The 60,948-nt window shown below is 39.8% G+C and overlaps 2 protein-coding genes across 3 annotated transcripts; one reads left to right on the top strand and one right to left on the bottom strand.

Annotated features, from left to right (window-relative positions):
- Window positions 1–279: 279 nt before the first annotated feature.
- On the bottom strand, window positions 280–9,083 carry LINS1 (lines homolog 1). Its single transcript, XM_075713750.1, has 7 exons — window positions 8,580–9,083; window positions 8,392–8,481; window positions 7,014–7,155; window positions 6,159–6,749; window positions 5,217–5,219; window positions 2,617–2,794; window positions 280–1,622 (listed from the first exon to the last, which is right to left on the bottom strand). The coding sequence occupies exons 1-7, from the start codon at window positions 8,985–8,987 to the stop codon at window positions 722–724; spliced, it is 2,313 nt and encodes a 770-aa protein (XP_075569865.1). The 5' UTR covers window positions 8,988–9,083; the 3' UTR covers window positions 280–721.
- An 11,215-nt stretch (window positions 9,084–20,298) lies between these two features.
- On the top strand, window positions 20,299–42,366 carry ASB7 (ankyrin repeat and SOCS box containing 7). Of its 2 annotated transcripts, none has more exons than XM_075714301.1 (4): window positions 20,299–20,338; window positions 23,520–23,780; window positions 30,825–31,430; window positions 41,738–42,366. In XM_075714301.1, exons 2-4 carry the CDS (start codon window positions 23,570–23,572, stop codon window positions 41,875–41,877), a joined length of 957 nt encoding a protein of 318 aa, XP_075570416.1. In that variant the 5' UTR covers window positions 20,299–20,338; window positions 23,520–23,569; the 3' UTR covers window positions 41,878–42,366. The 2 variants fall into 2 exon arrangements, with proteins under 2 accessions (XP_075570416.1, XP_075570417.1); XM_075714302.1 differs by having other exon boundaries at window positions 30,825–31,434; window positions 41,738–41,803.
- The last annotated feature ends 18,582 nt before the right edge of the window (window positions 42,367–60,948 follow it).

The following is a 60,948-nucleotide window of genomic DNA, read 5'->3' as shown; positions in this document are numbered from 1 at the left end:
TTAGTCCCACATCTACCTTTCAATTAAAGGAATATACCATAAAATATTAAGGAAAACTAAACTCAATTTTCAGTGAAATGATATCGCTGCTGAATAAATCAGGCAAACAGTAAAAGCTAAAGAAGCACGTCCTAGAAATCAGTTAAGCACTTCAGCCAAGAAAAGTGTGGCATGGATTATTGTGATTGTGGGAGCACATCTGAATGTCCACTTAGAGCAAAGCACCGATGCAGAACACACAGTATAAACACCAAAACTGTCCCCAACTAAAATATTTTATTTAGCTCAACCTCTAAGCAGTCAAGTGCTGCATTAACACTGCCCTATAAATCAACACTGCACCATAAATCACTACCAATCTGGCAATGACTTCATACATAGAAACATTAAGTATAATTGACAATACTTTAAGTATCATATATTGTTCACATACTTTCACATTAGTCATTTATTATCAAATTTTGAATACCTAACAATTAATCCTTATATACCATGCACTGACATACATACCATGAATAAGCCTCGGACCCTAAGGTAATGGATTGTTTCACTGAACGCAATTGCAGATTTTTAAGGTGTCAACCAGAACCACGCTTATCCTCAGGTTAAATACACTGACAGGTGCAAAAGGCATGAGCTTGACAGGTCATTAATCTCATGGAAACGTTCCCTAGTGTACTAGTTTAAAAAAAAAAAAAAGTCACTAGAACACTTCTTTGGATTATTGTGGATTCACATTCTTACTGATCTTCTCAACGTGGCTCAGTAGTTTCAACAATGCAGATGGATTGTATGGGAAAAGATTTCTTCTCTGCAACCTAGAAATAGCTTTTTGCAGTTCTTCCAAACATTTTGTTGCTCTGTAAAGCATTATTCTTAGGGGAATGACGTTATCCGAAGACGCCATACAAGTCAAACAGGATGAGGTATTAGATCCCTTTTGTTTCAGAGGCAACACTTCAGACTCGAGTGTATTCTGTTTATCATCTGTGTAGCTGCAACCACTTTCCCTTATCCTCATCTCATTCTCATTATTTAAAGGCACCTGCTTTGTGTTTACCAAGCATTCTTTTCCATCTGATTCTAATTCAGAGTCTTCTGAGCTGTCATAATTAACAAGGCTTTGAAGAGAACCCAGCAGAGATGTACTGTCAGTGCATATCAATGAGGTAGACTGGTTAGACTCTGCAACTTCATTATCACCTTGCTCTGTCCTAAACACCAAGTAATCGTGAGAAGCAGCCAAAGATATCGGAGTCCGTGGTTCTTGTTCACAACAAGCATTTTGCAAACTCTCATCAGTCATACAGCTTTGTTTTTCTTGATGGGGTGGCTCGACAGAAGAAATTGATTGAAAAATGTTGTGTTTGGTATCAAAATGGTTACAGACATCTACAAACTGATGCCAGTCTTTTCTAAGAAGCTTCAAGTACCTTACCAAGTACTCCAGAAAGCAAGTTTCTGATGAAATCAAAAAATCTAGAAGTACTGTGGCATCAAATGCAATTTTTTCTAGAAAAAATAAAAAGACGCAGTGAGGATTATATCCACTTGCATGCGTAAGGAAGTTCCAGGTTTCCTCCTCTTTTTGGCCTAAATTATCAGCAGCATCATGCTGCAACCTGAAAAATAAGTCATGAAATGGATTAAACTCAATGGAAGTTTACATTTTTTTTAAAAAGACGTATGCCCAGAAAATGGTATTCTTGTTCTTTTTTGATTTTGTCAAAAAGTAAAATCCCCAAAAAGAAGTTTTTATATCAGAATGAGAAAGAATGAAGGCAGGTGGGGCTAGGAGGTCGGACAGTTTAGGAAGCCAAAGTACTTAAAGCAGGCTTTCTTAAACAGCACTCCTCCTTAGGAAACATTCTGAAATAATCAAAGTTGCTTACAATACATGAACTGTGATTTTAGTATTTTTGTAAACCTGAACATTGATTAACTTGCAGGATGCTAAGCACATTGGAAGAGAGTGGCCTACTTTTATTTAGGTGTCTAAGAAGAATTGCGCGTATCTAAGATACTACTTGCAACATCTTCATATTTGAAGCTTGAGGGACCCTTTATAAATTAGGATATCATCTTGTATGGTAATTTAAACCATGAAGCAGTGAATGTCCAGGACAAATTAATGAAGAACATGCTTCAGTTGTTGGCAATAACAGTTTTTATCAATGAGCTAGAATTAACATGGGTCCAATCCTTAGAGGGCTACTTTGCCAGAAGTCCCTGAATTCTTGAAATTTAATTATAATATCCCATTCTTGTCAAACTCTCAGTGTTGAAAGAAAACAGTCTTGCCACCTTATCTGTGTCTAGCCACTATTTGAGATTGTGAAGTCAATTATTCTGAATTACAGGATATCATAAAGTATTTAGTAGGAAACTGTTGCTCAACTCCCTCATTTCAATCCAAAACACACTTAATCAAAATATCAGCAAAGTTAACTGCTCTTACACCACACATTATTACATTGTCCGGTGTTTGGGGGATTTTTTTAATTACTAAAAATATTTTTTTTATATACAAGTAATCAATGGAAATGTTATGTGTTTCACAACCACCTCATTAAATTACAATTCTTCATAGTTCTGTCACATAAGATGTACACTAACCTATCAAATTTTAAATAAATGAGTAATAAAGCTTTAGCAGCTTCCCACATATCATCATCTTGCTCTATGAAAATCAAGGAGAGCCATTCACAGTGATGTACAACTTGGTGAGACTCTGGGGAAGACTTCAGATGACTCCTCCAGAATATCAACAGCTGCGACATGGAACTCTGAAAGTCTCCTGAAAAAAAGAAGCAACCATAGATTTTGCTATACATTTTTTGTTAGTAAACAACATACACTTTTTATTTTTTAAATTAACAGTACATAACAGTTCATGAATGCATTTATCATTCCTTAGCTCAACTACTTTAACACAGCCTTAAATTTCATAGATTAGTTCTTGCTTCTTGGTAGCAAAGAAAGCAAGAAATATTTTGCAGAAAACCAAAAGCAGTTATCTAACCTTAAATTAAATGTGAATGGCTACTCTATTAAACTCTAAACATACCAATATTTAGATGCCAATGTTAACAACTATAAGTAACCTGCAGAAAATTAAATTTACTCATTCGGTAGAGGACTCCCCTCCCCGGCCCAAGACAGATAAAACTTAAGGACACAATTTATTCACCTAATAGCATTCTTCATTACCTTGGAGTTCAAGGAAGAACAATCAGAGGTGACCTAGAAAGTTTTGGGTACAACAGGGTGAATCCTCTCACACCAAAGCTTGCAGACTAATGAACAAGATTACACCTCCAAAAATTTGCATATATCAGGAAACCTACAGAAATGTGACTATACCTACACAGCTGGGATTTATACTTCCCTTTAGCTCCCCAATTAGGTAGCTTCATTGGTACATCACAAACTAAAGAAAGGGGAATTGTAATCAGGTCAATGCCACAGATATAATGATCCAACATGAGCACTTTGCTGAGATTTCATCTCAGGTAGTTCTTCCAATATGAAATAACAATACAATTGTAATGTTTTGATAGGATTGAAGCTGAACACCCACCCCCCCCCCTCCGTGTGATTCACTGTAGAAATTACCTGCAATGATCTACAGTCAATGGGAATAAATTGTCATTTCTACAATAAAACAAAGCAGGAAGCTTGTAGTATAGCCATATTCTTTATAAAATAAATTCTTCATGAATGATGTACCTTTTCAAGTACACAGAGGGTTGAGATAAAGGTACTTTCATGAGATGGTCTAAAATCCTCACTGGAAGGATTAATGTAAGCAGCATTTTTCCTGCCAATCTTCACTTTTCCCCTCCCTCTAAACACTGCACTCCTGGATGGGAAAAGCACTTTAAAATGTATGCTATTTTAGTGCAGTAGCTTACTCATAAAAATAACTTTGTATTTATATGACAGACAGACTCTTTTCCTTAAGTCAAGAAGCTTACCTCTTCAATACAAATGACACACTCTGAAAAGATTCTGTATGTCTGAATGTAGGTACCAGTTTTTCATGTAACACAGCATACATTCAACGTTTAGAAAAGAGAAAAAAAAATATAGTGACATATATCTTTACCCCAAAGGTACTCCTTAAGTAAGAACTCTAATGCTGCTGGAAGTACACTGTGGCTTGAAGAGCACAGTTGCATCATTTATATAAACAGTGATTACTGCTTTTGAAAAATTTCCTGCAACATGGGAATCAATTTTACTTACAAAATCATCATTATGTGGTTTTCCTTAACATTTGACTTTAAGATTTGCTTTTCCTCTTAGCAAATAATAGAAACAGCAAATTATCTTTGTTATTAATAGTTACTATTCAGACTGAAATTCTTCTCTATAAAACAAAGCTATCTGGAAATTACTCTCAAAACTGAAATGAATTAAAGTTCCACTGTAATTCATGTTAATAAGAAAAGATAAGATCGACCAGCTTCCCGGAAGGGAAGTTAGCATATTAAAGCATTTTGGTGCTTGTTTTAACCACTTAATTTAACGTCACTAAAATAGAAGCACCATTCCTTTCAACTTGAAATTCCTCTTGATAGTTGGGGTATTTGAATCTAATTAAAGAACTCATTTTTGTGTCATGAATCTGGAAAAGAAAGACGACTTCTTTTCTTTGAGAAAGAATTTTCATATAGGCATCTAAAATAGATTTAACCTACATTTTTTTCTATTCACTTGTTCTTAAGACAATCTCAGTCTCTATACATTTTTCAGAAGGTGGACCCTAAATAAAATATGCTCTACAAATACTTAAAAAATTCTAAGAATGCAACTGGCATCACAAATATAACATCTTCCAAAATCTGGAAAAAGTGTCAGAAACTGTCTTGCAGAAGTCCGTGGCTCTTTTGCACAATCAGATGAATTAAAAATTGATTTTATGCTTGCTACATAACATAGAAATATAAAAAGTAAAATAACATTTACATCTACAACTTGTATTAAAATGTCTCAATATAGTGAAGATGCTCCAAAATTTCATTCTTGTTTAAAAAGAAATATAAATTATTTTTTACTTTTTGCTGCATCATCAATTGGCTGACAAGAAGGAACACCCATCCTCATTTGTATTTGACTAGAAACACTGCTTCAAAACTGCCTTTCCCTTTTTGCCATGAAGCCTGCAATCCAGGGACAGCAAGCTGCTTTGGTCATAGAATTTGCACATCCACGTTCTCACGGCTTAGCCTCTCAGAGGTAAAAAGGCAAGTGGGAAGATGGGATTCCAGGAGCGCCTCTCAAGCAAAAAGCCTCACCCCACCACTTCAATACAGCATAGGAGAAGACTAGTAACTGGCTACCAGCGTGACACAGCAACGTGTCCTCTCCCGTCAGGAACGCAAGTTACACAGCATTCCCTTGCCATTCCACTGCCTGCCTCACGGCATAGCCCTAGTGCAAGAGCCAGATCTGTTCTTCTGCTAATCCAATTAATCTACTCAGTACAACAAACATACTCAAGTAAGCAGAATGAAGAGTATGCCTAACACCTACTAATTCAAAGAACTAGACCTGTAAGTCAGGGTGAGGAACACAACCACTATACTCTGCCAACTCCCATAATTTTCCTCTTACTTTACAGCTTCCTTACTTTTACCTTTTCTACCACTGCTGGTTTTTGCCCTATTACATCATTCGTCCAACAGTAATGCCTAGTACCTTCAACCAAGATAATGATACTTGCAGGTCTACCTCCACATTAGAAAACAGAGAGAGTTACCTGCCATTCCTTTTAGTTCTCCACCCTGAACAGAGCAGATGCTTGGGCTATGGGCTCTCTTCTTTTCCAAGCAGAGAAGAGCCTGGTGTTCCCAAGCTGGCTCAACTATTTCAAATACTAACACATGTTCTTAACAGGAAAAGTTTTCAATCCCAAATGCAGCTGTTCCAAGCCCCCCATACTGCAGGGCTAAGGATAGGATAACATGCAAGGAGACAACTAATTAGGCAGGACACAGTGATAGCATGTTTCCTGGGTGGGTCTTCTCTTTCCTCCCTCCAACCTCCACTAATTCAGCTGAATTCTATTTAAAGTCTTAATGAGCTGTGACTACAAAATCTGAAAGCTTTAAGACTTTTGCTGCTTAACAAATGAAACTAAAAGAGACTATTACCTTTGATTTCAGCTTCTGTAGCAGAGTTCTGAAACTTGAATTCCAGTGCTTTAAGTACAACCAGACTTAAGGCTCTGAGAACAGTTTGGTCAGAACCACCTTGAGTATCATCTCCAGAAGCAGCTTTACTGCCTCCAAAGTAGCTGGCTTTTTCACTGAGCGGGATCCCATTAAGCCAAGTCAAATTCACAACCTGCAGAACAGCATTACTCAGTGCTAGCATATCCTCATATAAAGATGGGGTTTGTAAGAACAGCGATCCACTTTTAGCATCTTCTCTAGACTTGTAAAGGACACACTTTTTAAGGAGTATAATGAACTTCTTCCTGATTAAATAGTGAATTGATGAGCTAATGAGGTTCAGGACATAAGAAACTTTCAAAAACAAGACTCTCTGGCATCCAAGCGGTAGTTCTAATTCAATTCTGGAAGCCAAAAGTGCTTCAAGCAGATCTATAAAACCGATCAAATTGTTTGCAGCTTCAGAATAAGGTGAAGTATAGAGGTGACTGTCAAAATGATGGAACAGAATGGAATTATAAAATCCTTCAAGCACAGCATCAAGAGGACCCAACAACTTCTTCAAAATACCTGCAGCAACAAGAACAATGTTATGGAGTTTGAGTGTCACGCAGTCAGGTAAATCATCAAATAAGCAGAAGACAGGTCATTGTGACTATTCTCAGTTTTTAAGCATGTTTAAACAACTACATTTTTAATAGTACTTCATCACCCTCTATATAAGGAAGAAAATCGGTGTTCTTCAAAAAGGCTGCTCTAGATGAGATTACAAGTAACATTCCCCCCCCTAGTGGGCACCCGTGTAGCGAAAGCATCATGAAATCGCTACAGTACCTGCTTTGGGTAAAACTTTCTCTTTCAGTATGTCCTTGATAATAGCGGTAAGAGTCCACAGACATTCTGCTACGTGCGTATTCACAGGGAATCCTGAAAGAGTCTTCAAACTAAAGGTGAGCCAGGTGACATTTAACGTGTTCTAAGAAAATGAGTTCAAAAAACAATCACGTATGCTTTACAATTGCTATGCAATAATCAGAATGCAATGATTTGAAATTGTACACTAAAAAGATTCAAATGGAGGCATAGACAAAACACAGGTAGGAACAATATATCTGTGCAGTGCCTTTTAAGTATGTAGGCCTGTACTAACAAACATGATGACACATAAGCATGCAATAGAAATTATCTGTATTTTCCAGAAAGGGAAAACCAAACCTCCTCATGTCATGTGACATACCTCAAATCAGATAATACTGTAGACAGACCATATCTGAATTCATAATTTCCAGACCCAGACAAGTTTGCAAGAAACATTTCAAACATATTTCTGAGAGAAATCCATATTCAGAGATGCTGCTATGGAGGCTACAATACATATTCACCAAAATATACAGCAAGTAAGAAAACCTCAAGTATTTGGAATATTCAAACAAGAAAATAAAGAAAAGCATTTTATTAACTTTCAATAGGTTATTGCCTATTTTTATCTACTGCATCACCTAACAGATGTCAAGTAACTGTAAAAATATTGATAGTGTGGATTATGGTTTTTTAAACACCTGTATTACAACGTTAAAGAGAGTATTTCTTGTCATCGAGACACATTTTACCTTAAAATAGTTCCATAAAATTCCAGAGTTTTATATATAAAAGACATTCCACCTCACCTTACAAACTTCTGTTACATATCTGATCTTCTTTCCTTCTATACTCCACGCCCCTCCTAACACACCTGAAATACCCTCTTGGAATATTTATTACGTATCTTTCCTATCCATCACTTACAACCCAAAGCCCCTTAAGACACTCTTTAGGGGAGAACTATCACATAGTATTATCTTGTATAACCTTCACGTCGTTCCTGATACTGGAGCTAAACACACTTCAACCAAACTGCGTGGCATTTTGAGGGGACTAACAGAATCTGTACGCTGAACGTCAGCAGACTGCAGATGTGCCTTTCAGAGAGCTAGAGCAGAGTAGATACGCAGGCAACAGAGGGAGGAAAGGAGCTCTGATGTCGCTCTGCAGGTCTGCTTACAAAAGGAGCCTCTTTAGAAGTACTTTTAGATTTTACAGCGATCATATAGTGAGGGCTTTTGTGCCATATAAACACTATAAAAAATTGGCTCTTGAGTCAACTAGAATAACTTGAAGGCACATATTCACTAAGTCATTTTTTTTAAGCTCTGAAAAGTTAAGCCATACTCACCTCTTCCTTCAGCTGGAAATACACAAGAGATGCGAAACTTTTTGAAGCCATGTGAGATAACAGCTGATCATAACTACCGAGCAGACAAATCTGTAAACATGTAGAAAGAAAAAGTATCTAAGGCATGTTCCTTTTTATTTTTGCCCCCTCCTTTCACAAAAGTCTTTCAAAAGTTTGTAAAAGCTTACCAATTTTGAGTCAATTTTTGCCTCCTTCAGAAGAAGGACAAAGATTTCACAGTACTTCTGTCTCGTATTGAATTCAATTTCCTGGGACTCTGCTTTAGCAACCATCATCTTGATCAAGGTTAACTGAACCAGCATCACTTCTCGTGGACAGAATGAGGAGTTCATGTTTGCAAAGCTATTTGATATATCATCTGTTGTAGGGACAACCACATCTGACATATCAGTGTCCTGATGGCTCCTAATGCCACCATTAGTAGATGGCAGATGCATCCAATTACATGATTCATCTCTTTCTGGTGACTGCTCAACACACAGATCAAGTAAAGAGACATAATGATGGCTTTCCTTTGCTAGTGGGATGCCTACCAGTACGTCCTTATACATCTGCTGCAGAAGAGCGATCTTCATTTTGAGAACATTCAATGTTCCAGAAAATGCCGTATGTCTTCACTGATTATTCACGGTCGCTGCAAATCAGCTTCGAAGTTATTTTTATCCAGTAAGAGAAACAGAAGCACTATTAGGCTCTTCTAAGTTACCTAGAAATAAGTATTTTGCTATTACTGAACTTAACAGATAACTAGAAAGATACAAAAGAACAACATGCGTTTTTAGAGTTAATACTACCATTACTCAACTTATTTTGAAAATACAAATTCACTGTTTAAAAACAGCAATAGTGACAGTTGCACAAAACTGTCCCAGTGAGACATTAAGACGATACAAGAATTTACCGTGCTGTGAAGAAGTTTACAGTTCCAATGTTACAGTACTGACACCAACATTAATTTGCTGGAACTAACAAAACCAAAGATGACTATTACTTGGGACTGTTTCTGAAAGATAGGAGAACTCAGATCAAATCTTTCTCTATGTTGCTAAAACTACTAAAACCTCATTTCTTTTGTGACAGATTCCTCCAAAAACAGGCACAAAGTTTCAACTGCAAATTTTCATCTGAACTGGCAATGTTTGTTGCTCCACTAAGGCTGGATGTGGCAACACCTCTCAAAAAAAATTGAAACCAAAGAACGAGTCTTTGCTGCTGCACGTAGGCTTAAGGTGAGTAATGTGAATATACAGGAAGGGAGAACTGGGCTCTTAATTTAATAAGGAGGACCAAAGAATTCCTTTATGTCTACATGTGCAGAACTCTTATTCTGAGCACCTACATCTTGAAACCCAAAACAGGTTTTCAGATAATGCAAAGGACCAGCAGTGCCACAGGGCTGGTCTCCAGGTCCCAGTAACTGAGATGTTTAAAATTAAGAAGTACTTAAAACCCAAAGCGTAAAACTTAGTAAGAGCCAATAAAAATACTTAACCATATTCAGGAAAGGTATAAAAAACCATCTTTATCACCATGTCAATGGAACGTATCTTTCAATCACAACACTAGAACATTCCCTATAGCTTAAAAAGAAGAGCTGTTAAGTATTCAAATCTCTCTTTAAAGTGTGAGCACCTAAGCACCCACAATTTTCTAACCATTATGTAAATGGCTAGACAGGTATCATATCTCCCCAGAAAACAAAAAGGATATACTTAAGAACATCAGGACTTCTTTTTCACCTATATTGAGTGATGCTAGTCTGAAATATTAATCTTTTTAGGGCAGTTTTAACATGTGCTTGAATGAGGACTCCTTTAATAAAAAAACCCAAACAAACTCATTACCTTTATCTACTGTGAATTTAGGAGTGGGACTTACGTTGTTTACAGGAATTTTCTTTTTACATGCTTTCGGATCCCCATCTTTAAGTCTGGCATAATCAAGCAGGTAGACTTCCAGGTAGACTCCTGAAGCCATCTGTCTGCAGTTGGCTTTTATTTAAATATTACTTTAAATGTTACATTTCCCCTTTCTTATCAATGGAAGAAAATGGCTCAGTCTTCCAACTGGTAAGAAATTCTAAAGATCTTGCCATCCATGTGTCGATTACACCTGCATTTATCATCACACCAAACACTTTAAATTATTATTGCTTTTTAGCAGAATATTAGAAAGCAATGAAGCTATAAAATTCAGTATATGAGGCATTTTTGTTTTAGTTTATAATCTTCACAAGTTTTTAAAACACTATCAAACATTGAGAATTACACCTTCATTTTTAGAATTTGATTAACTACAACTGAAGTACGCATTGACAAAATGGCTTCCCAAAAGTACAAAGGATTAGGGGTACACCACGATATGCTACCCAGGCTCCTCATTTCTTCCACCATCAGGCAGTATTTCCTTCAGAAAGAGAATCTAAAATTAGAGAATAAGAAGTTGCCTGCAGGGAGTGATCTACAATTCACTCTGGTGTGGTATTTTTAAAGACATGTTCAGCAATGGCTGACCTGACAACTCCAAAATTAACGTTACAGTATGTTCCTCACCTAACCCTCATCTGATAGAGCTAAGAACCCTCCCCTCACCCTTTCCCATATTCCACGTTTTAGATGTTAAGAATAAATCTGATACTTCAGACAATAAATTCCTTCTTCGTTTGCAGAATCTATTTGGAATTCTACTTGAGGTGGAAATTTATGACCTGAAACCTCATGAAACTTCCTCAGAAATCACTCTGAATATTTTATATAGCTATTGTTCCTATCTTTGAGTTTTATTTCTCCCTAAATGAATACCTAATAAAATAAAATTATCTCAACACATTTACTTCTGTGTTCAAGATCAACTTGAATTATCACCCTACGTGGTAAATGAACGGATCTCTCATGCACAAATTCATACAATACAGCAAGGTTGTTAAGGCAGAAGAGATTTAGAACTCCTCTAGGACACACACTATGAGATTTTACCTTCACCACATGGTATTGGTTGTGCTTTCCCTGATCCTATGATAATACATTTATATTATACCATTAATTTGCAGAATACTTTACAAAAACATCTACAAGATATGTCTCACTCACACATGACAACAGTTCATGAATAGAAGTCATTAAAGGAAATGAAACGTGAGGGGGCTTATTTTGAAGAAATTTACTTCAAAGAGGTGGAAAATGTCAGACAATGACTGAATTTGTTTCAGACAAGGTAAGAGAGCACAGTGAAAAGCTCAAAGCTGAAGAGTAAAGAAAAGCAATCATATTCATACACAAGAAATGACAAACTCCAACCCTTACTTGTATTATTTATTTGCATTATTCATGACAGCATCTGAAAACCAATTAAGGTAATGCCTCACAGTGCCAGACTCCTGCATAAACCAACAGGAAACAGTTCTAAACCCCTTAATATATTGACTGATCAGGCAAGAGACAGAAAGGAAAACTATACAGAAAAAAAACCCAAATAAATATTTTGTTATACGACTACGTTAGTTAGGCTTTAAAATCAAAACCAAAGTCACGTGGGGCTGTGAAGAGAATAAGACACTAAACTTGATGGAAAAGGAAACAAAGAACTGGAGATGAAAACTCAGATGGCAGCTGGAGCCTTAAGGTTTAAGGACCATCATAAACCAAGCAAGTGGTTGCAAATGCCTCCAGAATATCCTAAAACAGTATAAATAAAGTGTATTTCCACAAGGTGCGGTAGTTAACTTACCACAAAACTGCAGAAAGCATTGATTTGCCTGGACTAACAATGTTGGTATCACATTTTACTTTTTTCTCCTAACACAAATGGCTTACAATGACACACAATTACTCAGAAATGTTAGTGAAGAGGTGTGATTAGAGAAAGCTATTGTCAAGTCCCTGTATTAGTCTTTCCCTATTATATATAGTCTTAAATGTTAATTGCATGAGTAGCAACTGGGAGAAAACAAGCTATCCAAAAAACCCTATTTTCATTAAAAAATTAAATCAGGTAAAGCAAAATGAAACCACAGTCCACGACTTTTGGCTATGAGTCTGAAGGCTCTGGATCTCCTTACAATGCAATGGTTGAATCATTTAAGAAATAAAATATACTTGGGACTACTTGTACCTGCAATGACTTCGTAGGCTCACCTCTCAATAAAGAACATGCTTCCGCTCAGCGCTGAAATACTGTCAACGCCTCTAAAATAACCTCATTTCCTTCCAGAGGTTGCAAATAACCTCTGCTGGGAGGACTGCAACCCCTGACTTATAACTTTGACACCTAAGCACGCCAGATGCTTTATCTGCTCTTCTGCCAGCATCTTTAGCCACTAGAGACAGGACTAGACGGGCCCGATCCGCCCTCACTGGCCCCTTACTGTACCCCTGACACCGGCGTTTCGGAAACGCCAGCACTGGGTTACTGGTAGGAGGAAGGCCCCGCTAAACACGACTCCAGACTGACAGGGAACGGCGGTGAGGGCACGGCCTGTGCAATCTCCGCCCTGCAGGCCCCCTCCCCTCCTCCAGAAAGCCCCGCCGGCGCCCACAACCCCCTCCCGCCGGCCTGAGGGCCGGCCGAGGCCGCCTCCGCTCCCCTCCTGCCCCTCAGCCGCGGCGGCTCCGCGCTCCTTCACCCACCCGGGCCAGTCCCGGGCCCCCTCAGGCCGGTGATACCCCGCAGCTCCCCTCAGCCCGGCTCCCCTCAGCCCGGTGACCCCCCCAGCCCGGCTCCCCTCAGCCCGGTGACCCCCCCCGCCTCCCCTCAGCCCGCCCGCCGCCGCCGCCTCGCGCCCCCCGCCGCCTCGACCCCGCCCCTTCCCCCCGAGGCGCGCGCCTGCCCCCTCCAGGCCCCGCCCCTCGCTCCCTCCCCGCCCCCCCCCCGGAAGCCCCGCTTAGTCACCCCGAGCCGCGCGCACACGGGCCCCGCCGCTCCCCGTCCCGCCGCTAGGCAACCGCTGCTCGGCAACCGCCGCCACTCACCCGCCCCCGGCAGACGGGGCGCCGCAAGGCCCAACTCTCCTCTGCCAAAACGCCGGAACGGCCGCGGCCGCAGCCGCCCCCTTTCCCCTCCCCTCCCCTGTCGCAAAGCCCTCCCCCTCCCCCCCGCGCCTTTACGGCAAGGGGGGACGCGCCATGGGCGGAGCCGCCGTCAGCCCGGCGCCCAATCAGGCCTGGCGGCGGCGCGCGGTTGGGGGCGGGCCCAGCGCGGCGGCAGCGGATTGGCGGCGGCGGAGGTCAGTCCCTGCCCGCTGACCCCGGAGCGAGCCGAGGGGGGCGGCTCGGTGCAAAGTGTCCCCGCTCGGCGCGGCCCCCTCCCGCGGCCGGCCCCGCCGCTCCCCCCGCCCCGCCGCCGCCAGCGCGGGGGGCGGCTCCGCACCGGCCCGCGCCGGCCCCCCCCGGCGGCAGACAGGTAACGGCCGCGGCCGGCGGAGCCCCCTCTGCCCCCAGCTCCCTCACGGGGGAAAGGGGGGGGGGCGCGACCCCATGGCCCGCCGCGGGGCCTCCCCTCGCTGCCGCCGGGCAGCCCCTCCGGCGGGGCTCGCCGCCGGCCTGCTCCGCTCCGCTGCCCCTCGGCGGGCTCTGAGGGGGCTCCCCCCCCGCCGTCCCCCCCCGCTCGGGAGGGGGTGCTCGGTTCCCCCGCCGTCCCTGCCCACCCCGGCGGCGGGGGGCAGGCGGGCAGGCTCCGGGCCACCCCGCCCCGGCGCCTGGCCCGCCGCCGAGCTCCCGGGGCTGCCGGCGGGGTGGGGGGGGGGGGGCTCCGCGGGCGGAGGGGAACCTCGGGCCCCTCCGGAGCGCGTCCGCAGCCCCCGGCGGCGCCCAGCCTTGCCTTCCCCGCCGCCGGGCCTTGAAACGGCGCCGGGGCTTGGTCGGCTTTTTGTGTGTGTGTGCGCGCTTGACGGTTCCTGAAGCGTGAACTCCTGCAAGGGAGTGATTTTCATTTCCCAGCAGCTCTGCTTTCTGGGTTACTTCCTGTCCCATTCTTTAGTACTTATGTTTTACTTCAATTCCCCGGAGGAGCTGGCTTGACAGGGTAGCGGTCCTGCCGCTATTGCCCCTCCAACTCTTCCGCATCCCGAGAGAGTGCCCTTCTTTTCGAGTTGAGCTCCCGATTTCGGTAAATAACCCTTTCCTTCCTAATCTGCGAAGGCTTTTCCTATTTTGACCTGCTATTGCTTTGCCATTAACCATTTTTGTTCTCCATTTTTCTCTTTTATATCATTGCGTGGCTCAGTTCTACTTTTATTTTTTAGGTTTAAGCTGCCTTGAAGGAGAATTAAAAATTGTGACTCCAAAGAACAAAATAAGACAGAAGAGAGAAAACAACACTCCAAAAAAAACCCCAGAAAGGTGATAATTCATGTAGACTCTCAAAATCGTCCTAGACACATGGTTTGGCTGGGATTGGGGCCTCTTGTTGTGTTTTTGATGGATTTGAATGGGTTGCATTAGATTTCTTTGTTCTCTTAAAACCTACTTGCTGTTGAGCTTTAAAAGTTTGAAAGCTCTGAAGCCCGTTTGAAGTACAGTTCCTCGTTCTTCCTGTAGTGCTTTGTCATTTTCTAAATTTAATCTGCAAACCTTATTTTGATTATGAATTGCTACTTAATTGTTTTTTGTGTCTCCTCATTTCAGGAATGTCACTTAAAATTACTTCCCTCTCGGTAGTTAAAAGGGTCTTTTCTTAAAGCCTTTTCACCGATATATGGGTGCAACACTGGATTTCTTTCCACTCTGATTCTAAAACCTTTATTGGAGTAGGTTGTGGTAATTGCATTATGTTGGTTTAGCTGTACCTAACTTTTGCGTGGGTCAGGTTTTTTTGTATTGTAATGGAGCTGCAAAAATTGAAATTCATTTAATTGGATGGTGTTTGTTTACAAGTACTTAGTTTTTGGGTTGAGATCACAGAAGAAGATAATGCTGTTAGGTGCTTAAGGGAAAAAATGAAAGGAGTCATCAAAAACTGAATCCTGCTGGTAGGAGGAAGGTTGGGTTTCAGGGGGAGAGCAGTTCGTAGGGAGAACTGCTTGTTTTACATGGCAAGATGAAGAGATGGGTTCTAGAAGGAGAGAGAGTGGGGGGGTGAATTATGTCAGTCAGCCTTTTTCTGCATCCTGCTGTTAGCACGCTCCAAATAATGGAGTTTCTGCGTGTTCTTTTAATGCAGAGTCTGTCTTGAATCCATTCTAATGTGTTTCAAATGTAGATGAGTTTGTGTTACTTTGGCAAATATATCCTCTATGTAGGTCCCTCCGGTCTTTGTCGTGTTTTCAGAGATGTCATTGACTGTAGCAGAATGTTTTTCATTGTCAGCAATAAATTATTATTTTAGCATTAGTTGCAGTGGAAAGAGCAGTACCTGTTGCCAACAGTCTTGTTCAAGGGTGGATTGTTTTCCTAATATAGGTGTCCAGCATATGATAAAAAGTAGCTGCTACATGTTGAAGATTAACTAGAAAATCCACCCGTAATGCAAGTGCAACAAATTGTGAGATGCATTTTGTAAGTACAGGGAGGAAATATTCCGCGTTATTTTGATAGCATGCTGCAAAACCACAAGTAACAGTGGAACATGTGGACATGCCCGGTGCGATTGCAGGAGGGGTTTTTATGCTAATAGGCAAGACAGATGTGCGTTAGTACAAACTTACCCGTGCAGTTATGGCACACCTGTTTCATCTGAAGTTGGTTTGTTATAACACCCTCTTTACAACCCATGCGGCGCATCTAATGTCGGGGCTTGCATTAATGTAGCTACTCCAACAGGACACCTCTTGGTGCTGATAAGTAGTAAGACCTTTGGGATTTATTCACGGAAGGAAATGCAAGTTTTCATTTGATTTGTGAAGCTCCTTCCTAATGTGAAATGCCTGTGCAGCAAAGTTCGATTCAGATGCAGAGACTGGAATTGAGTTCACAGGAATCAGGGAATTAGCTTTTGGCAGAAATTTGCACATGGTCAAAACAAGGAACAGAGATAAATGATGTGCTGAAGCCCTGCTCTTGATCTCTGGAAGAAATGCAGCATATTGCAAATATAGCTAGCCCCTTAGATAAAGTTGCACATCCATTCTGGGTTGTTTTTTTTTTTTTTTATCTTCAGGCTGTATACTCATTTTGGTTTTGTTTTGCCTTCTTGTGAATTTTAGACTCTTGAAGGAAATGTGCTGACTGAGAGGCTGTTTTCCGTTGTTCCAGCATTTGCTTGCAGAATGATACTATTGCAGTGAAAAACTTAACTTTATCCACTGAAGTCATAGAGTGAATTTTGTCCACTTGGATTCTTTTAGGCTATATTAAAAAGAAATACCAAACAAATACAAGTCTTCCAGAGACTGTTGAATGAAATAAACTCTAAGTGGCACTCATTGTGTTCATCAGCTGTGCTGTGAGTATTAGGGCTGAAGTGACTGCTTTAGTGGGGTTCGAACTAGCCATTGTTTTCTGCTTCTGTCATTCTATGAAATATTGGTGTTTGGATTCTTTAATGATAGCGAGTCATGTTAAAATACATAAATCCTATACATTAACACTTGCTACAAATTATTACTTACTTTTAAGGCTAAGCTTTCATATGACTTCTACTGTTTAAAACTTAGTAACAGCACCACTAAGTTAGAAGAGAGATTGTATTTTATGCTTGGTACAAGAGGATCTCCAAGCATGCTGTCAGCCAACATCTTGAGGAAGGAGAGCTCTGGCTGCGTGAACCCGACACAGCATTCTCTACTGAAAAAGATCTGTAAGGCCTTGCTTTAGCACTAGCATTGAGGTTCTTGATTTGGAAGGATTTACGGTAGTTTCTTCACTGGGCCCCGCTTACGGTTAAGGTTGCCTGTGTATGGATGGAAATTTTGGGGATGGCTAATAGCTGGGGCGTTACCAGGGCTTTCTGAAGGTGAGGTCTCTTCTTTTGTTCTGCAGTTTGCAGACCTGAAGTTACTTAAGCTGGGCGATTTCACTAATTCTCCATCAGGCCCAAAAGTCACACAACCTCCCTGAAATGGATAACAGTTGGTAAAATGATACCTCTGTACTTCAGTTTCAGCCACCTGCAGAACGTTAACAACACAACAGCTGCTTATTAGTATATAACAACACCAGTCAGCATCATACAGTGCTATAAACACCTGAAGTTGATGGAGGACTTCTAGATTAACTCTTCAGTTATTTTGAATTTAGTATATCCAAGCTACAAGAAGGCATTACAGAAGCTCTGACAAAAATGTGTGACTTTTAATGACCGCTTATGAAGAGTGAAGGCTTCTTTCCTTTGAAGCAGCAGTTCCTCTGCAATATTTTGGATTCATGCACTGTTAACTCATTGCTTTCAGACCCAGCAATTCATATGTGTTGCCTGGTGATTTTCATCTCAGCCGCTTGGATACCTCGCTTGATGTCTGTCTGGGATGTAGCATCGGACATCTAGCAGAAAATATATTCAGGATTATAAGGCTCTGTGAAATTTTAATATTTCACATGTTATTGGCAAACTTTATGATTGTGATATGAGAACACAAATAGTAACATGATTGTTTTCCTTACTCTCTTGCCTGAAGAGCTCCTGAAATAGGAAGCTGAGCGACATATGAAGATGATAGTTGCATTAAATTTCTTTGTCAAACACATATTGACCATTTTTAAAATGCCATTTGAGTGAGAACACATTTAGCTCGTTCAAGTTTTGAAATGGGTGGGAGAAGTGGGTTGTGAGAATAAGGAATGCTAATGTGACTATCCTTATTCCACAGGGCTTGCTTTTTTTTTGTTGTTGTTTATTTGATTTAAATGTCTTGGAATACTTCAACCGTAGACAACTAGGATCTACACTGATTAGGTCTATGCTAGATATTAAAGGTCATGGGTAATGGTACACTTTCCTTGTTGTATAGAGTTAGGCTGACAGTAAATTATGGTCCTTATTCTGCTCTTGGATGTGTAATCTTAGGGCTTAGGAATCAGCTCTATCTGTTAGGCCATCTGAATGAGCAAAATACTGTATTATAAGGTCTCGCTTTTAGTACCAACCTTGAACTTTCTTTAAAGTAAGTATATACACATGTCGGAATTAATTTTCCACATGATGTTTGCAGTGACTTTAATGAAGTGACACACTGATGTAGAAAAGTCTTAAGATCTCTTTGACAACATGAGATATTATCAATAGATAATGAAGGTGTTTGTCATTTTTTTTTCAGTGTGCTACTTCTACTACAATTATTAGTATTTTAAGCAAACTTTAAGTCATTGAGTAAGTGAGCTTTACTTTCACTAAATATGACTTCTTTTTATTAAAGTTGCAGATCTTACTCCTGCCATATGCAGCTAATTTTCCTTTGGGGGGAAAAAAGCTTGTTACTTTTTTAGTGGAGCAATCTGTTACCTTGTCTGTAGTCTGTGAAGTCAGTGCAATTCTAATTTGCATCAGCTAATAAAAAATGTGTGGGTTTTAAAGTGAAAATCATGCAAAAATTAAAAAAAAAAAAAAAAAGGTGAACTAACCACTGATCATCTACGCAAAAAAACAAGGCTAGAAATGTGATCAAATTAGGTCATGGCAGTGCAATTTTGTGCAGGGCTGTGAGCATATCTGCAGACCTTGTATGTTTTATCTTGGGAAGCAAAGCTCTTGGAAAATGTGCATAAGAGGGATGAAGAGAGCTTTTTTTTCATCCTCCTCTTCTGAACTATCATCGGGAAAGCAAGATTTTATGTTGCATTAAGTGACAGAAATTTTAACTTAAGCTAAAAGCTGTACAGTTCATATAATTGTTCTGGTGCAACTCATTTGCAGAAGAAATAAGTCACAGTTGGTTTTGTGTGGTCTGCTATATGATTAAGTAATTAATGCTTTTATTATTTATTATATTATTGCAGTGCTTACACATGATAAGGGGTCCCGTCACGAGAAGCTTGCAGCCAAAGTGAACGAAAGGTCTGATAAAGGTGTACAAAGAATTAGTGAAATAACATTGATGAGTACCGGCTCAGTAGTGCTGTGAGAAAAGGGCAACTGTTGGGACTGATCCTGTTACCTGTAGATGGCAAGGAAGGAGGATAAGGAGGGCTAGTCTGAAGGTGGAAACTGGATAGGGATGGTAAGTGGCGTTCAGTAAGCTTCGATACTGAAAGGATCGTTTTTAGATATGAAGAAAAGGGTGAAGATTTTTGAGGTGGTGGTATTCCTTGTGTTGTGAAGGTATCTTCACCTGCTTGTGAAACGCAGCGTGTGGTAGCTTGAGCCGTCGTGTGAGGGGGAGATGACGCTCTGGTGGCGCAGAAGTCCGGCTGAAGGACAGAGAAGTCAATCCTCTATGTTGTCAGGTTTTATTCTTTAGGTAGGGAAGCATAGATGGGATGGAAATAATTTTAAAAAGAAAAAAAAAACCCAAACAAAAAACCCGACAAAAATGGGTCGGGAGGAGCTAAATGGATCCTGAAGGTTCTTCCTGGCATCTGCCTCCCACAGGGAGATGTTGAGCAGTCAGGCAGAAATACCTACTGCAACCTTTGCATCCATTCTTGCTCCACGGCAGGAGCAGATATGTGTAATCCTTAGAGTTTAGACTGTTTCTTCAAGGCTTACTCCAGAGAGGAAGTGCATCTCTTATTTCTCTTGTTTTCAATAAAATATTCTCTGTAGCCTTTTCTTCATCTGGCAGAAGCAAACTCTCCCCACCCCAACCTCTGGAGGACTGTCTGAGAATGAAAGAACACACTTCAGGGCCTTTTCTGGCATAAATGTAGTAAAATGTAACATTCTATCACAGGTACAAAATAAAGGTAAGTAAACCTCCCACTTTTAATCTTTGCAACTAATAAGAAATATTTTTTTTTAAAGGGGTAGCAGGTTTTGACACACATGGGCACACAGGATTATGAATAGTGAAGACAATGAAGAGCAGGACATCCATCAAAGAGTGACAACCTCTTATAAGGTAATTCAGGAACACACTGAGTTTATCCTGTTGTGCTTGCAAAAATCAATTAAGTTGTCGTTGTCCTCCATTTTCATAGCACTATACAATCATTATAACCAAGAATGTGTAGGTACATTTTTCCCCTCCTCTACTGCTTCATTTAATTTTTTTACTTGCATGGAGAAAGCCAATATGTAGCAATCCAAATGCATACTGTGTTCTCAATGAGATTGATTACAGTTGCAAAACATTAAATATTAAGTGCCAAATGGCTAATGACTTCCAGTAGCCTTCCTTTCCTTCTCCAAAGATTGATGGTGTAAATGAGGATCTGCAAACAGGAATTTTAAATGATCTATGGAGCAGAAGTGAAAATATTTTCAGAGCTGGTGCATACGTAGAACTGTCCTGAAACCTTTAATATTACAGTGAAGTCTTCTTGTAATTTGAATTTCATTTCTTGCCATAGGGGTGAGATGGAAAAGTAGATATTTACAGAAACTGCACAAGTGATAAAAGGAGCTGCTTATGCCTGACTGTGTCTTCTGCTTTGTATGTTTTAGTACTTATGTACTTTAGTACTAGCTCATTTGAATAAGCTCTGCGAGTCACATGCAACATATGGGGCCAGTGCCAACTTTTTGTAATGCTGCATTACAAATATACCCACCAGCTGAGACGTGTGATATAAAGAGCTTTGCTTTTTCTTAACCAACTGTCTTCATAGATATTTGCAGTGGGGATACTGCTGTCCCCTTAAAAGAGAAATCCCATTTCGTTTCATCTGTGTAGTCATCCTATCTCTTTCTGATGTATTTTGAGCAACTAGTTCGACCCTAATTTTCAGGATCACATGAGATCTTGCAAGTGTTAGTCCTTTACAAGAAGGGACTGTAAAAATGGCAATAGAAGGTTTGTTTATATTAACTTTTGATCAGATATTCTGTTTGAGAGAAAAGTTTTCATCTCTTGTTTTTGTACACATTCAGAAAGTACGTCCGAAGGGCCATGCTCTGGTTTTTTTTTTTTCCTTAAGGATCTCCCTCTGGCTCATACTTATCAATCAGGTTCTACTATCTGTTTTCAGCTGTAAATCCAAAGAAAGATGATGTTCTTGTAGTTGGAATTTCATTAACAGTACTATTAGTGGTGTGATCCAGAATGAAGTCAAGCTCACTGTCTTATAGGTGAGCATGTTCTGAAGTGCTAATTGGAGTTTAGAAAAGAGCTTAGCAAAAGCTTATTAGAGTCAATAGAAATACTTCCATAGTCATCAGATTAACCAAGTTTGATTTTGGAATATGCTGCAAAAGCTGAACTATTGAGTTAGCAGTTGCCGGTTCGTAAATCCCCTTTTCTTCCAGTGTCAGATAATGGAGTTCATACTGTAAAACAAAACAAAGCCAGCACCTAAGCCGTGTATAACCTATTGAGCTAAAAAGTCTTCTTTCATAACCCTGTGCTGAAATAGTGATTGTTGCCGTACATGATAGGTTGAAGCATTTATAAATGTCAAAGACAGGCATTTGCTGTATATACGTTCCGAATTTGCAACATAAGTAGGGTCATTGTAGCTACCTGTTAATTATGAGTTTATATCTCGCCAAGAAGCAGCTAAATAACTTCTTTGCAATGGGCACAACTAGGTTATAGAAGAGTGAATAGATATCTGTGCCTTTATCTGGAAAGATGGCGGTGATTGATGTTTTCACTTTTCTCTTGCCTGTGTATATCTGGATCACAGGAAAACAAGTGCCCAGTGGGATATGGGGAGTTGATTGCAGTGTCTTTTGAATGACCTATGAATCATGAGGATCTGGAAATCTGTATGATATTTATGTAAAAGAAGGTTTAGGTGATGATGTGGATTGACATCCTAACAAAACAAGGTTGCTGTAAATTTTAAGTTTTGCTTAAAATTTACTTTTGCCTTTAGAACTTTTCCTTGTATTTTAATCTTGATTAACTTTTCAGGAGTCTAAATACTTTTTTCCTTCTCTCTTCTTATATTCTAGTTCTGTGTTAATATCTATTGCAACAGGTTTTGAATATTTTCTGAGACTCCTATTGCTCAGCATTACCTTTCTAATACCCTGCTTTTATTCTCTGTCTTCTGATATCCCTTTTCATGCTAGGAATACCTGTTAATGCGATATGATACACAATGTATGTGAAAATGTAAACACTTAACAGACTTCGTGTACTGCGGAAGAATCCCTAAATACCTGTGTTTTTTTTCTTGTCCTCAGCTGGGTAGCAAGTAGAACTGCAGATGAATACTTTTCAGAGTATGGAGTATAGCACTTCTTTCTTTCCCAATGCATGCTTGTATCTAGGCTCTTTTATGATTGCTATTTTAGATAGCCTTTTGGCTCAGCTCTCTCATGTACTGTATCAAGGTAATTATAAATTGAATTGTTCTGGTATATGTTCTCATGGTATTTGACAGGGCTATAGTAACTGCACTTATGTGTTTTCAGGTCTCGTATATTATCATCTTTGTGTTTTATTTTTGGAATATAGAGGTTCTTTGCAGTCTTTATGTACTAATAAAGAAGTCTACAAGCCAAAATACAGACAGTAGACTCTAATTTAAAAAAAAAAAAACAAGGGAGAAAAAAAGAAAATTAAGTTTTCAGTTTGAACGTTAGTGTTACTAATATTCATGTGCAGTAGGTCACAGGAAAAGATTATATTAGTAAGATGAAAATATTTTCACTGAAGCTTAGAGATGATACATTTCTAGAAAAAAAAACATCATATGTCAGTTGCTCTAGCAATGCAGTGCTGTTTCATGCAACAGTTTAGATAATCTATTTAACCAGTGTCTCTGGAGTTAGTGATACTAACCATGTTGTGATTTTTAAATGAATGTTGGGTTTGGAGATTTTTCATTTTGCTTATTGCTCAGGTGCTTTACTTGTGGACTCTTGTTTGATGCTGTCATTTCTGAAGAAAATATTTACTATTTATAGTGTGTAAGTGTCCTTTTCTTTTGCAGTGTAATGATGTGAACAATGTACTATGATCTTGCTAGCAACATTGATATTGGTATTTATCCTATGTATAAGATTACTTTGCTCTGCATGTAGAGAGTAAATCTTAGCATTGCTTTTTGTTAGTACTGCTTTTTTTTTTCCCCTAGATATCTCTTTTCTGGTCCCAATCCTAATTTATTCATGCTTTATATTGATTCAAGGTGACTCGTGTGACCTCATGACGCTTCTGTAAAAGCCAGATTCAGCTAGGATGTTACACCATCACTGTCGGAGAAACCCTGAACTACAGGAAGAGTTGCAGATTCAGGCTGCAGTTGCTGCTGGCGATGTTCACACCGTACGCAAGATGCTGGAGCAAGGATATTCTCCAAATGGTCGAGATGCCAATGGCTGGACCTTGCTTCATTTCTCTGCAGCAAGAGGGAAAGAGAGATGTGTCCGTGTTTTTCTTGAACATGGAGGTGAGTTGCCTGGAGAGAAAAATCTTGATACCCATCTCACATCTTTCTATCCCAATTTCCATTGTAGGGCTTTCCAGCACTGGTTAGGTATTGCCTACTTCCAATGCCCAACCCCCCACCCCCCTTTCTTTGGCGTTGCACTTCATCTCTGTTTACTTCTGATGCATGCTCTGTGAATGAGGTAATAGGTTAGCTTTGTATCTTAATACCTTCTTTTTCACCCCTCAGAATTGCCTAGGAATTGTTAAAAGAATGAAAAAGCATTATGAAAACAGGGCAGAAGGACTCGTTATAAAATTAAACGGACTCACAGTGCTCGCTATCAGCTTTCCTTCTCTGTTAGGGGCTGTTATTAGTGGAAGGCAGATCCTTGAACTGAAGTCCTAGGGAAGTTTGTTTCATAATTCTCAAGCAAGTTAACAAGTCGCCTTAAAGACTAAGTTTCTATATAGGCTTTAACAGTCTGCTAAACTTTATGAAAACAGTACTCTTTGTGCAAGGACTTCAGTGTCAGCTAGTCCAGTTGAGTTTACACCTCTCCTGCATCCCTCTGTAGTGAAGATTTATTTCAAGAACTGATTGAGTTTTGTTGGTTTAAGTAATATACTCGCTTGGGTGATGATTATTATCCCTCAAATGGTACGGTCAGAACTTCTTTTTGCTATATCTTCTTTCAAGGCCATCTAAAGTTTTACAAATGGGTAATCTTAATCTTTTAATGTGATACTGGAGAGGAAAAATAAGTCAGTAGATGTTCTCCACATTCTGATTAGTGCTCTTAAAGAACAGCATCCTTTCTATTCTAGTGCTGTTCTTACCAATTGAATTATGAACTAAGCTGTTTTTTCAGACCCAATGAAACTGACATTATCTTTTTGATGCTTTATGTATCTGAGGCCATATGGGCTCCTTATGTGCGTCGCAGTATTTGTCAGATGTATGGCTCACCCTTAAAATTGAATGGCATTAATAGGCTGTGGTATTTGCGCAATTAGTGGTATGTTCCTTGAGAGCAGTAGTGAAATACAGCCTGAACAACTGGACGCCTTTGATATACCTACTATAGATTCTAACCATATAATACTGGCAAACCCTCATGTCCTTATTGGAAGGGGGGAAAAGCTACTAAATTGTGCTAATAAATAACTTTAAATTCTACTTTTTAAATGTAATATGTGTGGATAATCTCAAGCCTTCAGTTTGATAATTCAAAATTTTTAGTCTGTAAGTCTCGAAATATGTTGGGTTTAGCTCTGTAAACTTGAAGATGATCTGAAAAAAAAACCCCTTATGTATTCCTATGTATTTTCATTGTATAGGTTTTAATATTAAATAGCTGCTGATGCAGTGTTTTGGTTTTACTTTTGTTGTTACTCTTTCCTATACAAAGTACCAGCTGAATCTGATGCCTTGTGAAAACTGGCTGTAATGAAACACCCTTGTTCTGGAAGCAGTATAGCGTTTAATCACTGGGACTAGAAAGTTGAGTAACAAATAGTGTGAGGGTTAGTCATCTACGGCAGCTTTCCTGTAGCTGAGCCGCGCTTCAGAGAATTGGCACTGTTTTGTGCCTTGCCTTGTTTTCCCTCAAAACAGAAGCATAAGAGATAATGAGTATTTAAAACATAATAATGTCACAAATGAGCTATTAAGCAGTGAATGAGCTGACTCTTAAAAGCCGAGTTAATCATGCCTGCCTCATTAGCAAGAGGTTTGTGTCTACCTTTCTTCACACAGTCTCCACCTTTCTCCCTCTCAAGAAGTGGATTGTTTTGATGTTGGCACTTAATCCCTGTGGACCAAAGTGAGACTGGGGTGAAGGAAAAAGTAATTTTCTGATGTGAATCTTACGGTAAACAGAGTATTGAACTGACTACATATATTAGTAATAAAGAAGATAGGGAGTGGATGGAGTTCTGGAGGACAGAGGGAACTGAGCTGTTAGTGGGAAGGAAAGGGCAACTGGTGATAGTTGTGGCTGTGTAGAGGGATGATGAAGCTTAGCAGAGCTGGAAATATTTTCATAGTACAGGAATGAGAAAACCACACTGGGCTGTTGCTGAGGGTAGAGTGCTGTGCCTCAGATCTGAGGTGCTGGAAGACTACTCACATAGTCTTGGATGGTAGTGGGATGGAGATGGAGTTTGGCTAATAAAGGCTGAGAAGGAATCTGGTCGCTGACCTGGAAATAAAAGGTGGCTTCTCATGGGAGTCATGGCCTGGCTGCCTCCTGCTCTTGCTTTTTTTCCTTCTGTTCCATCATTGCTCACCACCAAAGAAAAGAGCCAGAGGACAGCATTGTGCATGCAGATCGGCTGATTTGAGTGGAGGTGGTGGAACAGGAGGAAGCTTTTTATTATCTGCTGAGCAAAGAGACACAGATAGAGGGGGGAAAATGCATAAAATAACCAGTCCAGACTAAAGGATGAAGCCAGCAGAAATACCAACTAGATACAGAGGTAATGGGTCAGATAATAAATATTCTTTAGCAAGTGGTGAAATGCATGAAGTTGATCAGAACCATGGAGAAACTTAGCTTTCATGAAAAATAGTGAATTTTACTTTCTTAGTGTATTTCTCTCACGTTATTAAAGTGAACATTCTGTGAAGCCAGCTCTTTCCAGCCATAGAAACAATCTAGAGTCACAAAGCTCAACAGGAAAGCAACACAAAAACAGGGAGTGTAGTTTTCAGTAATCTTGGATTTTTGTGTAACAAGCCTTTTTTTCCCCTTTAGTGTACTTTTTTTTAATTTTCAAAATGACATATTGAGACAGACAGTCCAACGCTGGACAAGAACTGTGTTTTATTAATCCCTAACCACCACTGTTAACGTCAGAACGAGCTAAAGTCTTGAAAGTGCGTGGTTGTTAGCTGTCCCTTGGCAGTATCTTCTCAATACTAATTGAGCAGGACAGTTTCTGGTTGCTCGTATTAAAGTGAAGAAATTATTCGCTAAACCTCCTAGAAATTGAAGAGTAACAGAAAGAAGTAGCCAGACAGATGTATGTATGTATTTTTAGTCTTGGCTGCAAGGTATCTAAATTGTAGTAAAGTCACGCAGAATCTGGGAGAAACTAGAGAATGCCAAATGCTCATCCTCCTCAACCAACTCATAAAGTGTTTCTATGTCTGAACAGTAATGCTTTCCTGGATGTCTTTTGTATCAATGTTGTCCTAGAAAATTCAAAGCAGAAGCTATACGTAGCCATGTTTCTAAACCTTGTGGTCAGAATTAATCCCTCGTTGGGGGAAGTAAGCTTGAAATAATCGCAGTACATTATGAAGCCAGAAGCATTGCTTTCTTGGCTTTCCAAATTAGACTGTGATAGAGTGACCTAATGAAGGTGTCAAGAAAGAAGGGAAACCATTCCACTGAGCTGTAAATTGAAACTCTAAAATGTTAGACTCTTGCTTAGGAATCTATATATTCTCTAGATTACAGTGTTAGAAAAGAGTTTAATTAACAGTAGAGTTTAAATGACTAGCTTAGGTGCCCAACTTTAATGTGAAATAAAATAATCTGAATATGATTCAGTGTTGCAAATTTTCAATCACAAGTGAGCTTGATTGCAATAATTTGGTACCCTTGATAAGCAGTTCAAGGTTTATGCCATTGTATCATGCCTTATATTTAAGAACATTAGAAGTGACCAAATGCAGCCGTTCCTTTCTAGATTCTGCTCTCCCCAAATTAATGGGAAGCTTGAAAAGAAGTAATTGTTTGACAGTCAGGATAGAGACAAGATAAAGAAATGCTGGCAAGTGTTGGCTTCGTCCCTTCCTAGTTAAAAACACTTGTATGAGGTACCTTTGGGTTTTTTTTTCCCCTTCCCCTCTGCAGATTCTGAAAGGTAAGCTGAGAATCATTCCCAATTCATTTCTACCTTGCTTGTGTTCCAGGGGGAGAGAGTTACTTTACAGCAGGATACCAATACTCAAGCCTTTTAAAGAACAAACAAACAAAAAACCCCACAACAACCCAAGTTCTTAAGGCGACATCACCTTTGTAGGTTTACTGCCACAGGGACTGAACGGATGGAAATTGTATGTAACATAATGCAGGTCTGACTTCTGCTAAAAGCCCTTGTGAAGTTCAAAAGTTTTCCAGGAGATGGCAGCAAAACATTGACTGGATAGCAACAGACGTTTTGGTCTTGTTAAAATTGTTTCCCTAATCAAGGGGGAGACTGGTACTATTAGCTCACTAGAAGCCCATAATCTTAACAGGAATTACAATATTTTTATCATGAGGCTTTGCTACCGGTTTACTTTTGGAAGGTTAGTTGTGTTGCTTGGTTGCCCAACTGAGAGGCTTTTTTTCCTCTTCTTGTTGAGACACTTCTCTTACATGATTTAATCTTTTTCTGGTTCACTTTAGTGGTCAAAAGCGATGAAATTTTGGGATTAGGGAAGGCATGGAATGGTACTTAAAACCATAGGTAAAGGGCATCTGTATGTTGCAAGTAAATTGTTGGGTTTGGATTACAACAACATGTATAAAAACGCATATACATACACACACAAAAGTTGGGGCACATGTGATTGAATTTGGAAATAGCATAGACTAAACAGGCTAGCAGCAGTATTCTGCACCTCGTTTGGAGGGTAGAAATGATTGACTTGTGTGCCCTATGCAGCGTGGAAGAGAGAAGGCACAGCATGACTTTTTTTTTTTAAACTTTTTTTTGTGGAAAATGGCCCTGGCTGCTGCTGTCTCCTTTCCATTATGTACATCTCTCTCCCTAATTCTACCTCTCAGAATGTATCATCCTTCTGCATCTTAATTCTCATGCTAAAGCTGCTCACTTTATTTATCACCAGTCAGGAGATAATCTAGAATAGTCTGAGCAGTGCGCAGAAAGAGACACTGGGAGCAGCAAATGTGACTTTGAAATAGTATCTTTGGCTTTAATGGCTTTGTGGGTTGTACTGATTCTTTGCTATATTTTGGACATCATCATAGTGCGGGTTAGGAACCACCTATTCAGTCACTGACTTCATTTTCCTGCCAACCTGTGGATGCTTCATCAATTACTTAAATTCAGGTTAGTGTAACTTTACAGAGCGCTGCAACTTCTGCTTTTCACAGAAGACTAAGAAGGCTGTCACTACTAAGGGACTAAATTTTCCTTAATCTTTCTCTCGTTATTTTTAGGTTCCTATTCTATACGCTAGAGACAGTTCTCACATTTTATTTCTCTGTGTAGTCAGGCTGCATTAGTTTTTATGTTGGATTTTTTTGTTTGTTTGTTTTCTTCCCCTCAATCTTCACTTTACATTATAAAAAATCCTTAAAGTTGCTGGGTCACCTTTGCAGCTGTATGCTGTACTCTCTCTTGCCAGTCCTTTTATTTTGGTATGATGTCTGTCTTGGTGTGTTATCTGGGAATGGTCCATATTGGGAAGCTTACTCCTGTTGTTTTATGTTAGCACCTTCGTGTGTTCGGATGTGTTCAGACTAAACTAGCTTGCAATTTATATGTATTGTGAACTTAACTTACAGCAGGTCTGAATTTTGAGATGCAAGTTGGCGTCTGTCGCCCTCTTCCCCTCTCCTGTTTCAGTGTGATGGCAACTGAGCAGAAAATTCTGCCCTCTCTACGTGGTACGGGAGAGCAAGTGCTCCCCTTGAGCAATGTGTGTGAGCGTTGGGTGTTCATAGCCTTCAGCCAAATTTGTTTTAAACCTGTGTGGTCACAATGTCATGTCCCATGTCCCCCCCCCCCCCCAGCCACTGCTGCTTTCCTTCTAAACACAAGATGTATAGATGAGGAAATTAAAAAGAATTCAACGTGCTAGGATGCAAGGACAGGGCCGTCAAGGTTATGGAAGGTGGACAGACACCCTTACGCTTGTCTGCACTTAGAGATGATGTGCTTTGTGCACAAATGTTGTATGACTACAGAGCAGACAACACGAGCAACTGTGATGGATGGACCCCAGCAGTTGTTTCCGTAGATATGCAGGAGTATTGAAAATGTGTCAGCTTAAGGCTAGTGTCTTCTGCAGATAGTATCTCTCTTTACCTGCTAGGAGACTTAGGTTAGGAAAGTGCCTCAAACTTCCAACCTGTAGTTTGTACCTTTTGGTGTCTGCCAGGCAACATCTACGGATGGTGGAAGGAGAAATCTTGCAGCCTGACTTGTTCTCTCGCTGAGAAATGGTAACGAGGCGGGCGCCTTTCCTTTGGTAATTAATTTGGTACATGAGAATAGTCACTTGCTTTAGAAGTCTGGGTGTATTGAGGAAATTAAATTGAGTAAATTAATTTGATCATTTTAATTTTTAAATTCATAAATTGGACTGAGGTTTTGTGCTATGTTGGGGGGAGGGGGGGGAATAATCTGTGTAATCACTTGTATTCTGCAGTAATATTTTTCCTGACTTCTTCCCTAAGTGGATGCTTACATTCTTGTAAAATCTTAAATTTTTGTAAAACTATAAATTCAGAACAGATTCATCAGCTATTAAAACCAGACTTTATCAGGATAATCTAAAATAACATATATCCTACATGCTTTGGAAATCCTGCAGACCACAGAGAAACGTTTTACCTAATACAGTATTACACCCTAAAAACAATACAATCCTGCCAGACCACAAAACATCCGCAATTTGGGACAGCAGATGTTCCTACACATGCTTCTTTTTAAGACCAAGAAGCAACACAAGGGAAAATAAAAAAAGTTGAACATTGAGAAAGAAATGTAATATTGTAGAGCTGGAGGAAAACTGGATGGACAGAGAGATTTGAGTAATTATCCTAAGAGTGCTAGGAAGACGTGGAAAACTATTTGTCAAATGGAAACATATGTATATGAAAGAAGTCTTTTTTTTGTGTGTGTGTAACTCCTTCTTAAATATAATTTAACTTTTTCTTAAAAATAGCATGTTCATGAAAGCAAGAATTAGTTTGAACTGCAAAAAAATCCTGTCATGCTGTGCCTGAAAAGACTAACATTCAACCGTTTGATTATTTTTCTGCAGCACCGGATTACTGTAATACCTTCTAATTATTTTTTAATTTTATTTTAACTTCAGCTGATCCCACAGTTAAGGACTTAATTGGAGGCTTCACTGCTCTGCATTATGCAGCCATGCATGGCCGAGCGAGGATTGCACGCTTGATGTTGGAATCTGAATATAGAAGTGACATTATTAATGCAAAAAGCAACGATGGTTGGACTCCCCTCCATGTAGCAGCCCACTATGGCAGAGACTCATTTGTCAGACTCCTGTTGGAGTTCAAGGCTGAGGTTGATCCGCTCAGTGATAAAGGTACTACACCGCTTCAGCTGGCCATTATCCGAGAGAGGTCAAGCTGTGTGAAAATCCTGCTGGATCACAATGCCAACATCGACATTCAAAATGGTTTCCTGTTACGATACGCTGTGATCAAAAGCAATCACTCTTACTGCCGAATGTTCCTTCAGAGAGGGGCGGATACAAACTTGGGTCGCTTGGAAGATGGACAGACACCCTTACACTTGTCTGCTCTTAGAGATGATGTGCTTTGTGCACAAATGTTGTATAATTACGGAGCAGACACTAACACAAGGAACTATGAAGGACAGACCCCACTGGCTGTTTCAATAAGTATTTCTGGAAGTAGCCGACCCTGTCTGGATTTCTTACAAGAAGTGACAAGTATGTATGTAAGAGAAGTTAATCACAGGACACAATGTCCTCTAAAAGCCTTCTTTGAATTTAGCCCCAGAAAAAAAAAAAATGCTTCCTCTCTGCCCCTTCATGCTGTTTAAATGCACTAGAAAGTTTCTGGGAAGGTGAAGGGATTGTGATACTGGGAATCTCTTATTCAGCAAAGGTGCTAATGTTAAGTATATTTTGTTTAAATTAGTTTTTGTTTAAATATCTACAGGAAGCATTCATTTTTAAAAAGTGAGCTGTAAAATCTCATTTTATTAATGGCCTTAGCACATAAGATGTTTGGGTTTCGGGGTTTTGTTTTGTTGTTTGGGTTTTTTTTAGTCTTTTGCTTTTTTGGTTTTTTTAAATTGCCATTCAAATACTCTGCAGTTGCTGGCTTTTTCATCTGACACTACGATGAGGGCAGAAAAGAGCTTTTGCTGCTTTGTGTTCTCCCACATTCTCTCTCCTCTCCCCTACACCAGACAACAAAACTGCGTAGTTTATTCATGTAACTTGAAGGGGTTTCATGTGCTGCACAGCTTCGATTTGATTTTGTTGATGTCTTTGAAATATGAAAGAGATTGGAACTCATCATGACTTCTGATATTTAAAAAGAGTATTAGGTTCTTAATAGTCTGGTCAGTTTTGATTGTCATTTTTTGGTGTGCTGGATCTACTGAAAGTTTTCTCGTTCTTTCTCATTCAACAGTGAATGCTATATTAGTGTTGCATAATTATAGTATTGCCTAAAGCTTTTGGGAATTGCTGATTAGCAATTAGCAGGAGTTTGCTAATTCAAACATGTTAAGATGGCCTGATAAATTATCATTCAACTTGGATGATCTTTGTGCTACAGAGGATGGGGTATTTCATATATCCTTTTTTCCCCTAGAGTTCCTTTTATTTTTTTGGATGTTGGAGTTTTTAATGAGAGTTAAGCACCCTATATACTCTGCAAAGAAACTGAAATTTAGTGTGAGCTGGGGGCGAATCAGCTGAGAATCATTGTCAATAGTGACACAAATAAGCATTTGGAATTTCATTTTTGTCTTCATGATTCGTGGTGTTATTTTGGCTTTTATCAGAAATCTGAAGAGAATTTTTGGAAAGGTGCAAGTTGATAAGAAGAAATACAAGCAACTAACAGATTTTGTTTTGAGTTGCCTGCCCCTTCTCATTCAAATCCTTTTCTTCCTGGTTTCCTTTTTGGAAGCCTCTCACTCTATAGTAGCACCGTCAGGGTTGTTATTAGATGATATAATATCCAGACTTGCAATTTTTCACAGTCTTAGAATGTCCTGGTAAGCATGAACACTTAGACTGTTTAAGTGTTTCCTCAATGTCTAAAGACTAATTCAGAAAGTTGGAAGCCACTACTGTAGCTTATTTTTAGGTTGCAGATTCCATACCTTAAGGGTTTAATGTTAAGTGAGAAGTAAATTCTGCTACAAAAAAGTAGCTTGAATTTGTGGCCGGTGTAACGGTGTTGGAACTATCCCAGTTTTGTGCTGATGGAGGGAGAACTGGGAAAGCAGGGAGGACTAGTGCTGGCAAAAACACTTCAGCTTTGTGCTTCTGAGCAAAATTATTATGAATGTATGTTTACAAACAGCTATAAACAGACTCTGCTGCCCTTATTATAAATATCCAAACGTTGTCTTCCATGGTTTTCACAAATAATCACTTTAATAGCATGGTGTAGGAGAGATGAAATGGATAAAGAGCAAGCTGGGATTTTGGTAGCAGAGTTCCCAATTAGACCAGACTGTGTACAGGGAATTGTTGAGATCTCACGCTGTAGCACTTCGGGGAAAAATCTTGCTTCTGAGTCTACTGCAATATGAATCTACTAGAAGAAAAATTTACAAAATCCTTCTAGTTGAAGTCTTCGTGAAATTATCTCTTGCGGTTGGTAACAGTGCCTTGGTTGTAGGGCTTAACAGGAATTTCTGGTTTGTTTATTTGAACATTATACTAAGTGCTTAATATAGAAGTCCGTAGCTGTAAGTTTTTATGTGCATCCAAAGTTTTGAAGAGTATATTTGATAGTAAAACAGGAATTAGTTTTTACTTTTGCAGTACATTAAAATTTTTAAGCTTAAAGATTAGTAGATGTAAGCTATGAAAGTTATCAAACCGATCTGTGTCTTCAAGTGAAAGCGGTTGCACGCTTCGTATAAATGGGATAATATTTAGCAGTCTACATGTAAGATGTAAGTAGCTAATTTTTTTTCTATACTTGGGAAAACATATTTGTACAGTTTCAGTTCCTCGGAAGACATCACATGTGAATTTCTTTTTGTTTTGGTAGGTATTGTAATCGGTAATAATCGCAGCCTTTAGCCCAGGTCCCCGGTTGTGAATAACAGGCAAGAAACCAAGCTCTCAGAAATACTCAGTATTGGCCCTGAGAGTCTGCAAGAAGATACTGGATTTTGGGTTTTGACCCTGAAGGTCTTGTATTCTTCCTGGTTACAGGTAGAGATTCCTTTGCTCCTAGAATAATTCCAAGAGGAAGGAAGTTATTCTGTAGCTGTGTCTCTATTTAAGGACAAAGCTGGAAGTTGGGAACAACAAAATTTTTCATCAAGAGTCTGCCGTTGACTTGGTGTTTAGACGGTCACTCGTGTCTTCCTCCCGCCCCCCCACTTTTTTACAATACAAAAATGCGTAAAGTCTCCCTGTGAAAAAAACAATACTGAGGATGAAAATTGCTCAATGATTTTAATAGTGACCTTCCTTTTCCTTATCTGTATTACACTTTCCTTCTCCAAAAAACATTTATTAGCAATCACCATAGTACCTGAGATGATCTGATAAAGAGTTGTTTTGGAGCATCTCAGCATAATGCTTCAGTTTTAGAGATCTGAACCTGCCCCTTCAGGTGTTTCAATGGGTTAAACTTGGAACACACTAATGCAAAATTGAGAGATGCTTGTATGTAATATATATGAAGATAGAGATACATATAGACTTTTTTTTTGGTAGTGTATATGTCTACAGAATTAACAGGTGCAATTACAGTCCTGGGTGGAATGATTTATGTTGAAGTTGAATGGGATCAGAGAATACTAAAACTTATAAAGAGAATGCTGGCGGTAGGAAAAAATGCACGTATTAGAAAAATACTTAAAGGTTTAAATAAACTTTAAGATACTAGAAATTCCATTATGATCTCAAAAAGGGGAATAAAAAAAACTTGAACCCTTTCCCCTCCCCATAGCTCTCATTTAATTTAATCACCGTTCAGATAACGTAGTGGACGAGAGAGTCTGCGACTGGCTCCGTGAGTTGCTTGTCTGTCGAGGCAAACAGCTAAGTAAATGGATATGGCCACAGCAGCGTAATGTGGCGTCTATGTTAACAGCTATCAAAGAACTAACTTCAGATCTGGAACAAGATCTAAAAGTCACCAAATGAATTAAACTACAAATATTTCATCCACGTGCCTTTTCTTAATTTTTCAAAGGGCGAATCTTTGGCTTTGACTAGAGAGTGTAATTTTGTGTTTAGGTTTATATAGCACTGTAAATGTGCAGGAAAATTTAGACGAAAGTCCTGTTAAGGAAATCCTTATACATTCTTTGCCTCTTTTCCTTTGCTAAATAAAGATAACTTTTCACTAGGACTTTTTTTTTTTTTGTTTACTGGAAGAACATTTTTTAAAAGGGTCTCTGCGTAGTTTAAACTTTTCTGAATACAGAAGCGTCATAGTGAATTAAGTAGATTTCTGTGTATTTTATTACATGGATAACTGCAAAGGAAATAGTATCGTCATGTTTGTTTTAACACAGAAGAACTTTACTGGAATCGCAAGCTTTGTCTGCTTCCTTGGGTGCTGCTGGAAATCTCGCACTAATGAATGTGGTCTGCTTTGTCATCCGGAGTTATGCAGGGAACTAGGGCAAGAGGGTTATTTTATAGTTTTCATTTTAGCTGGATTAGTAATAAACAAATACCATCTGAATCCTGATTACTTTCTGCAGATTGCAGGTACCTATTTCTTAAAGACCAGTATAGTTTTTGATACCTTTATAAAGACATAGCACAATTTCTTTCTTTCTAGAAAGAGGGAAGGTACCTTTCAAATAATTAACTCTCAACCCGGAATTGCCTGACGTGTTATGGAAAAACGTAGCTACTAAATCAGAGTGCAGTTCACTGTTTATATTAAGCAGTTGAATCATTTTTATATATCTGTATACAGATGTATACTTTGGAATAGTTTTTTGAAAAGGCTTATGTAAAAAAAAAAAAAAAATGTTCTTATATGGGGCATGTAAGGTACAGCCACCCCCCCCCCCCCCCCCATTTGCACACCTCTGCTGTGCTCTGTTATAATGTAAAAAGAGTGTAGTAATGCATCTTAAACCTGTCTTTATGTTCAGAGCACTTTATCTATTTTTAGGAGACAGTAAGTAAACATTATGGTATTGAAATTCTTAGCTGAATTTCCATAGCAATTTCAGCAAGACTGAATTTATAGAAACATTACAAAATATTTAAAAAAAAATCATATACAAGCATTTTCAAATCTTAATTTCATTGCTAAATACACCTGTTACACTTAATGTTGAGCTTTACTGGCATTGTGCTTTTCCATATATAAATTTTCAGTCCAAAATACACTCCTACTTGGTATGTGTTTTCTCTGCCAGTAATGTTGAAATTAAGACATCTAAAACATTGTAGATAATTAGTTTTCAAAGAGCAATGAAAATATACTTCAAGCTCATCTATTCTAATAGAAGCATACTGAACACAAAATTCAACTAGAATTTTTAAAATAAATCGTGTGATATCCCGTTGAAAAGAATTAAAAGCTCTCTCTGTCCTGTTGAGCTAGGTACTGATTCAAGGAGTTTGTTCACTTTCTGTAATCTCTTTCTCTCGAAATTCAGCCCTGCGTGTCTTATATTACTATTTCAGACTTACAGATTCTTGATACTGGATGTTTCTGGCGTTCTGAATGCTGGAAAACCAAATATCCTCTCTAGTTATTCTGCTGTTGTTTCTTACGGAGTACAAGACGGTGCATTTCCTAAACTGTTAGAGCTACTCCTGTTGCAGTGAACAGCTGAATTCCCGTTCAGCTCAGCAACCACCATTTACTAGGTGACCGCATCCTTTCAGTATGATTCGGTGTTTGTGCATCCTCACCAACGTGCTTCTCAGCTGGTGGGTGTGAGTTTCCAATTGATAACTTCAATTATCTTTTTTTTTTTAATCCCCTCCCCAGCCCCCCAAAAAAGCCAACAAAGTTGTAACTAAATTTAATTGCTGGCAGTAGCCAGGTTCCTTCACAGTTGTAAAATAAGGGCTGGATTTAATAGTTAGCTGTGGATATAAATACTTATTCTGATAGTCTAGAGGAACTGAGCTGCTGCCAGCCATATGTCAGCCTGGTTTCAACTTTTTTTTTTTAATGTTGCACAAAACTTTTATTTTTAAGTTTCCTTTGTAGCTAAAAAGAAACTACTAAATGATTTCTTGCTACTGTTTTCAGCCTTTCACAATTCCCAGGGGAGGCAGAGGCTCAGTTTGAGAAATACCACTGTAAACATTTTTTTCTAGACAAATGTATTAATATTGCAGAGAAGACTGTGGGCAGCTTCTGAAATACGTCATCTTATTTTTCATTTTTTAACTTCTTCAGAAACTGCCTATCCACTTCAAACCAATGACACTGATTTTTTTTTTCTTTGCTTTTAAAAGTACTTTTTTTTTTTTTAGTAGGTCAGACGATACATCAGAGAGGATCTTCTTGCAGTCTACAAGTGTATTAATTTCAGTTACTCCTAAGTTTTCTCTTGAGTAACAGAACAGGTCAGTTCATGGTTTTTGCTTTGTGCAGGTGCTCTTGTGTCTTCAGTGGAGGAAACTGGTAGGGATTCCCTCCTTTCACCTTTACAATACTTTTGCTTAAAACTGGGTGAGAGTCCCTAAAAATCAGTGTTGTCAGAGGTACTAGGTCTAATATTACACCATAATGATCCTTAAATATAGACCTATTAGGTGAGTTAGTGTTTTATTTCTTGGGGAGGAAATCTTTCTATCTTTTCTGCATAGGAAAACCAGGCAGGCACAGGTCTAAATGCATGAGCTGCAGAGCAGTTGTACCGATGATGTATACTTCTTTGTATAGGTAGTAAATCCTAAATGTAAGCTTTGTCTGTCTCTGGGATAGAACAGCAAACTCCCAGATAGAATAGCAGAAAATTTTGAAACTGCAAAAAAGGAAAGGAATGGAGTATGAGTGGAAATTCATGATCAGTTGTAATAATTTCTTGCTGTTAAAACATGCATTTTTTTCCCTTGCTTTTCCAGAGAAGCAATCTATTAATAATAATTTAAAAGGTTTGTTTCATTATTTAAGTAAAATAATTATTAATTATTTAAGGGGGGGGGGGGGGAAGCTCAGGAACTTACTTTGGTAGCAGTTGAAGAAATGAGTTAGGAAAACATTTAAATTTTATACGTAGCGGAGTCTGCTCCCTCCAGAGAGAAAAAAATTAAAAAGCAATTTCTCTTTATTTTATAAACCTATGTTTTACTTTTCTTCTGTTTGGAGGAAACTTTTCTGTCACGTTTGGGAAACTATACACAAAAAGTACGTTGGTGGGGATTTCTGCTTTCCCTTTACAGCACATAGCATGAGCTGTGGAAGACAAAAGATGAACTATCCGTCTCTTTTTCCTGTAATTAATACTTCTAATTTATTTGATAATCGCTATAAAGCTTGCAAAATAAATCGACTGAAGTATCTAACTGGTTCCGGCGAACACGTTGACAAGCCTTCAGCTCTACAGCAGCGGTAGGTGTTTGCTGCCCCGGTGGTAACGGGGGTTGTGGAACGGCCTAACAATAACCCGGCTGCTCCAGAATAACAGCGCTGCCCTCATCAAGGTGTCCCTCTGAGACCAGAGCAGGATGCGCTGGGTTTTTGGGTTTTTTGGTTTTAAGATGATCAGTAGTCTTATGTTGCTGTTTTGCACGATAGTGGTAATTAGGTCAATCTTGCCTTTTCTGTTTGTGGGGTTTTTTGTTTCTTTCTTTTTTAATTCTCTTCTGTTCTAGCTTATTTGCCTAAATAACTTTCCAAATTTGTGATGCAGGATATAACCAAAGTTGCTACTTCCTAATCGTTTTTTAAACAGAACTTTATTCATCATTTAACTTGTCTTACTTTGCCAAATTACTAATAACATTATTCATTTGCCAAACCAAGGTCTACTGACATGGGTCTGTAATCCTTTTTTTTTTTTTTCCTTTTCTTGTTCATTCAGATGCAACCAAGAATGAGTAAGTGTTCTAGACACCGTTTCTAATAAATCACAAATGCATTAATAACCCTGGAATTTGCAAGGCGTGACCTAAGACACTAACAGCCACTAGATGTAGTAACTGGTGCTTAACACTGGAAATGTCCATTGTTAACACATTCCCAGGAAATATTTTTAGGCTTATCAGGGGAAAATGTCATACATTTGATAATCGGATCTTTTTGAATTAACTGATGACCAATTTCTTCTGGGTGTTTTCAGTTGTCTGTTCCGTTTTGTTCTCAAAAAAACCCGTAGGATGTTAATTAAAAGGCATTCATTTCTGAAACCAGAAATCTCAGTGTCTCATAGCTGTATTATTGTGTACTCTACTACAGAAAATACACATAGATCTGTAGTCCTCTATACCCTCTAATGCTGCCATTTGCAGTTAATGTTTGAAAAGGTGCATCCTTTCTGAACCCTGTTTGCATTCACATTTAAAGCATTAGAACTATTTCTTTTATCACTGTAAAGATTCCTCTGCTTGGTTTCTTACCAAAAGTAACTTGTCTTTCCCTGAAAGCTGAGCATTCAGCTGTTGTCCAAGCTGTATAAATTCATTCCTTCGAGGTGGGGGGGGGGGGGGGGGGGGGGAATTGCTAAGAAGAAACCACCAGTGGACAAACTAACCGATGATCTGTATTCTAAGTCATGGCTGAAGGATATAATTAAAAATAAATTGACATTTAGATACTGTGGTGATAAGTATAATAAAAGTATTTTAAGCTTATATGAAGGAAACTCAAATTTTCATGTTCTTTAATTTCAAATCTGGTTTCTTTAAAAACAGACTGAGACTTATTTTCATGCATTACTTCTGCTAGCTTACCTCAGATAAATCTAGTGCTTAAGATAAATCCCAGCGTATACCTGTCTGTCAGCCCATTTCTATAGAAAAAAAAAAACCATGCAGGGGGGAAAAAAGGAGAACTTGCTATAAAGGGTAACTGAAACGACGTACAAAATGCCCAAATAGAAAAGAGAAAATAGTTTCATAATCTTAGTACTCTGTGCTTACCAGAAAAGTCTAATAAACCCATAATGTCAGCGCCTGTTTAGCTGCTAGAAGGTTTGTTGCTGAACTAGGGGGAGGATGGAAGAAGGGACGGGCTCTGGAGCCAGCTCTGGGGCTGGCTCGGGCGAGAAAAACCCTCCCGTCTCCTCCGACCAGGTTTGTGCCCGGTGGGCTGACAGCATCCTACTGTCCACCATAAAGCCCGCCCGCGTCGAGCCCAGTACGGAAGGCATTTCCTCTTTCAAAATGTCCTGCTTAATTGGTGGCAGCTCAGGAAAGCTAATTGGAAACGTCCATCTAAGTTTACTTAAAATCGCTTTTGTTGTTTTGTGCTGCTTTTTAAAGAAATGGTTGATTCAAGCAGTCAGCTCAATAAAATTGCCATGCCTTTCTTTGCAAAAGCAAGCACTGTCTTTTACCATTAACGATTATACAGATAATAAAAGACTACAGTAAGTTGCTCTGTTGGCGACAGATTATCTTGATACCGGCATAAGCACCTACGTTGTTTGTGGTGCTGAGTATTTTGACTCGGACAGCCATTGGGTGCCATAACTGTGTCTCTTCCCCCCCCCCCCCCAGTTAAGTTGATGAACAAAATATTGATTAGCGCACCCTCAATGTGTTATTGGGGTAATTTCAAAAAAGATAGAGCAAAATGAGGAAAAAGCACAAAGGCAGGCAACTAGTTTGGTCAGAGGTTTGGAGTGCTTCCCATGGTGGGAGGTTATTAAATAGAGCAAATGTCTTCAGCTTTGGAAAGAGGTACCAAGCATGAGTGGAGGATGGAGAATAATATAAAGGTATGTAAAATCATGACTGGCCTGAGAACATTTATTTGTTATTTTTTCTGTAACTCAAAAAATGGTAGGCATGCAATGAAGTGATCAGGAAGCAGATCTAAAATAAATAAAAGCACTTTGTAGTTTCCAGCCAACGCCTAATTGTATTGTGAAATTTGTTGCCACAGGATGTTTTGGATACTGAAAGTATGAATGGTTCAAAAAACATTAGACAGCTTTACAAAGGGCAGGCCATTTGCAGCTATTAAAGACATAGATCTGTGTGCAATCTCTGGTTTAGGAAGGCCCAAAGACACTGGTGCTGAAAGCCAGAGGGGTATATTGGGACAGGATTTCTCAATGGCTGTTGTTCTCCTCTTTCTTTCCTTCTTCCTTGGGATCCGTTGCTGGGTACTTTCAGATACAAGGCTAGATTACTCTTTCTTATGTTATGTTGCATGGGAGACCGTATTTCAAGGTGGTTTGACTCTGAACAGTTTCCTGTTAAGAAACGAGTTTGAAAAGGAACCGGTTTATTTTGGAAAATCCTTGCCAGAAATTCTGAAGTTCGTGTGATGTCGGTAAAGCCTTTCCTCTGTGGACAGCGGTTAACTCGTATTTTCATCTCTTTCTGTTTGACGAGGTTGTGGCTGCATCCAAAGCCTTCGTCTTTTCATTAGAAGGGGGGAAAAAAAAAAAAATCTTTGATTCTGCCACGTGATCTTGAATAACTTTTCTAAAGCCTCACTCTGAGGAGAGTGCCTAGTCCTGTTACCGGTTGAATGTAGAAGTTTTTGTCTTAATGTTTGAAAAGAAGCAAGACTGAGGAGTTTTTCTTCCCCAGGTGTTACAAGGATAGAAAAAAATCCACAAAAAGTTAAATGGAGGACTTAAGCGTATGTTGCCACCTCGTGGGAATCCTCACGTGGATAATGTCACTTTACACTAGTGTCAGTAAAATTATGTGCATGTAAAAATGTTTTTAGGATTCATCCCTTGATTTCATTGAATTATTGTTTGTTAGAAAGGTATTAACTTCCACCCGTTTCTCTCTTGTAATTTTTCCCTTCCCTCTGCCTTTTAGAAACAGCAAACATCTGTGATTTTACTGAGTAAATGATCTCTTAAAGTATGTTTAAAATGTGATCATTTTATTTTTATGTGTTCCTTTTGTCTTTTCAGGACAGCCCAGAAACTTGCAAGATCTATGCCGAATTAAAATCCGTCAGTGTATAGGCCTTCAAAACCTAAAACTACTTGATGAACTACCCATTGCCAAGGTCATGAAAGACTACTTAAAACACAAATTTGATGATATCTGATATCCATGAAGAGAAGAACTATGAGCAAGATTAGTTATATTCCAGATACTGAAGAGGCTTGTTGCCTTGCACAAAGTATATCCTATGCAAATTCTGATTTTTCTGTGAAGTCAGAAGGCAGGTATACACTTCCTTGGGTTTTTTATACCACATGCTAGAAGGTCTTAATTTTTGGTTTCTTGGTCCAAGTTTACAAGGTCCAAGCTTTCTATACAATATTACATTTTAAAAATTGCAGTTGGTTTTTTGTTTGTTTGTTTTCACATTAAGTGTGCAGACTTGCAGTGGAGATGGAAGGTAGCCTCTCAAGGGAAGCGGTTGGTTTGAATTGGCATGCTGAGCAATTACTCGAGAAAATCAAGTTTGGAAATCAAGGCACCAGACCTGCAAAAGGATACCGATAGAAAGACCTTCAGAGCCCTGTTGTCTGTTGGGACTCTTGTCTCTGCCAAGGTGTATGCTTTTGCAGGATAGAGGGAAGGGCTGATAATAAACATGTCCTAGGGTACTGTATGAATATAATTCAGAAGTTAAAAAAAAAACGCAGTTACCCTATTCAATTTGAGGGTCTAGACATTGGCTTTTTTTATGTTGTTCTTTTCCTAATTACTGTAGTTGGGATACCCATGAAATTCAGGCCCTCTTGTTTCCTGACATTCCCTGTTAAATAGGCGGCTGTTTGTAAGTCTATTTTTAACAGTGACAGTACACTACAAAGAGGCATAGCCTCTGTATTTTTTACATTAACTTAAAAGTAAACAAATTTAGATTTTTTTTTTAAGCCAATGTATTCTGTTTCTCATACAGTGCCTCCTGTGCAATAATCTTTCTGATGTATTTTCCCTTTATGTGTGATTCCCCCCAGCACACTATTCCTCATTTAGTCTCAGTGCATTATTTGTGAGAATAGGAACTGCTGCCTCGCTGTAGTGTTGACGTGACATTACTGAAGTGATGTGGCAGTTGCTGTTCGTTATTACTCCCTGAATTTCATGAATGTATAACCTGCTTTATTTCACTTTCAGTTGAAATTTTATCTACGGGTTCTCAGCCAAATTGTGTCCACTAAAAAAAAAAAAAGGAAAGAAATTGGCCAAACCCTTTTATTTTAAAGGCAGTGATGGATTTTTTCTTTTTTTTTGGTTGATCTGAAATTCACTTTGTTTCAGGTTAGAGAGTGGGAAGTGCACGTAAGTTAAGATGTATTTTGTATGTGCACTAACAAGAAAAGCCCTGTTCATATTGCAAGTTTAAATTTTGCAAACATTAAGTGGTTTCCAATTAATCTGAAAGCAGCAACTGAAAGGAGTACTGAAATTTGGCTACTGAATGTGTTTTTCATACTAGGTATTAAAAAGATCTGTTAAAGAGTTTTGTTTCTGATCATAAAAAAAAAAGTTCTTGCTATCGAAAAAAGATTGGGCCAAAATGTGCAGTTCTTTCACTCTCTTTATTTTCAAGGGATTACTGAGTCGGCATAAGGTTCTTGCCAGTGTCCTCTACTTTTGTTCTGCCATCCTGCTGGCTCCCAAAGAGCCTCTCTAATATCAGGAGCGCTTTTGTACCAATTATACCAATGGAAGCGGGAAGATGAAAGGAACAGTGGTGGCTTTTAAGTTTTACACTGTCACTTTCAAAATATTTAATATTAAAAATATGAAAAGCAAGGTGAAGCAGATATACTCATTTAACTGCACTAGTTCCTTTTAATAGCTTATAACCCTGGACTGCAGTTCCTTGAGCATGAACCTCATCGCTGATAGTGGATGTGCCGGAGCTATGGCAAGCAAGGAGGATTATCTCTCCCTATTGTGCCTGGCATTGCATCAGGTTTCCAAACAGTATTTGGCAATTCATGGCTCAGAGGATCGGTAATGGGATGTTGAACCTTTTTATCTCCAACTTGTGTCGGTTCAAATCCAGCCTGCTTGAGCAGTGACCGAAAGTTCACGTCTCAGCAGCGCGAGCGAGTATGTCCAACCTTAACACCACGCAGTCCGTGGTCACCTCTAGGCAGTAGGGCTTAGTAGTGCTTCCTCCAGGTTGTATGTAATGGTGGTGGCACGGTAGCAGGGACAAGCTGAGAGCGCGCGTGGGGTGTGCGTCTGAGCTTGTGTGCGTGATGGTGTCTGTCGGCTCCTACTGAAGCGAGAAAGATCAGCTGTTAGGATCTTTAAGCTCTGCAGTACTGAGACAGGACAGATGTTAAGAATTGACTGGCAGGTTTAAAGCATGAATCTTCAGTTTTGTGACATGAGATCAGATCCTTAATTGCTTCCTTTTTTAAAAAAGAAAAAAAACCTTAGTATTGTTCACTACATTTGTAAGTTGGTCTAAACGAATGTTCTTCCCCACTGAATTTTTACAGTAATATTTTCTAACGTAATCTAGAGTATATTTTAGTTGCAATCTATATTAAGGCAAATTATTTGTTCTGTCTGTTGCTGTGACTGAAGAAAATTATGGAAGACTTTGTTGGTAACAAGAATGCTATTTAATGAAGAAATGTGTAATTCCATTATTTATTGTTTGAGGTTTGTTTTTTGGTTCTTTCTTTTAAGTAACTGACATCTAAAGGGAACACAGATACATTTCAGGCCAGTAAAAAGGCTTTCTTTCAAATTAACTCTCACCCTATCCTCTCTCCCCTCCCGAAGGTAGAGGGAAGCCCTCGCCCTTTCTTACAGTGCTAAGCCATCTCTTGTAGCTGGTTTCTCTGACCTTGATTCAGCAAAGCACTGCAGCACGTGTGTGTCTCTGAACCTACTGATAGTTCCGGTCACTATCTTAAGTTATACATGTGCTTGAGTGCGAGTGAAGTATGATCATTCATTGTTAATCCTACCCAAATTTCAATAATGGGGAATCTGGTCTTTTTTTATTATTATTGTTTTAAATATTGTGCACAAATGCTTTGAAGAACAAAGTGAACTTTGTTTTTCATTCAGACTAGAATGTGGAAGGAGAAGTGCATAATATAGACTTGTTATGTAGCCTAGTTCCATTACCTTAAAATTCACAGTTGAATGCTTTTATTAAACCTTAAAAAAATTGGCAAATACACCAAAGAATCAATATGAGTAAAAGACTCTGATCATTAACAAACTGCAAACCTCATCCTTTAAAACAAAGCAGAAAGTTTTTGTAAATATTTATGTTTATAAATGTACAGCAGAGTAAGAGTGTTTTTTAGATTATTTAATTACCATATTTCTAAACTATTTACATTATAGACAATACTTGTTAGTTTGAAAAGCTCTTGAGTGTTTTTTGTTTTGTTCTGGGTTTGTTTTGGTTTGTGTTTTGTTTTTTTTTTTTAAATTCATTATCACTCATGCTTGGAATAACTCTGGCTTCCTTGGGATAGCGTGGAAAATCCAGTTTTCTGGCTGTAGTTGGCAATCGTAGGAGAACACATCTGGACGAACTCATCAGATAGATACCCAGAGGCAAAAGAGAATATGTAGCTTGTTTACCAGGGTGGACCTGGGCTAGATGAAAAAAATTTGGATCCTAACTTTCTCAGTTAAATCTGTCAAGAGCCCCCAATGACATTGTGACAAGAGCAACTTGCAACCTGCCCGCAGGTCTAGCTTCCGTGCAACACTGTGTTACCAATATCATAATGTATTTTGTTCTTCCTTTGCAATGTAAGTTTTCGCTTTGGGTCAATTCAAATTTAAAAAAAAGAAAAAAGTTAAACCTGGCTAAAACCTCTTTTTTTGTTTATGTTCTGTTTATTTCTAATGTAATGTTTTAATAACATAATACCACTTTACACATTTTGCTCTCAATGTTTGTCTGTCTCTTCTACTCCTTTTGCCTTCTCCGGTGCACATGATTCTGGTAATGTGTTTGGTACTCAAATTTGCCCCTGCAAATAGGAGTTCAGATATCTCATGAGTTGTAATGTGATTTTTTTTACCAGTGAATATGAACACAAAACTCATTCTAGAGCTGGACTTCAGAAGGGGGAACAAACTGGTGTTTAGCTATGAGTGGTTGGGTTTTCCTTGCTCAGATCCCAGTGCAGCAACTTCAGGGTTTTCTGAAAGGTTCATCTTTCCTCCTCAAGTTCATGACTGAGATACAAAAGCATAGGATACAAAAATGGACCCAATAGAGGTCATATTTTGCAGTTGAATCTGTTTGGTGTCCGTTTACTATTAATAAAGTTGAATAAAGGGGATGTATGTGAATATGTCTGGCACACAAATGGGAACGTTTGGCTCCAGTCATGAGTAATGCTCAACCAAAAGTTGCAGTAAGGCTTTGGACCCTAAAAATGTGGAGAGGAAGGACGCTAGAGTTAAAGACATTACTGCTAAAGGGAGGCGGGGAGATGTTTTCCATTGCTCAGTAGCAAACCGTACAAACATCACTGGGAGTGTGTGCGCTGTACAACCAACAGTTGTGTTTAAACTGTTGAGGATGGTTACTAACAGCGGCCAGACTTTGACTGGTGTATTTACTGAATGCTGTGTTAAAGACTTTGTTCCTGTTTATGTATCATATTTCCTGTTTGAGTGTTCACTTGTTAAGTTGAAAACAATTAATGACTAATGTTACTACTTAAAAAAAACCAACCTGATTTACAAGCTGTTGACAAATGATGCATTTAGAATATACAATCTTTCCATATATTGGTATAAGTGTGCGATAAGGAAGCATACTTATTTTATATGGCAAAACACTTCTTTTTACCATAGCGCATAACAAAACTTTTGTACCTTTGAAAGCAAAAGTAATGGAGCTGATGAAAATGAGCAAAGAACGGGCTCTGCCATGTCTTCCCCCAACAGCGTGGACTGAAGCATTTAAATTCTCTTTGCTCAAGTCCCTCCCCTCTGCTTTGGTTGGTGCTACCACCACCTCAAAGATTTTATACTGTTCTTTGGAACTGGAATAGTATTGAAAGGCTAAATTTTGTTCTTTTCCTATATTGCTGGTGTATTGAATCTCTTTTGTATGATTCTACTTCTTGACTTATGTTATTAGCCAAAGTAAAGCTCAACATGTGACTTAATCCCACGACAATAAGAAACAAACCAGATATATACATTGCTTTACGAAACCATGCTACCAGGAATTCCTCAGCCAGTGCATTCCCCAGGGATCCACAACGTGCAGCTGGAACAGCAGAAAGTTGGGATCGAAAGCTGCGTTGACTTTTATTGGGAAAGCTCCAGCTGTCTAGTGAAGAAATCGGAACTCCAGCTGTTTCCTCCACATCTGGGATCTCTAGTGCTGCTGACTGCTGTTTGTGAGGTCCCAGGTAAGTTTTGAATGCTGTTAAGGCTTGTCTTCATGTTTGCAAGAAGGATGTTTGACACATCTACAGAGGGTGTTTGTAAAGGGTCTGAAAGCATTTCTACGCCTTCTCTAAACTTGCCAGGTTTTTCTGTATAATAGAGTTTATGTAGTCTTACAGCAAGTGTGTTTGAGAGCGATGGGTGCTACAGAGTATTTCCCAGACTTTGACTTGATCTGTTGCAGTGTTTTGCAGACCCCTCAGCATCCACGAAATATTCCTAAAAGGTCTGGGAAAGATGAATCAAAAGCAAGTTTATAGACAGTAGGTTATACAAGGGTAAATGTTTTTAAGAGAAAATTAAGTCTGTAAACAACTGATGTACATCAAAGAGCACCTAGTCTTTGTTAAAGACCACAAAATTTGCCACAGCTCTTCTGCTCTGACTTGCAAAAATAGAGTTTATTTGCAGTCTTAGCACTCTCCAGATGTATCAGAAGATCATCTCCTTGTGTTCTGTCACAAGTAACTAAGAGTTAATGGAAGTATTGTACCAAATTCTGTCCTCATTTCTGATTCACACCATTGTAACTCCACTGAAGGTGGTGGTTACTCAATGTTTAATCTAAGTGTGAAAGAGCAAATAATTTATTTGGATGGCCAGCTGGCAGTCCTACTCCTTGCTTTACAGCCTAATGAGGAGAGTATTTTTGGAAAGTATTTGCAAAACACTTTGTGAAGGAGCAGTAAGAGAGATTGTGTAGCTGAGGCCAAATTTATAAGCAACCAGTAGACAATTTCCCCCCCACCCCCCTCCCCCCAAAAAAACCCAAAACTATGGCCTGTTTTGATAGAGTTGTTGAAATGCTTTGATATGTAGTCCTGAGTTGGTGAGAGACGTTTCAGTTTGATTGTCCATTTTGTATCTTGAGAAACTTCACCTATCTGCTTATTCTCTAATACAGCAGATTAGTTAAAGTAGATCTGCAATGAAATGTAAACTCATTTTATTTTAAAAGCTTAATTAATTTTAAAGCCGTTACAGATTCAATTTTCTAGATGTCAGTGTAACAGCAGGTTCTTCTGTTCTTTGCTGAACGCGTGCTTGCTTGCAGCAAGCAGTCTCCGTTCACAGTGTGTTTGAAATGCTAGGTTGCGAATTTGAGTGACATCTTGGTGGCTGAAAAAGTTGGAGGTGCCCTTTAGGTCTAAGCCTAAAGTGAGGCTGGGAAAAGTTACATATCTCTGTCCTGTTCAGCTACAAGCCAATTCTGTCTGATTTTTAGGTGCTCATCTGTTACTACCTGACTATAGCGTTTGCATGGGATAATAGAAATTTAGATTCAGCTTCATCTAGTGCTTGATTTTTTTTTTTTTTTTTTTAAACCTCAGAGAGTCCCCAGCTGCAGGACATGGGTTATTGAAATGTGACTTCCAAGCTATGCCTCTCTCGAGCAGCTCACCTTGAGATCCATCCCCTAGCTTGCTGGATATTGCTCATTTGTAATGGGTTTTAATATAGCAGTTAGGAAGCAAACCCAAATAATTTTGAGAGAGCAGTCAGTCTGAAAATAAAGTGACCCGGATGTTTGGTAGGAGAATGAAGTTGAGATGTGGGATTGTGTGTGAGAGAGAAAGCAGAAAATGCGGCTTTTGATCTTACAGAAATGTTTGCTGTGTGGGTTGTTGGGCTCAGAAGTTTGAATGTCCTTAATATAAAATAATCTGCGTGAGTATTTGAGTCTGTTCCTTTTCTACTTTGTGTGAGATATTTAATGGTTAGTGAGCCAGAAAAAATCACTGTGTTTTCTGATGGTTCAGGCACCCTCCTGATGAGTGGAAGACTTGAATTCAAGTTCCCACTCTGAACCAGGCAAAGCAATTAAGGATGGGGATTTGCACTCAGTGACCCCACCTTTTAGTGCTGTGATTACAGGTTTGTAAAATTGTGCCGGAGAGAGACCGTAACAAAACTGTTAGCAATCTCCGAGGTTGACCCTGCAAAGTCATTCAAAGCAGGTACCCAGCTGGACGGAGCTCACCCTTACATCTTGCATGTGTGAACAAACGACTGATGCTCGGGGGGGACAGGATTTGTCCCTACTTATCTGTAATTACCTGGAAAAAATAATTCGGACCTCTTCTGGTTCCCTGAGCACCTTACCTTGAGCTCTGGTGGTGTTTGTATTTGTGGGCACCCGCCTGCATCCAGCTCTAGTCTTTGGCATCAGTGCTGGCTTTCTCTTCCTCTTTGCAACCTGTCCTCCGCACCAGGTCACTGAGGAGGGCAGGGAGTGAGACCTTCCTCGCTCCGAAGGAGACTGCCCTAGCAGGTGGATAGAACGGTGGGATTTCAGGTGTCGGGTAGTGTTGACATTTGCGAGTCCCAAATCTAGTGCTTGGCAGTGCTCAGAACCACCGAGGAAGGGATGGAGTGATCTCTGCAGGCATCTGAAAGAGGGAAGGAGTCTGGGTGAAGCGTAAGGAAGGATATGTAGGCTGAGTCCGAAAAAAATTAATATGTATTTATTTGTGTAAGTTGAGCGTGTAAGTAGGGTGGGCAGCTGAGCTGGCATCCAGGAGCATGGACCTAAGATTGTGTGGTTAGAAAAATGGGACGCCGTGAAAGCAGCTACAAAGGAAATGTTAACTGAGATGTATAGAGCAGCATTGAAAAGGGGAGGTAGGATATTGTCTGAAATACATTTACCCTTGCCATTTCGAAATGTCTGGCAGCTTACACTTCTTGCTCTTCCATCAGAGGAACGTGCCATTGTCACAACTTTGGGATATTGTGGATGCAGTGTGTCAGTCCTAACGCCGTCCCCTCTGTCCTTTGCCTGTCTCAGGGGCATTAGTTTCCTACCATGCCAGCCTCTTCTGCGCCATTTCCTCACCGTACGAAGGCAGAGTAGCTTGAAAAGGAAAGGTGGTGAAGAAGAGGAGACTGGGGATGATAATTAAGGTGGCAGTGATAATTGTAATGTGTGCCTGGAGCCGTGGTTGGGGGGAAGGATCACGCCTTTGTTGCAGCGTAGCTGAGTTTGCTATTGATGTGGTTTTAATTGAAGTGAAAAATCTAATGTGGTGCTAGCTTTTGTGATACTGCTCAGGACTCCTGTATGCTTAGTTTTTATTTTATTTTAATCTGCTTGCTTGGCTAAAGAATCAATACTTTTCTTTTTTATAAAATCAAAATATCTTACCCAGCATTACTTCGGTTCCAATGTTTCATCCCAGATCACTGATTTATCTTGTGTTGATGTTTTTTTAAGACTCAAAAACGCTTAGCTAACTTCTTTCTCATCACATCCAGTTAGTATTTTAATGGATCAAACTGACTAAGGGCACCAAAAAAAATCTTACAGTGACATATCTGCATTGTTAGTACTATATCCTGTAACTCTGCTTCTAATTTGTTCCTGTCCAAGTAAATTATATGAAGTGGCTTTCTTTAAGACTCTCCTCAGTTGTTATCAACCAATATTAGAAAACACTTTAAATGATTCCAAACAAGACTTCTCTGAAAGATGGCCTAGATACAGGCAATTTTAATCATATCTGGTAAATAGCTTCAGATAACCTCTGCTGCTAATTGCCTTGTGTTTTTGTGTTTTCTTCTTCCCAAGCTTGGGTACAACACTAATTATTTTGCCCCTCAAGACATTTTGCCAAAATTTTTGAAATCTACCATTTTGAGCAAAGACAAACTTTGCTGAACTTGAATTGCTTTTGCAATTCATTGGCTTTCCTTCTGTCTTGGTAAGAGAACAGCTTTTAGTGAGAGCAGACCCCTTGTTTTAAAGGGCATTTTTAATGGCCCCTACATTTTGCCCAGATGTTCAGTGTCTTATCTAGTACTTTGTTAATTTGTAGTTATCGTGTCAATAAAGTGGCTTTTTTATCAGATACATGTAGTATAACAGTTATTATATTCGTATATACAGCTGAACTTGCTGGCTTTGAGTATTTCCTGTGCTTTATAAATACTTACATAATCTGTTGTGCAGGCTCAGCTGTTCTTAATTGTAATGTGATTCATATTGTGCTTAGAAATCTGACATTCTTGGCTTGTCAGAAATATTAATATATGTTAGTGCCATATCTGTTGAAAATTGACATGTTTTTTGCTGTGCTTTAATTTTCACTTCTTTATATTGCAGCGTTCCATATTGAGCAACACAGCATTGTTTGCTTTTAAATTTCCCTCTTTCCTTCAGTCCAGAGAAACCAGAAATAATTAGATTATATCTCTTTCTCTTGGCTTGCATAGTTTTCACTTGTAGTGAATTATGCCATGCAAAACTGTATCCCTCCAGTGAGAATTTGGTTGTCATTGTTATGAGCTACATCTGGGCTGTACAATACTTCGTACTTTGCACGACAAAGATTCTTTGCCCATGGCTCGGAGTCAGAAACTGTACTTCACCAGCAAGTGGGAATAGCTCTTTCCTCTAGGAAAAGTGCCGTGCTTGTCCTCCTCAGGCCTTTCTGCTGCGGACAGAGCTGTTGTACAGACAAGAACACTGCTCTAAAGCTCCAAAGGTGGTATGACCTTGACTCTTAAGAGACAGCCAAAAGTATTACGGGAATGTTGAGCTCCATGTGGACAGGTCCTCTTTCTTCAATGGGTCGTGGGAACCGAGAAGGAAAATTCAGACTTCCATCTACTTGAGCCAAATAATCTATCCTGATAACTGAATGGAGGTTTATCTTCAGGAAAGACATTTGAATGCACCTTTAAGGTCTGTATCATGGCAAATTGAAAGCCTTTACTGTTCAGCCGCTTCTGTGTTTCATTACTCTACTGCAGAGGAGTTGAAGCTTTTGTTTCCAGGTTGAGTCTTTCCGATTTCAGCTGGGAAGTAATGAATGTTGCTGCCTCTCTGTACAGTCTTTCATCTTGCTGATGATACCATTTTCTTGTATAATCATGGGCATAGTAAAGGATTACTATTCAGACTTCCTCTTTAAAATGAGGCTTAAAGAGTTTGTGTCTTTCACTCCCCACATTGTTTTTGTTGCTGTCATCTCTTATGCCACAGTCTTTATCGAACATTTGCATGGTATAGACCCACCAGTTCTTTACTGAGGCTGTTTGATTCTGACAAGGCACTATAAAACCAAACCTTCTTTGGAGGATTCTCTTGTTTGTGAAGTAATGTAGAAGCAATGCCACTTGGTTGCCCAGAGAAGAACATTAAAAATGTATGGACTTTGGGTGTTTGGGGTTGGGTGGGGTTTTTTGTTCCCCCTCCCCTGCCTATCTGCTAGGTCAAGAGAACATGAAGTGCTTCAAGCAAAAGTGCCCCTGTAGGCAGAAACCTTAGAGGTTGCTCTAATTGCTCACCCATAAAATTTTTCCTTGCTTAAGATCCATACTCGGAGCTGGTGCTGGAAGAAACACTTTTGTTGAAGCATAAAGCTGTACTGATCTTTAATGGAAATACCATTTAAGTGCTGTCTTTTTCTGTCCATGCAGAAGAAAATGCACAGCTGGTTTTTGAAACCTCATCTCTCTTGTTCACTGTCCTTATCCATGTCCTCTCCCATCTCTTTTTTCCCAAATGTATTATAACATCAGCAAAGTCAACTATTGTGCAACAAAAAATCTCCTTTGAATTGAAATCCTAAATATCTGGCATTTTGTATGCTATTAAGAAATGCAGGTTTTTATTACAGAGCGTAAATGAAGTCCGGATATGGCTCCACAGCTTGCTGTTGATGTCTGTGTAGTGTGATCTCTTGTAAAGACAGGAGATGATCTGACGCTCACTGAAGTTCCCTTGACTCATCTGTCTTACCAGAGCATACTGCAGCATAGATACGTCATGGTTTTTAAGCAGCGTTTATTCTCAAAGTAGCTAGTCACAGCTGCCTTTTATTCCTGCAGTGCACAGATGTGAGGTTACAGTACAGTTCTTCCCCCCGAATGATGTATTGCTATCGTGACCTTGACTTCTGCTCTTACGGAGGTTCATGGCCATAAAAATCACTTTGTTCAAGAGCAGTGGCTGTAACAAATAAGCTTAGCTAAACCATCACTTTTTCACTTTTACTGATTTCAGTCTTCTGCTTTATGACAGAGGTTAATACAGAGAATTAAATTTCAGTGACATTGTTTAAACCTCTTTATCCTTGCCTAATTAAACTGAATACTTTAAAGATGATTCATACTGCTTGACACCCTTGCATCTAAATACTCTTTCTTTTAGATGAAAAGTAAAGGAAATGCGCAGACTAGAAATTCAACTCGGCCTTCCTTTCAGTTATTGAGAGAGGGTGGGTTTTGTTTTTAAACTTTCACTAGCAAGCACTATACTTTTCCAATATCTGCTGTGATGATAGCTAGCTCCCAGATAGGCAGATTCCAAGAAAATGTCTTAAAGGGAAGAGTTCAAAAGCTGTCAAGGTAACCCCAGTCTCAGTGCGGAGCAGCATCGTTACCTGTTGCGGAGCGGCACCGATGAGTTTTGGAGGTTGCGACTTCACCTGAGCTGCATGCCTATTGGCATGTTGGTAGGACCCAGGACTAGGTACGCCCTTCCCTCAACCCCACCGCCCGTCTCCCCATGCATCCAACTTTCTGGTCTTGGGAGCTACGGTGTACCCCAGTGAAGAAGTTCACAGGAGGGGCGAGCAGGACTGTTTGATGCTCCATGTTTGCTGTTCCTCCTGCCGTAGGACAGCTGTGGTCTTGTGGCAGATTCTTTCAGGTTTTGTCAGGTGAGTCAACAAGGAGACACAGAAATGAAAATTTTCTGCCTTACAATCATAGAATCATAGAATTCAATGAATACTTCAGAATACAATGAATACTTCTTCCTAAGCTACGGGAATTACTTGGTTTTGCATAACATTTTGTGTACTGTCCCTTCCAGAAGGCGTGGTGTGAGTAACAAAGGCAGGGTTGAAAGATACTATGGTTTCCGTTCCTCCTCGTTGCAGGACTTAATGATATAAAGAGCACAGTATTTCATTGATGTTTGCTGTTTCTGTTTGTGGGCTTTTCACAATACTGCGGTCAGGAAGATGACAAGATAAAGGATGACTAATGTGGATCTGCTCCCTCTTTTAGAATAGGAATAACCCCCTTTTCTGGTTATATTTCTTCTTTGCTTCCTTGGAAAAGTTGACTCAGAAATCCATCACAGAGGAAATAAGTTCATTTGAATTTCTATTGAACCTTGAAAAGCTGCTTTTATAAAGTCCTATTTGGAGGCTTTCAACAGTGGCCCTTTGACAAGAGCACGAGGCAAAATTGAAACTCCCAGTCCAAATACTCCAGTGTCAGTGGCTTGCCCTTGGTTTTTGCATGTATCACAGATGGAAAATGAGACCATTACTCATTCTTGGAGGTATGCTCTGTGATCTGAGTCCTCTATAGCTGTAATAGGAAGAATCTCTACCGTACAAGGAAAATTTACTGTTAAATAATTGAAAAAAATGCCAGCAGAAATCTGCTTTACTCTATTTGGAGGTGAGAGAAGGAGGAACTGGCTGAATGTGATGACTTATTTCCTGTGCCTTTACCAAATTTCTGATGTTCTTCTAAGTAAGAATTTGTACATTCAGCCTTCATTTTTGATGGCATGTTGAATGGTGATCCTATGTACTCAGAAGAAAGATTCTTCTTTTTTTTCCTTTGAGATGGCATAACTCAGAAGAACAAAAGTCTTCAACAGATACAGAGATGAAAATGTGTCTGTTCTCAGTCCCATGCTGCATGTGTTTCATGAGCAAAATGGTTGTTCTCTGTTCTCAGCATGACTTAAAAAATGCGCGTGGTGCTGAAAACAAGAGCAGCAGTTTTATAGCTACATTAAGAATATAGAATAGGTACGCCTGAGTGAATAAAACTGTCATGGATTGCATCACTGGGTTTTTTATGCCAAAAGAAGCTATGGTTGCCCTTGTCAAAAGTTAACATTTAAGCTACAGTCAGATTTGCAAGTGTTGTTCTGAATTCAGTGTAAACCCTAGATATGTGGTCTTGCTCCGAAGAGGCTACGTGGTCTACACTCGGTTATCAGAACTTTTTCTTACTGTGCAAGCAAAGAGAAGTTGTTGAGCAAAGATACTGGTTCCTTCAGCTGAAAAATCTTTGTTTTTCTTAATGTAAGTCTTTAAATCCAACCAGATTTATTTCCTAAGTTGCTCAGTAAGATACAGTGTGTGCAGAGGGAAGCCTCTTCACAGGACAGGGTTTGCATGTGCGCAGCCTGATGAGCGTTTGAGCCCTGCTTTCTTCTGCACCCTTCCCATCCAAAAGCAAACACTTCCTTCTGTAGGGCACTTGGAGGCCTCTAGATGATTAAAAAGTATCGGTGTATCAAACCGAGTCCTACTTGCAATAATTAAGATGGAGATGAGATTAGGAGTAGGCTTAGGCTGTACTTACTCTTGGAGGGGTGATTTGGTGCAGAAGAAAACAATTGGCGCATTGTAGGTTTAGTTGGGCAAGATACAATTTTTCAATAAATAACCTTTCCCTGGTTAACTGTGAGACTCAGCCGCTTATTTTGGCGCTGGTGTTTGTGTGCGGCTGTCACGCGGGACAGGCCGCCCGACTCTGCAGTCCCTGTACGCTTTATGGGTTGCACAGGTTATTCAAATTTTGTTCTCCATCACTCATTCTGCTGAACCAGAGCTGATACCGACAGTTTTTCTTCAGGTAATACAACTCGGGACGGTGTGGCAGGTCTTTCTTTTGTCCTTTTTGATTGACTGTCTTGTCTTGAAAGAGCAACCTGCTGTGGCTATAAAAGATGCCTGCCTGGTTTGGGGCGGCATGATAGAGGTCTGAGACCCCATTTTCAACAGCAAGGTAACTCTCCAAAGTTCAGAAAAATCGGAGTTCAGGCTGTCAAGTTATTTTAGTAAATCAAGTTTCTGTAGACTGGACTAACTGTATGTTTTTAGTAGTAGAGAAATAATGTCATCTGTGGTAGGTCTGCTTTATGTAACACTTGGTTATCTGTTTCTTGTATTTAAACAGTTCTCAAAATAACAGGTGGCAATAGGAAGACAAATAACGGGAGTAAAATGAGGCTGTGACTTGAGAAATACTTTTTTTTTTTTCCTTACATCAACATTGGAGTTTATTCCTCAAGGGTTAAAGTCTGACAAGTAACTTCTGTACTTGTCCCTAATTATATACCGGTCTGCATCCATGAAACTCAGCACTCCGTCTCTGTAGCTGGTTTATCTAGCCAAAGCCCTGATGTTTCTACTATTGAAAATACTTTTTTCATTAAAAATACAGGGAGTGGGGGAGATTTTGCAGATAATCTTTTGACAAGGTCACTTCTGGCATTTTTTGAGCAAGTTGTTTTTGCAGCTCTCACACTGTTAAATAGAACAAGGAGCCCCGTCGAGGCCTGGGAACCGGTGCTAGACTGCTGCTGGCAGCCACCCGCGCGGTCCTCGCCTGTGCCGGGGATGGGGCACGGTGTCATTTGGCCCTGCCACGGCTGTTCCTTTCTCATGGCTCTCCCACAAAGTTTGACCCTGAATTTTGTAGACTAAACAGAACAGATGCGTAATGGCCATTAGGGTCAGGAAGGACGAGAAATGACTGGGTTCAGACTGCGAGTATTTTAGTGTAGCTTGCTGGTTTGTGCTTGAGGATGAAAATGTGCATGCCTGGTGAGAGGCTTTAAAGATGTATAATCTCTATAATGAAGCCTGCTCTGAATTAGCAGTCTGGTTTAATTTGAACATTGGCATTCTGAATTCTGCCTTCTGGCTCCTGTAACTCGGGGCCGCGTATTTACAACAGTTGCTTGAATCCTAAGGGTTTTCCCCTCAAACCACCGTTTCTTATTGGGGGTTTCTAACACTTTTTTTTAATATTGGCACACTGGTTAATGGATTGTTCCCTGCCCGAGTTCACTTCAGGCAGTTATTTGCATCCATTCTTTTTGTAATAACAGAATTGAAGGAAGGGTGTGTTAAAAAGACTTATGAGCAGCAAATGAAGCAATAAGCAAGCAAATAGCATTTGTATGCAAATGCTGCAAGTGCTTTGTCATGTTCAGGGCTCTGTCAGCTACCTCCATGCTTCCAAAACTTCATCCCCATCAGCTCTCTGTACTGAGGCTTTATGCCAAAGCCTGGTGAAGTCAGTGGGTCTTCCCTCTGCCGATGGTGGGCTTCTGACTTGGGTCTGAGATGGGAGACAAGCAAGATGTTACCAGCCATTCCAATTTCACCAGGAGCTTCCCTGTATTAGGAAGGTTTTCTCTGTGTTGTGAATAAAACCAGCTCACAAGAGCCAAAGAATAGTCCAGCTTTGGAAACTCTTGTGTTTGTTGTCTGCATCAGCTGCCGTCTTGATCTAGTGACCTCAGGAGCTGAAAACATTGAGCCTGTACTGCCTGCATGAAAGAGCCGGCCACTCTAGCTGGAACTGGAAGAGATTAACAGTTTTTGTAGCTTCTGGGGGGGAAAAAAAAAAAAAAAGGACAGGAAGCATGTTGACCAGTGTGTCAACGCTCAGTTTCCTTGTGTAGAGTATATGAATCTGTTGGGTTCACAGTGAAGTGATCCCTTGAGTCTGCCGAGTAGGTGATTTCCATCCTTCTCCCCCATCCCTCACGCCTGCAGTGTCTGGTGTAAGCTCTGAGAGCCCTGGGTAATCCCTCTGTTCCTCAGCTGAGACAGACTGGAGAGCTTCCAAACTGTGTCCCATCAGTGCTGTTACCTTTTTATTACGAGGAATTGCAAGGTGCTGTAGTGCCGGGGGGAATGAGTGAAATCTGTGTTGGTTTTATATGGCTTTTGAGTTGTTCAAATGACTCTAATAAGCTGCTTTGCATTATAGGCTAGGCAGATCAGTATCTCAAGAGATCTCCTAAGTTTGGCTCTTTTTCCTTGAGCTTGATAAGCAGGAAGGATAGTCCCTAAAGGGAGGAGAGGGAGAGAAGGAGCAAGGAGACATGTGGCATGTGCATCCTGGAAAACTTGTCTATGAGCTTGACTTGACTCCATCTAGGGAAGGAAGCTGATGCTAATGGCTCTGCATGAGATAACAAATTATACTCGAGCATGTGTTTTCTGTATTCATTACAATATGTAATGGGAGGTGGAGAAACAGGATGTATAGTGTGCATGTATTTCTGGAGCCTCGGGAGAGCTACCCAGATGTGGAAAAAAAAAAAAAATAAGGAAGAGTTGGAGATAAAGGAGAAAGACCTCCAGGGTGGGACTGTAAAAGCTGATCCAGAATAGGAGTCATTATGTTTTGCTCACAGTCACACCAGCTGGATTCAAGTGGCAGGGGAGCTTTCCAGATAAGCTGTGGACAGTAGGAGCGTAAACAAGGAATTTATTCCAAAAGGGCGAAATAAAAAACTGAAGCATGCAATACACCCATAAAGAATTATTTTTAAAAATCTCTCCTTAAAACAGCTGCTGGGTAGGTTGTCCTAACGTGAGCCTTAGGTGTGGTGTGAAACATGGCGATAGTCTGCTATTTGTTGCTAGTTGTTGTGCAGTCATCTTAACGGGGACATTTAAGGAAACACTCTTGTAATCGCATCGCCATGTGTAGCTGTGCGCTGGAGATGTGTCTGATCCATGTGGTTAGCTGTCAGGGGCTGCATTAGTGACTGATGTAACTTGGTACGCTTGATCGCTGTGTGCTCGCAGCATATGGTTTTGAATGAATTATCCCATTCCGGTCCTTCCCCAAGGCTTTCCCAAGACTTTCCTCCTGTCCTGCGTAGCCTCTCTGGAAGGGTGGCAACGAGGTAGGTGCAGCAGCCCCGCTGACCCAATTTGGTTGCCTGGTGATGCTTTCGTTTTTCTCATTGCTCCAGTGATGTTTTGCTGTATTTTAATTTAATCTCTGATCCTGCTAAAACCAGAGTTCAGGCTCTCTTCCGTTGGCTGAGCATGCAGTGCTTTCTTGCCCTAATCAAAAGGCATGCTTTCCTCTACACACACACTTCTGCAGGGAAAAAAAACCCACAAATTAAAAAAAAAAAAAAAACTTTACAGGCTTTCGCTCTCTTGCATGTCACTTTGCGCATTTGCAAGAATCCAGATGCTGCTGCTATTACTAGGTAAGGAAAGCCCAGAACATTTGGCTTTCTTGTGAGTAATACTGCCTTTTAGTTGTCCTGAATTTAGTATGCATAAACTCTGTTTAGTTATTTATTCCCCAAAAAACCATAACCCTGTGAGGTAAGAAGTTAGAAACCCATTTCCTGCTCTTGCTGATGTGTTCCCATATCCTTGCCTCTCTCACAACTGCATTTTCGGAAGTGAGTTGCGCCTTTGCAAAGCCCTTCTTGGCAGAAATTTCTTGGATGCATCAGCCCGGCAGAGAGTTTGCATACTGGAAAATGCCTGTGACTTGTATCATTTAATCACTGTCCAGGCCATGGTGGGGTGAAAAAGTGAGCTTTGCAAAATGCACGGTCACTAAGAGATGTCTGCTAAGTGTGTTACAGGCTTTTTGTTGCACCTCCCAGGTCTCTTGCTGTAGAAGCACTGAACCATGTTTGGTGTGGTACGGTCACAGTCACGATCTTCTGAGCATTTAGGCAAGGCAAGATTTGTAGGGAAAGAGATTCCTCCTATTAGTTTAATTTAAATATTTTTGAGGGGAAGAAACAGTCCCCAAATTACTACTTTTGTCCCCAAACCTTGCCTGAAGCTAGCTCGGCAGAACTATGACTATGACTAGCAGCTGTTCATGCAATAAACTCGTGTTGCAATTAATCTATTGAAATTCTAATGTGGATAGATTTGCTCAGTCAATCAAACATGTTGGGGGACCACAACCTTTCCAGAGCCCTGAAGGAGGTCAGTGCTCACCCTTCCTCTGCTCTGAGGAAAGCAAAGATAATCTGTAGGGGTACATTTTGATGGCTTCAGCTAAATATTTGAAAATGGCAGAATTCTATCCGAACTGTTGTAACTTCTTGCATCTGCTAATGTTGGAGTCAAGTGGGGTGGATGAGAGAGTAAGTCAGCAGAGAGCTGTGAAGCTCAGGATGATGGACAGTGCAGCACAGCTGACAGATAATGGGATGATATCATCCATTTTCTGGAAAATTAGATGTTCCTGGCCAAAGCATTCCAGACCCTGAGTACTTAAGTGAGCTGGAGAGTTCCTGGAATATTTTAAACAGATATTTCAGTAGTCCAGGTGTAACATGACCGAGGATGAGTAATGGCAAGATATGAGTCAAGATCAAGATTTCTGTTAACTTTTCTGTAGGCGACAGTAAGAACTACAGGCAAGGAAAGAGAGGAGGACCGAGAGCTATGGTCAAGACACGGGGAAAAACTTAACATGGGGTCATTAAGTGGTTTAACCTTTGTCACTTTGAGCGTGGAGAGTGTTGTCTGAGCTGTGTTACCATCAAATACAAGAATGTTTAGCTTTAGATTCCGCCCCCCCATAGGAAGACTCATGAATTGGAAGTATTGAAACACCCAAAAGTGCCATAAGGGAGGGGAAGATTAGGCAACAGTAGACAACTTGCACATCCAACGGGTGGTTCAGAAGAAGACTGCATTGCTGAGCTTTTGGGAAGGATGACTCCCGCATTTTGCATAGTGGGGAAGATGATTTCTGGTTATTCATTTCGGTTACCTTCTGCCGAGTTTGATGCCTATGTTCAGTCGTAACACATGGACAGAGTCCTTATGAGAGAGGCCCAGCATCAATGCTGGAAGGTAATAAGAGACTTTCTGGATATAATAGACAACTCAAAAGACCAGGAAGGATTTTACTTGCCAGTTGCTTGATTTCAAACTTAAAATGAAGCAGAAACTGGACAGGGAATTTGTACATCTACTTCACT

The sequence above is a fragment of the Pelecanus crispus genome, chromosome 7, assembly GCF_030463565.1.
Source record: "Pelecanus crispus isolate bPelCri1 chromosome 7, bPelCri1.pri, whole genome shotgun sequence".
Lineage (NCBI taxonomy): Eukaryota > Metazoa > Chordata > Aves > Pelecaniformes > Pelecanidae > Pelecanus > Pelecanus crispus.
This window is presented reverse-complemented; position numbering and strand designations above follow the sequence as displayed.

Excerpts from the sequence above, each read along its gene's own strand:
- LINS1 (XM_075713750.1), bottom strand. The coding sequence starts at position 8,987 with ATGAAGATCGCTCTTCTGCAGCAGATGTATAAGGACGTACTGGTAGGC. Across the intron at positions 8,482-8,579 it reads CAAAAATTGACTCAAAATTG|ATTTGTCTGCTCGGTAGTTA; the intron begins GTAAGCTTTTAC and ends ACATGTTTACAG. Across the intron at positions 7,156-8,391 it reads ATTTCCAGCTGAAGGAAGAG|AACACGTTAAATGTCACCTG; the intron begins GTGAGTATGGCT and ends TCATTTTCTTAG.
- ASB7 (XM_075714301.1), top strand. The coding sequence starts at position 23,570 with ATGTTACACCATCACTGTCGGAGAAACCCTGAACTACAGGAAGAGTTG. Across the intron at positions 23,781-30,824 it reads TGTTTTTCTTGAACATGGAG|CTGATCCCACAGTTAAGGAC; the intron begins GTGAGTTGCCTG and ends TTTTAACTTCAG. Across the intron at positions 31,431-41,737 it reads TTTCTTACAAGAAGTGACAA|GACAGCCCAGAAACTTGCAA; the intron begins GTATGTATGTAA and ends TTGTCTTTTCAG.